Source organism: Pholcus phalangioides, unplaced genomic scaffold, assembly GCF_987345545.1.
Source record: "Pholcus phalangioides strain wild (caught in Gottingen) unplaced genomic scaffold, Ppha-v1.0 ptg000019l_1, whole genome shotgun sequence".
NCBI lineage: Eukaryota > Metazoa > Arthropoda > Arachnida > Araneae > Pholcidae > Pholcus > Pholcus phalangioides.
In genome coordinates this window covers 1,945,928-2,018,016 of record NW_028301612.1, presented here as the reverse complement: position 1 = coordinate 2,018,016, position 72,089 = coordinate 1,945,928, and the positions used below count along the sequence as shown (strand labels likewise).

The window sequence follows — 72,089 nt, the reverse complement described above, 5'->3', positions numbered from 1 at the left end:
AAAATGATTAAGCCTATAATGCTGGGAACCATGCAAAGACAAGTCTCATACAGACACAACAGTCCACAACTGTAAAAGAGCAAGCGGGTCTATTGCTCCGAGGGCCCGACCAGCGTGGTTCCGGATAATAATAATAATAAAAATCACGAGAATATGGCATGTTTCCTGGGCATTCGTTTCGGCCAGCCAATTTCTGAAGTTCGCTGAGATTCACCTGCCGCGAATTATAGTGTTATGCATCTCTGTGCCCAAGAACACGATGCGGTCACCGCATAACACGCGATAAGCAACCTCATAAATAGAAATGGTCATCTTATATCATTTACGCTGCTACGCGCTCTATAGAACTCTCATTACATATTTTATTTAGAAAAAAGAACCAAAGTATGGAAGAATCTGCAAAATGATTCGGGGCAATGTCCTGGTCGTTCCGATGAATTAACCGCAACTGTAACGCCTTTAAAACTGTCACTCATTTCTCTCTCTCTGAAGACCATAAATGTGCTCAACGATTCGAATATCACAGCTACAAATATATCCGTGCTAAATTCCGTATTCTCTGCAACATAGCATGCTTATTTATGTACACCGACCTGCCCATCTTTTGTGTGCGATGGGGTTCCATTGTCTATCCTTAGTCCATTTTCGGTTCACGAGAATTATGTATTTAGATCAAAAGGTATTGGACCGATATAATGTTCTGCTGTGCGTATATCTCAACCAAGACTCTTTGCAGGAAAGTTATGCAAAATATTTGGCTAGCAATTCGATGTAGTGCTTTGTGAGCCAGGAATGAATATCCATTCCAGATGACGGTTTGATCGTGACCTGTTCAATTAGTTATGTGATTCTCCAATACCCTTTTTGGCTTTTACTCTCGAGTGTATAAGTGCCGATATTGATTAGCTGAAAGTCGCCAAAAAACGAAACCTTCGAATTTCGTACGTATAATTTTTTTTTAAAAATCAGCTTGAAAAAGAAGCGATGCTCTTATACAATATTTATCCCCGAAAAAAAAAGACCCTGTGCAGTTAAACTCGTTAACACCGTGTCACCTGAAACCTATTTCCAGCAGTAAAACTTGCAATTGAAAAAGTGTCGATGAGTGCAGAATCCCAAAATCTCTCGGTGGTTATACAGATCTATAAGCATGAGCTTATATCGCAAAAGTGACAGAGCCTGGGCGTGCTCGGTCTATACTAATACTAATACAGATCTATAATGGATCGTAGATTTTTTGGATTCGAGGGAAAGTAGAACAACAATCCTTTTTAGTTTAAAGGGAAATGATTTGTTCTCCAGAACACTAAATACCCGATGACTTATCGCTTAGCCATAGCGGTCGATAAATACAGTAAAACCTCGATAAGTCGTCACCTCATATTATCGAAAAATTATGACGGCTTAAGCGGAGTGACGACTTATGCGAAATGCCATCAGTTTCAATGTGAACTATTGTGAAAATCGTATAAATTTAAAGTAATATAACATTTATTAAAACATGCATTAAAACTAAATATTAATAAAATTTATAGATTGCAAAAGAAAAAACTGAAATTTTTACCTTTTTAGGGCTCTTATTGCTTAAATTATTGCATTAAAATATACTGGAACACTTTGATTTATACTAGTAATTTTTAATTTAGACTAATCAGAGCAACTGTTATAAAATAGTTAGCTTTTATTCACAACAGAACTATTGCACATTAATTTTACATATACGGGGTGATTATAAAAAAACTATCCCGACATATGGGGCCCTAACTATCATACCATTCACAGAAACTGAATAAAATTTTGGCATAAGGTATTTTGATATATGCACTCAAGAATGATATGGAAAACAACAGTATCACTCTAACAGTTACGGTTACAGTGAGAAAATTTCGAAAATATCAAATGGCAACACCAAGTTTTTTGTATTGGAATGTGATCTCCATTGTGAAAAACCCTAAATAGCGTTGGAATGGCACCTGTAGCACGAAAATACTCGGAGCTAGGCAAGGAAAAAGGACTTTGCCGTGCACCAGAGCATTAATGTTCGTTTCATTCGTCACACCGTCGTTTCTTCGGCTGAGATCCCAGCCTGATTAGTCCTCCACAAGGTCATGTGGAAAATTTGTGAAACACAATAAAATGCTTTATTTTATGCTGCTTCTTTGTCCTTATTGGTTGTCCTCACTTTTAGCCTATCTACCGCCGGTGATTTTCATGCTACAGTTGCCGTTCGAACGCTATTTAGGGTTTTTCGCAATGGAGATCACATTTCAATATAAAAAACTTGGTGTTGCCATTTGATATTTTCGAAATTTTCTCACTGTAACCGTAACTGTTAGAGTGACACTGTTGTTTTCCATATCATTCTTGAGCGCATACATCAAAATACCTTATGCCAAAATTTCATTCAGTTTCTGTGAATGGTATGATAGTTAGGGGCCCATATGTCGGGATAGTTTTTTTATGATCACCCTGTACATGAAATGTAATTCCAGTGTTTTAATTCTTTATCCGTAGTTCATGAAACAACTACAAGGAAATCTTGGTAAAATTTATCAAGGTAATCTTTTACATACTAACTGCAAGGTAATCTCGAACACAAGGTCCACTTTGAGGGACTTAAGGGGACGGGCTGGGTAGGGAAAAGCACACATTAGAAGACCTTAACTTTGGAAAAATGTCTTATTTTTCAACAAAGATATTTTGTTTAAATTTGAAGCCCTAAATTAGTGGGACTCTTTCAGAAATCAGGTCTAGCTTGAACAGTCCCTAACGTTTCAAAAACTTTAGTCGGCAAATGAACTTCTCCAGCGTAACTTCCGTTACTTGAACTGTTCCGTTTTGGTACATAAGGCTTTTATGGCGACTTTTAAGCATATGTCAATGCTGTTAACAAGCTATTTTTTTTTTAAAGGAAGCCATAGAAATAATCTGTTCCTCTGTCTAACACTTTTCCATTAGCGACGAGTAAATGAGGATTTAAAAACATCGTTGTCTATGAAAGCTGGACAGGCGTGAAGAAAAACGACGACTGAACAGGAGTGACGACTTGAAGAGGTTTTACTGTATGTTCAATGAGCAATGTAAATCAACTACGCTCGCATAGCCCAAAGTCAGTGGACACTTTGGAATTTTGGATATTATTTTTCAAATTTCTAGAAAATTTTGGGCATGTAAACATAATGCTTGAATTCACACTTCCCAGTGAATGTTTAGGCATGAGTGAATTCAGAATTAAAAAAGAAAAAAAAATGTTTCTGATCAACCCCGTATATCATAAAAAGCTGCAAACGATTTTTGTAACTTCCAGAGAATATTTCACTTGCTTTGTGCAATACTTATCCCACCAAAACATTCCATGTAAAAACTGAAGACGAGTCTAGAGATTCTTTAGCCGTAAAAAGTTGTGATATCTGATGTAAAGCCGTCTAATGCTGTTATTAACTGTGACACTTCGGTTCACAAATCACCTCAAGTCTGTACATCTTTAGTCGAAGAACATTTTGGGACTTGGAAATTACGCAGCACATATTACATCTCAGGCCGGGATTACACTATAAAATTTTGATAAACGATCTTTTATAAAACTGAAAAAATTCAACCAATAAGCGCATCGGTCACATTCCAGAAAATTCAACCGGTGATCTTATTGGTTGAATTTCTCGTGTTTTATCAAAGAGCTTTTACAAAATTTTTATAGTGTAATCCCGGCCTTACTATGTTATGTAAAATTAAGTCAACGCTAAAAGTACAGATATCCTTACACGAACAGTATTTGATGGAATTTGATTAATGGCGTGAATAAAAAACTTAACCACGACAGGCACAAACTCGTGCTGCGTAATTGCCAAGTTCCAAAATGTTCTTCAAATGAAGGTGTACAGGCTTGGGGTGATTTGTGAACCGAAGTGTCACAGTTAATAACAGCATTAGGCTGGTATTACACTATAAAACTTCGATAAAAATTCATTTATAAAACTTGAAAAATGTAACCAATAAACACATCTGTTACATTCGAGCGAACTTAATTGATCCGCCTATTGGTTGCATTTTTCATGTAAGTATAGCGTAATCCCGGCCTTAGACTTGGCTCTCCATCGGATGTCACAACTTTTTACGGCTAAAGAATCTCGAGACTTCAGTTTTTACATGAAATGCTTTTGATGGGATTTCACTTCTTTTTGTAAGTACCGTAAGTCCTTATTTTTGACGTTGCGTACTTTTTAGACACCGTTTTATTTATTTTTCAAATTATATTTGTACATTGTTTCACCATACAATGCAATGAACCTTTCAACTCATGTGCCATAGTACACGAGTTGAAAGGCCTTACTATGGTGAGCGCATTTTAAAGGATATTCGAGTAATTTTTCTGTCCCTACCCTACTTTTAAAAATGTGTTCAGGTTTTTCCAGAGGCGCATTTATGGTTTTGCCGCCTGCGGGCGCTACACGAATTTTGCCGTCCTTCTCCCATTCTACTCTAATTTCCTTGACTACTCTTCCCTCGAATTTACCACCCTGTCCGATAACCCGCTTACGCCCCCCCCACTCCTGCAAGTACAACTGTGTCTCTAAGTCACTCCTTTGGCCATTCACATGCTTTCACACTCTCTAGGTCACTCCTTTGGCCATTCACATGCTTTCACACTCTCTAGGTCACTCTTTTGATCATTTATACATTATATAACGCTGTGAATATTTCACTTCTAAGTGCAATGTTCACTTAGATATTTCAATTCAAAAATCTGAGAAAAGTTGGGGGGAAAGCAACATAAATGGGGGGGGGGGGCATTTCAGTTAGTTCATGTCATTTTTCCACTCCAATCGTTCTCCTATTTTTGAATTCAAATATCTCAGCTAATATTTCACTTAGAAATTTAGAATTTCTTTCTACAAGATTTACTACTAAATCTTGGTTTTTGAGCACATGGTGTCCGTATTTGATATATGCTCTTCTTTTGGGTTGCTGTATTAACATGGCTATAATACCCGGCGCTGCCCGGGTATTATAGTTAGTGTAAAATGTTTTATTTTAGTTCTTGAATGGAAATTAAATGCGGCTTATATGAAGCTGCAGCGTTTCTACAAAACTTTTCTCAGAATTTTTCAGACTTAGCTCAAAACGATAGACGTTAATGCTACGCGACCCGCTTCATATACCATGCGAGATCTCCGGATGCACCTAAGCGTCGAGACGGCTCTGCCCCTTGAGGGAAATGGATATTGAAACAAATCTAATAATTTTTTCCTTACAAAATCAAGATAAATAGTTTTTAATTTAAATTTTAATTATTTTCTTGATTAGTGGTTCCCCACCTTTGGAAGCCCGTGGGCCCGGTTGATTTGTTGTTTGTGAGTAGAAAGCCCGATCATACACACGACTAATGGGAAATAAATTAGGAAAAATGAAACGGTAAATCACTCGTGGCCCGGTTTGACTGATAGTAGGGCCCGGTGGTTGAGAAACACTGTTCCAGATCGGTGGTTCTCAACCTGGGGGCCATATAGCCTTCTTGCGGTCTGGGGGGGGGGCACATGGTGAAAATCAGAAGAAAGAGGAGCCACGACAAAAGGTGAAGGAAGTCAGAGAGAGAGATGTGAAGAAGGTGAAGAAGTAAAGCTTTCAAGCGCGAAACATGGTATAAAAATATTACTACTTTCAGAATCCATCAGAGCCGTCCATAGAACCAGGGCCATCTTAACCCTTGGGATCATGTGGGCATGACCCGGGGATTAATATATATGGTATGAGGCCCCGGATGAGAACTGGTTCTGTGATTTTCAAATGTAAGCTGTTGCTTCCAGCTAAGTATGGGGCCGCAGAACAACGTTTTGCATGGGGGACCCATGATATGGAGACGGCCATAGACAAAACACCTTCAAAAAGGGAGATCACTGAATTATAGTCCAGGGTAGGCGCGGACCCAAGTTGATGTGTTGGGAGCATCGATTTATTGTGAAGGTTTTTTGGAACGTCCCATATTTTAAGCGCACTTATTTTTACCATCTTGAAAGGGATAATCACACACCTTTTTTGGATCCACGCTTAGCCAGGATTCCGAAGATTGATCTTATTTATAAAATTTTCGTTCATAAATAAATTCAGTTTTGATTAGACTAAATTGGATACGTAGAAAAGATCTCACTCTTGGATGAGGGTGGGGTGGGGGCCTTGGATAGGACATGAGGGGCCCTCGAGAAGAAAATATGGTCCAAAGGGGCCATGAGCTGAATAAAGTTAAGAAACGCTGTTCTAGATCACAGTCACCGATATCGTACGCATATCACACAATTTATTTATGGAATATGCACCACACACATACACGATGATGTTCCAGTACCGAACGGAAAGAGGATGGACCACGAGGACCCAAAGCTGTGTATCCTCTTCGGTGCTTGACGCCACCACTCCCTAAGATGAAGCCCATCGTCCATCTATTTCTGTGCGCTTTTCCCTCAATGATAGCAAAATAATGATAATAGTCGTGGTGCCTAGAGAAAAGTTTAGGACTTTTATCAGTTTCCTGTTGGTTTTGTTATTGAGGAAATATACGTTTCAACGGTCGACGGTTCGTTAGAAGAAGAAGAAGAACAATCCAATCAGACAGAGGGATCACATGAGCCGTAATCTTTCGAGCCACTTCTTCTCGAGCCTGGAACTGATTCGGATGGATATCGACATCACTGCCAGTCCTTCTGCTGAAAAATATTCCCAGAGGAAAACATCAACGCCAGCCGTAACGAGCCTACCATGAAGAGCGTTCTACCAAGTTCACGTGAGTTAAACACTACTTATAAAGTTCAAGATTATTGAGTGTGAGTTGATATGGCATGGTGTATGGTATTTATATATATGTTAAGGTAAATGTGTGATAAATATGGTTATTATACATAATGACTGGTAATTATGCATACTTACCAAGCATTTTGGTAAGTTTGATAAAGTTCCCTAAATTTATTACTTTTACCGGCGATTATGTATAGTACGCAAGCAAGCGTCGTTGGTAAATTTGGTAAATTACCCTAAATTTATCACTTTTCCCGTGATTATGCATAGCACCCAGTAGTATAGAAATGTGTTGGTAAATTCAATAAGTACGAAAAAAAATATCACTCTTACCGGAGATTATGCATAATACCCAAGCGTCGCGTCGTTGGTAAACATGATATAAATCGCACTATATGATATACTTAGATCAGGGGTGATCAACTTCTTTCTGTTCGCGGGCCAACATAATGGTGAGCTATAGCGTCGCGGGCCACACAAAATCACTTCACGGGCCAGCAGTTGGTCACCCCCGCTATAGATGATAATTCATACAAGTATTGTATCATTATACCGGTGAACGATTATAAAATTTGTTATTATTGCATCGGGTCACCTATATTCACATCACACATACTAATTTCGTCTTATTCGAAATTTTTTTCATATTTATCAAATTCACCAATGGGTATTATGCATAATCACAGATAAAGGCGATAAAAATTTCAAGTATTTATAAAATTTATGAATGGCACTTGGTTATTATGCATAATCATCAGCAAAAGTGATATTTTTTCAGTATTTATTAAATTTACCAATGACGCAAATTATTATGCGTAATTTCTGGTGAGAGAGTGATATTTTTTTTAGTATTTATCAAACTTTTAACAACGACGCTTAGGTATTATGCATATTCGCCGCTATGACCGGTGTAGGCCAAATGCGACTCGGTTTGATCTGATGTGGTCCGTGACCTCAAACCTAATTTTGTAAAAATGAACTGAACGGCACATTTACAGATGACTGAAGTGTCCCGCGAGGCAATTTCACATTACTTAAGTGATCAGCGGCACATTTCCAGATCACTCACGGGACTAGCGGCATATTCAGAGATCACTTGAGTGTCCCACGGCATAATTCCAGAGTACTTATATTAAGCGATCAGCGACGCATTTGCGGATTACTTGAGGGACCCTTGGTGCAGTTTCACGTAACTTCGTCCGCGGAATGTTCACAGATCACTTGAGTAACCCGCGAAAAGTTACAGATCACTCAAGCAACAGGCGACACATTTACAGATCAATTCTGTAATTCTGAATTTTCATCAGGTCTGGTTTTTGATTCATCGATTCTGAATCTACATTCATTAGTTCTTACAGACAATTTCTTTCTTTCATTAGGTCCCAATTTTAATTGGTTTTGAAACCATTGCTTTCATATAAATTTAAAATTTTCTTCAGTTCGAAATTTTCATTAATTTTTTTTTGTTAATTCGAATTTAATTATGTCTACATTTTTTTTGTATGGAAATTTTTTAGCCTTCCCGTATATTTTGTTATAATGCATGAATTTTTCGATGTTCCGATTCCCCTTTCCCACAAAATATATAAATTCATGGCTGGGGGCGATATTATTGAGGCAACTCTGGACCCGCTATTGTTTTCGCAAAGAGCCCGGGTAGGGTAAGGGTGGCCCTGCCACAGACCCCTTGTCATCCACAGTGACAGGCTACAAGGTTGGATAATCACTGTATAGTAAAGCATATACAGTACTTGTATGAATAATAATATGATGGCTATGAGTAATACAGATGGCCTCCTTTCTCAGCCCAATGTATCAAGGAAACAAATATTTTTTCTGGATATTATGCTGAGATGAACTCACCTGGAGAGAAAAGTCATCTAGTGTAGATGACGGTCTTCAAAGGTCAAAGGTGTAGATGGTAGCATGCTTGACCGGTTTGCAAGAGGGCTTAGGTTCGAATCCCGGCGGAGACCAGATGACTTTTCTTTATGAGTTTATCTCTTCATAATATCCAGAAAAACAATTATCTTTCCTTGATACATTAGGCTGAGGAAAAAAGTCGTCCATTTCTCTCTACCGTCCTACCTGGGGATATTTGCCAAAGTTAAGAGAGGCTATAAATGCCTCCACACCAGTGGTTCTTAACCTTCGGAAGTCCGCCGCCCGGCTGATTTATTTTTTGTAAGTGGAAAGCCCGGTCATACGCACGAGTAATAGGAAATAAATGGGTAAAAATGAAACGGTTAACCATTCACGGCCCGTTTCGACTGATTTCAGGGGGGGTGGCAACGATTGAGAAAGACATCTCTACACTTCAGCGCCTCACGCCGAAGTGCGTGAAAAAAGAAGGCAGGATCGTGTCTTCAGTGGTGTATATGGTAGCATGCTTACCCTGTTTGCAAGAGGGTCTGGGTTTCTAGTCGTACAGCGAAGACCATATGACTTTTCTTTCCAAGTTCACCTCAACAAATAATATCCAGAAAATAACTATTTCCTTGAATGGTTTAGTCAATTTCCACAATATGTGAGGCACGGGCTGCATCAGATGCCTCCGAGAGGCATATTTGGCCCACGGAGCCATGAGTTGAGCATATATGGTATAGTGGGTCTCACTATAAAAATAATTTTCTTGTTTGATGCCTCAACAAAGTTTTTCCAATATACCTACCGTGATGCAAGTGGTCAGTGTGCGGCCACCCCGTTTTCTCATCGTAATTTTTTGTTTATAAACGGACATTTTTTTCGTTTCCCAGGCCCTTCTTGATATTTCATGATTAGATACTTGTTTTTCCTAAAAGATCAGGAGCCCCTTCCCATCAAGGAGTTAGGAGATGCACAGGGCCATCTCAACGTATGGGTTCATCTGAACACAGCTCAGGGGAACCTATGGTGATGCAATCTGGAGCCATGATTTTCGAAAGTAAGTATACATTTCAATTACTAAGGTTCTTACTCCCGGTGGAAGGGGTAAAATACCATTTTGTTCGGAAGCCCATGATTCTTTGAGGCGCGTGCCCGTAGTAAGACCGTAAATTGTTTGGTCGCAATAACTAGAAGCTACGGCAAAAAGCTTCAGAATTGGATGAAAACGGATCACGACACGATGGGTCGGTTGCTTGCCGATTTTCATCAGGTGACTGACTCGATTCTTCCGAACAAAGCTTCTTTATACGTTTTGTTCGTTTGGCTCGAGTTAGGAGACTGATACTTGCCGCGCAATGGACGCCATGGAATATACTACAGTACTCGAAGAGCTTCAATTAACTGGAAGTGTAAGTTATCCTTATTCAGTTGGAATAAATTTTGCTATAATTTCTAAATTTTTAAACAAATATTTGGGAACTCTGAGCCACGATTTGGAATGCACTTGGTAAGTAACCCATTCATTGTCATTAACTATTTTCGGTACACCAGTGAATGTAGGTTTCTTCTAAATCATGTTGCGTTTTAGAGTAGTGTGTTCTTCAAACGCTGAGGCGCAAAAAAATTTCGCTCGATAAATGTATTTGCTATGTTACGATAAATGCGACAAATAACTGGGTATTGTGCAAATGCACCAATCGTCTTGGCGAGTTTTATGAATTTACCATTTTTACCGGCGAGTATGCATAATACCCAAGCGTCGTTGGTAAATTTGACGAATACTCGAAATTTGTCACCTTCATCTTTGATTAAGGTATCATCTGTGATTATGCATAATCACTCATGTAATTGGTGAATTTCATAAATATAGAAACTAATTTCAAATGAGTATAGTATGTGTGATGAATATAGTCGGACCCCGATAGAATGATAACAAATTTTACTACCGTACCCCAATATAGTGATACAATACATGTATGAGTTATTACGCATGGTATATCACATATGATAACTCGTACACAATCGTACTCGTACGTTGGTGATATCACATATGATATCACCAACGACGCAACACTTGGGTATTATGCATAATGGCCAGTAAAAGTGACTAATTTAGGAAATATGTCAAATTTACCAACGATGCTTGAGGCATGATACATAATCACTGATAAAGACTATAGATTTCAAGTATACATCAAATTTACCAACGACACTTGGTTATTATGCATAATCACAATTAAAAGTGATGTTTTTAGTATTTATCAAATTTATCAATGACGCTTGGGTATTATGCATAATCGCCAGTAAAAGTGATAAATTTAGGAAAATTTATCAAACTTACCAAAATGCTTGGTAAGCATGCATAATAACCACATTTATCACATTTATCCGCGCCATTTTTTTCATGTTTATGTTTTTTTTTTGTTGGTTTGTAAAATATTTTCGCAGGTCCGCGAATTATTTCTCTATTTTTAGCTTGTCCATAAATGTTCTTTTTTTGGGACATTTTTCTGCGGTTCCCAAATTATTTATCCTCTGACTATTTCTTGCTGGTCTGCAAATTATCTCTTCTATTTGTTTTTGCTGGTCCTGGAATTTTTTCTCTTATATCGCGTATATTTTTCGCCAGTCCGTAAACTATTTCTCCTGTTTGTGTTTTTTTAGTCTGCAAATTCTTTCCTGTATTTTTTTTTTTTTTTTTTTTTTGCCTTTACCCATATGTTCTTTTTCTTATTTATTCACTTTTGCCGGTCTGCAAACTGTTTCCCCTATTTCCGCGAAATTGTTAAACTATTTTTACTACTTTACGGCTCACCAACTCCGGTTCTATCGCCATACGGGAATTTCAAACCAGTGGAGTTCAGTGGGAAATGAAGGCACCATATATCGGTGGTCGCCCCAGACTCGGTTTATAGGTTCCGCTTGCTTTCAATGTTCTTCCCCCGGATTCGAACCCGTGGACCTTGACGGTCGAGTGGGGTGGAAGACGAGCATCTTACTCTTGCGCCACTCGGGCACAAACTACTTTCACTGGTCCGCAATTGTGGAAAGGTTGAAGAACATTCTTTTAGAGGGTAATGAAAAAGGTATTAAAAGCATTAATTGAGACAGTGGTTCTTACCAGGTGTGCGACTCTAGGGTGTAGTTAAATTGATTCGATATTAGACGGGGGTGCCATGAGAGGTTTGAATCTCATCCTCAAGGGTGCGACGAACGTAAAAAAGTAAGAAATGTGTGTGTGAGTGGGAAAGAGTATTTTTTTGTGGATCAATGGTGTCCCGATCTTGCTTCTATGAAACGACAGGGTGTCCAAATTGATACGCAGTGTCCAATTTTTGCATATCCTGATAGAGATAATGGAGACGAGCATTTTAATATGCAACACCGGAGGTCTCTGAATATGGCAACATAATCATAATTAGGCTATGACGATATGATACCCCCCCTCTTTTTCAAGTTACATATCAAAATGCTCGTTTCGATTGTCTGTATCGGAATCCGCAGTACTCTGACACATACCCTGTACAATCCGTACATTTCTAGAGGCAGTCGCGAAAGCTCATCTTATGACAAAAATGCGTCTCACCATGAAAAATCTTTCAAATGGTTGGAAAAAAAAAATGGAACCCATGGGTGTTCGATTCTTATGGCACGAAATTAGAGTCTGTCCGGTCACGTGCTACATACATACGACAATGTTATTGTGTCGAATTTATTCGAGTCACCGGAAAATAAAGCTCGGGACAGGAAGAAAGAGTGGGAGGGATCGCGTGATGCGACTCCCATCTTAAATAGCTCCATCGTCACGCGATTTACCTTTTACGCATTCATTTCGACTGCACACCACGAATCCGCGAATGAGGCAGCGAATTAGTATCGCAAAAACTCGGATAAAAGAAAAAAAGCGACATTTTTCAAATATCTCAGAAGAATCAACGACATTTCCAAAACCAGAGGGCTCAAGAATAGCGTCCACGCGGGGACGCCCCGAAAGCCGAAAAGAAAGAGAAACTGCCTTTCTGTAAAAGCCATGGACGGACGGTACAGATTAAAATAAAGCAAGGAAGGATAGAAACCGAAACTATATGGAAAAAAAGAAAAGAGTCCGGCAAAAAGGGGAAATTCAGAAAATACGTTAGGAGGGAAGATGAAGTCAGAAGAGCGGCAGGGATGGAAAAATTCAGAAAAAATCAAGGAGTGGAACAGAAATTGAGAAACGCAAGAAATGGGGGTGGAAATTTAGAGAGGCAAGAATGTAGGGAAGAAATTCGGAGAAACAAGAAATGAAGATGAAATCCAGCGAAAGCAACAAGTGGGACAGAAATTCAGAAAGGCAAGAAATGAGGCAGAAATTCAGGATGAAGAAAAAGGTTGGAAATTCAGGAGTAAAAATTCAAGGGGGGGGGGAAGGGGGTCAAAAGGAATAGAAATTCAGAAAACGGGTAGGGGGAATTCAGGAAAAAGACAGAATTATTCAATCATTACACTTTACTCATAGTTTGAACAATTGATGGCAGATGGCAGTACTATGACAAGCAATACAACGAAACAAATGTCACGTGCACGGCCCCCACAAGGGGTGAGCTGATAAGGCCCCAGCCCTGGGGCCCGGTGTGATTTTAATATTTTTTTTGTTTTTTCACGCTATAAATTCATCATATAGGAGCCCCGTGAAAGTCTGGTCGGGGGGCCTCGTAAAATATCCCAGCCTAGGGCCCTGCTTCAGGATGTGGGGGCCATGGTCACGTGGTTAGGTTCACAATACATAAACGCACATTTTCCAGCATAGTCCTGGTCTTCTTTGACCAGGTTGCTGATATATCTTCATTGAGAGAGAGAGAGAGAGAGAGGCCATGATATGGTTAGGAGGCGGAAAAATGCAGGGGTGAGAAATTCAGAAAAGGACAAAAAACGGATATGAAATTTAGGAAAGACCGTGAGGAAGGCGGAATTTTTTCAGAAAAATGTCAGGAGGTGAGGCAGAAAACAGGGAGAGGAGCAGACATTTTTAAGGAAAAAGCAGAAACTTTTATAAAAGGTAGGATGCTGAAGTTCATTACAGGACGATTGGAATTTAGAAAATGCGTTGGGGGAGGAGCAGAAAAACAAAACAAAGGGCCTGGAAAGTGGGGAGGGGACAGAAATGATAAAATAGGCAAAGGAGGCGGAAGTTCACAGAAATTCACAGGCAAGGAGTAGAACAGAAATTCAGGAAATATGTGGGGGGGGGGGGGGCGGGCAGAAATTCAGAAAAGTGCGATAGGAGCTAAGTTCTGAAAATTAGCAGAAGTGGGTTGGAAAAGCAGGAAACGGGCGGAGAAACAGAAATTCAGAAAGAGGCCAGAAATGGGGCAGAAATTCAGACAGAAACATGGAGGCTGGAATTCAGAAAGTGGGTAGGAGGGAACAAAAATTCAGAAAACGATGGGAAGGGGGGAGGGGGTTAGAGGAAAAGGCAGGGATGAGAAATTCAGAAAGAGGCAAGTAAATGGGCACAGATTCAGAAAAGGACATTGCGGAGCGAAATTCAGCTAATGGATAGGATGGGACAGAAAAACAGGAAATGGGCAGGAAGCAGAAATTCAAAGAGGGGCAAGGAATGGGGCAGAAATCCGGAAACAAGCAGGAAGGGTAGAAACTGAGCAAACGACAATTTATCAGAATGACTCCGACACATGATTGAGCAAATTTCAAAAACACACAGACATGATACGTGACCTACGAGTAAGATCTAAAGACGGAGCAGACTTATTAGGGTTAAAACAAGCGTTCCCGAACTGTGCTCCGCGGCAGCCTTGACGAAAGTTTTTCGAAGAGATTCTTTGTTCAACTGCTCTGGGAGCTGCGGATAGGCGTTGATTAGGGAAAGGGGCACCGCGGATGGAAAAAAGTTTGAGATTTTATAACCTCTTCGAGAACCCCCCATGGACAATCTAATCCAAACCACAAATGCATCTTCATTAGAATTAGAGGATGGGGAGGGGGATGTAGTGGGTGACATTATGACCAGCGCTCCTACGTCGTGAGTTCACATTACGTATTTCTAACGCATAGCGCACGGTCCAATAGAAAATTTGACGCTAAAAAACCTTTTTTTTTCCAAAAAAAAAAATCCAATTTCACGACACATAAGCGAAGCCAAGGGGTCATTCGATCTGGGCGTATAAATAGCGATGCCTTTATAATGCCTATATTATAAAAATAAAAACTACATCGGGGCTCCCACCCATCGCCTGATTTGCTTCGCCAACTGATACGCATTGTACGCGTACCCGCAGTTCTCTTTGATTCTTTTATGTTTCCACGTGGGTCGGCGTGGATCGATCGATAATATGTATAACAAGACTCCGTCTCTCGGCCATTTCTTATTCAGGCCTGCCTCCCTCCTGTGGCAAACGACGGACGACGACGATATCGTGACCAAAGTTATCATGATGGCATATAAGGCTTTACCCCTGCTCGTATATAGGGTGGACTTCCTGCACAAGTGGGCGTCAACACTGATTTCAACATCCGGCTGTCAATCTCTCAGAAGGTCTTTTCTTTTGATATTGTATTAGTAGAAAGATCAGGATAAAAGCTCGGAAAGAGAGATGGAGGCATCTCCGTTTCTTTCCTCCATCCCCAATTCCGTCTTCCACATCTCGCTGATGACTTTGAAACCCACTAAAGAAAAGCCCCCCCCCCCCCCCATTCTTGTCCTGATGGCGATCGATGGCTCAGAGACACACACACACACTTTGGGCTTCTTTTCACTTGATATATCCACCCCCTTGTTATATTCTGCATTTCCGTGAATGAGAAACGCGATAAATAGCAATGAATGGTATATGTGTGTGTGTGCGTGTGTGTGAGAAGTTTGAGACACCAAAAAAGGATCTGTGGGCGATGAATGCTATGGAATTTGACCGAATAATGAATTCCCAGAGGGTGGGAGCTTTCCCGTATAATTTTCCTTTGGTGTGTCCATCAGTTCTCGCGATTGTTATGTGCATTTTTAAACATGGGTGTTGGCGATTTAAAAACCATTATCAATGTCATGGAGTTGAATTAAGAAATGGTTATCGGTGACCCAAAAAATTCCATGGGGAAAAAAACCAAAAGAGAAATTCCGTAGCCTCGTTGATTCCTCAATCATTATATTGCTTAATTAATTAACTTTGAATTTTGTTCATGATGGGGGGGGGGAGAAGATCTAAATAACAACTGAAAGATGAAGTATGGATAAGTCTAATAATGATCACATATTGCATCTGTTCATACTAAAAACGACATTTAACCACGACGAAAGATGCAATGGTTTTTTTAACCGTCATAAAGGATCGTTTTATGCTGCATCTACACACGATAAAACTTTTCATCAACTCACAATGAAAGTTGCATCTATCCCCGCTGAAACGATTCATCTACCCACGATTCCTACAGTGAAACGATTAGATGAAACGTTGCACTTATCGAAGATGACACGTTGCATCTATAAGGGCCGCTGCTATAAACGAAAAGTAAAATTTACTCTGTCTTCCCGGGGCCAGTATCCATTTTGGCACCTCCTCTTAATTTTTAACGGGAAAAGAATAAACTCAGCGCCCTTCTTGGTCCAGTGCCCGGGTCAACAGACTTCCCTCATCCTCCCTTAGTCGTGGTCCTTGTATCTACCAACGTTGCATCTACCGACGAGGAAATAATGCTTTCATCTCAATGATGAACATTGCTTCTATCCCCCCCATCGAAGTATTTAATTTAACCACGATGAAACGTAGGATCCAGTGTTATCCGAAAATATATATTTTTAAGAGTAATTTCATTCGTCGGTTGCATCTATCCGCGATAAAATGTTTCATCTATCCAAGACGTAATATTTCATCTAAACAGGACGGAAAACGTCCCCCCCCCCCCCACTCCTCTGCCCACGATGAGCATTGTGCATTTATTCACCATGAAATGTTTCAACAAAATCTAATACGTTTTTGTTACTGTCATGAAAAAGATGCAGTATTATGTTACATCCACAACAAAATGACGCTTTAGGGACCTATTTATTCTGAAACGTTACATCTAGCCATGATGAAGAATGCTATTTTTTGTAGCATCTTTCCGCGATAAAAGATGCAATATTGCACATTGTCGGAGATTCTGCACTAAAGAGCTGTAGTCCAGAGAAATTAATAACCGACAGCACCTAATCTATGAACCACTCACCAAATCTTATATTGATTCAATCGTTTCCCCTTCTTCAAAGACTGACTGATGGAAGACTTTACGACTGATGGAGAACTCATAATCTCTTGATCCTTAGCTTCTATTTCTTAGGGACTGCCCCGCGTGGGCTTCTGAAGAAAGAAAAAATTCGAAGATGTGTGTTTTTAGAGCAGCGATTTCTCAACCTTTTTTGACGTGGGGCCCTTTCTGGTCCATAAATTTCTATGACGGAGCCCCGTAGGCCTATTTTTTATTTATTCATCAAAAATTTGTTTATATCATTTGAAATATTTATAATTTTTTTTTCCAAAAATTTACTGTTTTAATTTTATTTTTCTCGAGTGGAAATGGAGCCCCTGGGAAGTGCTAGACAGGGAGACCCAAGGGCTCCGTGGAGCACCGGTTGAGAACCGCAGGTTTAGAGAGTGTGTATTTGGAGAGGAGAGAAACAGAAAATTCTGTAGAGGATAACATATCCGCTAGAGAATAACATCCTAGAGGGTAACTATCCACAGATAGGTGTTTAAAAAAATCTTTTACGCTAGGTATGTAATGTTGATTTCTATTATTATTAAATTATCTAGATAAACACACAAACTTAAAACAGTGCCCTTATTGTGTACATAAGAGGTCGTTCAAGTATTACGTCAGCAAAATTTCGTCATCTCTGTCCCCCTTCCCACCTCCTATCACATATTGGTGTGATCAGAGACTGTACACGGGGAGGGGGGACATAGGAGGGCTCCCCCCCCCCCAATGATCAAAAAATCATTTTTTTAAATGCAAAAAATATTTAAAAAAAATCAAAATTGTGAAAGAAAATACCTTTATATGTTATTATAATCAATTTCTGCTAATTCCAATGCTATTCGAAGGCTAAGAACTCAAAATTTCCTTTTAAGAAATTCGTTGTGACCCAACACATCCCCCGGTACAATTCCAGAGTATTTAGGCGGCCCGTGGCACATTTTTCAGATCACACAAGTAGGCCTGTAGCACATTCACAGATCACTTAAGTGACCCACGACACAGTTCCAGGACACTTCAGCGATCCGTGGCACATTTAGAAATCCCTTGAGTGACAGTTGGCCCAGTTTTAGAGCACTTAAGTGACTAAGCGACCCCCAGTGCGGCTCTACATCACTCAAGTTACTCCCGGCACATTCCCAGATTGCTTTAGTGATCCCCGGCATAATTACGGATCACTTGAATGATGCGTGGCACAGTTCGAGAGTACTTAAGCGGCCCAAATACATTTCTAGATCACTTGAAGGATCCACGGAACATTTAAAAGTCAGCAAATTGTAACCCCCCCCCCCCCCATCGATGCTGACGTAATACTTGAATGACCCCATTAAGACCCCATTAATTAATGACCCCACATAACATTAGAATATATCTAGCAATATCAAAATACATACTGAATTCTAGGACTAAAAATGCCTTTTAATTTGGCATTGCTAATTGCATATGATGCTTAAGAAACTCCTATAACTTATTGGTAGCGCAAAAATAAGAATGACCAAGTTTGACTTTGGTATGGCATATTTACTAGCATTTATAATGCAATGTTTTTCCAGTTCAATCTATATTTTAAAAGTGCAAAACAATGTTTTGGGTATCAAGTCCTGCCAGCACTGCATTGATGTAGAATACGCTTTAAAACTCTGGATTTATACAACCCGCGATAAGAAATTTTTAGGTGAGAATAAATGAGTTTAATTAGTGTATTAACAGATGCTGTGTGTGAGAATTTTCGATATGGAATAAAATTTTGGGCAGATAAGAAAATTTTAAATATCAAAATAGATATTCTATTCTCAGTAATTATATATGTAATTCAAAGTAATTATATAATTCAAAATATAAAACACTTTAAAAGCTATATAAAAGTAAGTTTTTTTGTTATTTAACATATTTATCACATTTAAGAAAATCTGTTTGGCAACATTAACAATAAGTTTTTGATTGTTTTAATACTGAGTTAGCTTCTGAGGTCAAAAATACAACCCTGATCTCTTATCACACACATATTTTGAATAAAAAGCTCCATTTCGCTTAGTAAATTGAACTCAGGTAATCAGCAGGTTAGATAAAATGGACTAAAAAATTATAAATTATACTCTTTGTATGATGAAAATTTCAAAATTCTATACATATATATATATATTAATTATTGCCATAAATTAGTGTTTAAAAATATACATTGTAAATGCAAAAAAGGTAAGTTTCTCATCATGTTATATACCTATTGTGTTCAAAACATTATTCGAAAGCATTCATTTTTTTTCAGGTTTTTGACGGTTTTCTACTATTACCAGTTTTTGACGATTGTCATGTCAAAAACTGGTTTCTGACGTCAAAACCCAAACCCTGTTTATAACCTTTTGAATCATGGATTGACTTCCTTAAGTACTTTTTCTCATACAATACAGTGATACTTCGGCTAACGAATGTATCGGCTTACGAATATTTTTTCGGGATTTTTTTTGCTCCGGTTAAGGTACGTTTTCATTGATATGGATGCTGCACGCGCTAACATAAAACAGCCGTTTCATGTGCCGAATTTTAGTCTATCATCACGAGAATTGATGTCACTCGATGGCCAAAGCTGGTTGAAAGTAAGAGCTATTAATGCAGCTCTGCTCGAGGCCGCTGTGGTGGTCGAGCGGTCATAGCGACGGACACGCATCACGAGAACCCGGGTTCGAAATTGCGACAGTGGTGGTCGGCTGAAGTTGGTTTTCTGTGAGTTCCCAATTTCGAGGTACAAATGTGACCGCCGATCTCCCCTTTAAAAAGTCTCACCGCAGAGAGCAACAGGCCTACAACGGTATACTATTAAATCATTACACTTCACGTATAGTTAGAAAAATAGATGGCACCACTACAAATAACAAATTATTACACAGAAACAAATTCACGGAAGGTTCACTACACGCACACATTCCAACATGTACCAGCTCGTTAGAGGTTCCGCAGAGGAATATAAACAAGTTGCTTGTCTGTTTTAGTAGCTTTGCTCGAGCCCAATTAACTCATGTCCACCTCGGAATATTTTTCCAGGTTTTACTTCCTCTTCTCTTCTGAAAGTTTTTGAACCATTTCATATAAAACGAAAGATTCGGGTAATAAAGAAAATTCACCAAGCACCAATTCGAGCCATATCGCTATACTGCAATTTATTGCCGTTAATGAGTTGGGTTGAATATGAAGGCGCCATCATATCGGTGATCGTCTCAAGCTGGTTAGAAAAATATCTCTCTTGTGATCTATATTTTTCCTCCCGTTCGAACCTGGTGGCAACCCTCATGAGATAGACGAACATATTACCTCCACGCCACTTGGGCACTGATACTACAATTATGCATATCGCTATACTTTTTTTTTACCTTTAAACCGTACACCACCCAGGCTCTGTCGACATTCGTCAATTTCAGCCATTGTCCCAGTTAAGGGGCTGGGTGGTGTCGGGGAGTATCGCTATACTGCAATTTATTGCCGTAAGCGAGTTGGTTTGGGTATGAAGGCGCCATCTATCGGTGGTCACCTCAAGCTCATTAGGGAAATATCCTGTGGTCTATATTCTTCCACCGGTCCGAACCTGGGACCTGAAAGCAACCTTCCCGGAGGTAGACGAACATATTACCGTCACGCCACTTGGGTGCTGATAGAAAAATGCATTGGAACAAATTTGAAAAATAAAATGTATTGAAAAAAAGTTAAATGCATTAAAAAAAGTTAAATGCATTAAAAAAAGTTTTCAGAGCATGCGGTCTTCCAGTGCAAGGTATTTTCAGTTCTATGCTAAGACTGTTGTGTTCAGTTTGATGTTCAGTCTGGGAACTTGTCTTGTATATCCGCATGTATCAGACACAGAAATGAGCTTACCGAATCACAAATGAATGGGGTCACCATGGACCCCCCTCCCACAAGGGCGGAGCTAACTGTGACCGAGACAATTCATATCATTTTTTTATTTTTCCCACACTGTAAATTCAATATAGGGGACACCTGCAAACTCGACTGGGTTGTGTCAACACCAAATTTAGTCCACTAAAGCACACAACTATTGGTTGTGTACATAGTAAAATAAGATCTTCATCGAGTATCTCATCTTCCTATAAATTCTCATTTGTCCAATTTTGAAGCTGTTCATTTTAACCTTCGGTCAGATTTTATACATTTTTTTTAAAAATGCTCCTTGGTGTTAAAAAAACAAACGAACTTATCTTTAAATTTTAAGCAATAAATTTTAAGCTACTACTAAACCAAACATGTACCTCGTCCATATTCCTCTGCGGAACTTCTAACGAATTGGTACATGCCGGGATATGCGTGTCCGTGTTGTGAACCTAACGTGAAGCTTATTTCAGTGTAATAATGTTTATTTATGTGCTTCATTTTAAATAAAACATTTTTTCATTGACGAGCGGCTTAGGTTTTCTGAACATTGTTCAGCGGTGGTCAAAAAATCGAATAGAATGCTTGGTCTCATTTTCAAAAAAGTCTCTTCGCGTTCCCCTAAAGTCATTCCTCCGCTTTTTGGAGGCTTAGTTCGTCCTGGACTGGAGTATGCTGTAAGGTTTTGGAGACCATACCTACAGAGGGACGTAGACTTGGTTGAAGGGGTGCAGAGAAGAGCTACGCGTGTCCTTATTGGCACACGGGGCTTGAGTTATGAAGAGAGACTTCATTTTTTGAATATGTTTACATTGGATGAACGCAAATGTCGAGGAGATATGATCGAAGTGTTCAAAATTTTCAATGGGATGGATAGGATGAACCATGAACTTTTAGTACACCGCCAGTCGACTGCTTTTACAAGGGGACACCAGTATCGATTGGTGAGGGACAATGCAAGGTTATGGTGTCGCAGGGCATTTTTCTCTAATAGGGCTGTTAATAAATGGAATAGCTTACCCCCGGACGTAGTAAATTGTAACACAATTGACACGTTTAAAAAGAAATACGATAAACATGTTGGGGTAAATCGAGAAGCTCTATCCATACTTAGAATAAGACAACCATAAGTATTCTTTATGGGCATTGTATGATATTTTATCTTGTGTATATATTGTTTACAATTTGTGTTAATTGCATTTTTAATTGGGTTGCTGTATTTTTGAAACATATGACAACCATATTTTTATGGGCATCTTTTTATCAGCCACCTCGTTGGGCATTTTGCCTGTTGTGGCGTTGTATTTGTAATGCTTGTATAGTGATGCCATCTGCCATGTATGTTTCGGACTATGAGTGAAGTGTAATGTTTGAAGATTTTATCATTGTAGGCCTGTTGTTCTCTGTGGCGATAGTTTTTAATGGGGGAGATCGGATTGCATTCACATCTCGAACTTGGGAAGCAATTTCTGCTGCGAATTAAACGATTTTTCGGTAGAAAATTATGGGAAATCGCGTTTTAGTTAATGAATGTGATTCTGGAGCGAATTATCTTTGTTAACTATGATATCACTGTACTTGAATCATTTGATAGTTTTTTATGGCACTAAGTAAAGGAAAAATTCAAATTTATGAGGATTTAATTACAAAAAAATTGAAGTTAAAATTCGAACTTTCTACCTTTGGAAGTTCTTCAAAGGCAGAAAAGTGGAATTTCATTCTTCTATTTTGTAATGTCGCGTTACATCTATCCACGTGGAAAGATGCAGTGCAATGTGTTGACCATGACGCTGAGTAATGGAAGGAATACCTGCTGATGGGAATCTCTAAGAATCGTGCAGCGTTATCCAAGGAAAATAATGCACCATACATAATGTCAGCTGAAAATTTTATTCATAAAAAGATATTTTCTAAGCATAAAACTATACCAAAAATTCACATCACAAAATTAAGATGAAGCAACGAAATATGTCTAATTTAATGAATTGGCGATGAATTCTCAGAGTCCGCATTTGTGGCAAGCGCACGCTTCCGGTTCCTTGAGGTGGATGACCATGGTCCCCTGCTGGCCGAATATTCTCTTGCCGTCCTGCGTGTAGCAATCCGTCAGCAAAATCTCGCGTTGCCTCATCCAGGTCTCCCGGCAGCAATGGCAATCCTGGAAGGACAGAATCCAGTTAATGATGGGAATTTTTGATGCAGTTGGTTGTTGTGAATTTATTTTCAAGTCCATTTTTATAGTTAGTTTCCTCTTGGTTTATTACAGTGAAACTCGGCTATAGTGACATCGAAGATTTCTCGGAATTATGTCGTTACACATACTTAGCATGCAAGTGTTTATCCGGGGGGGGGGGGGAACGATATCCTCTCCCAAGAGCCGAATAATGTGTGGAAAATTTGTGTCCGACACATCGTCCTAGATACCTGTCTGCCTCCTACTTTTCCCCAGCTGAAGATGTCTGCCTCGGCTTTATTCGCAGCTGAAGATGCCTGATTGCCTCAGCTTCATTTGCAGCTGAAGATGCCTGATTGCCTCAGCTTCATTTGCAGCTGAAGATGGCCTCGGCTTCATTCGCAACTGTAGATGCCTCTCTCAACTTCATTCGCAACTGTAGATGCCTCTCTCAACTTCATTCGCAGCTGAAGATGTCTGATCCTACTTCATTCGCAGCTGAAGATGTCTGACCCTACTTCATTCGCAGCTGAAGATGCTTGCCTCTGTCCAGTCGCGGATTCAGGGAAGGAAAGCTATCGCCCATCTCAAGAGTAGGATCATTAGTAGAATAATATGGAGAAAATTTATGTTCCAATAAATACGGGATGATCCAACGGATCTACTTAATAAATCGTCTGTCCCAACATATCGCCCTGGATCCGCTCCTCATGGAGTTATTTCATAATGATTGGGCAGGTGACCATATTTGATCGAGAAAGATACCGGAAATTGGGATCATAAATATGGGACATCACCAGATTCTATGCAGAAATTGCCAAATATTTCTAATGAGCGGCGAGAAATGCGGTGCTACAGCAAGTCTGCGGCGATTCAAAATGTATCTCACATATAAAACTTTAACGCGACAGCATTTGAAATGAATATTTAAGGGAAAAAGTGAAGAAATTTAGAATTACGGAAAAATACGGGAATGTCCCGCATATACCGGTGATGCCTATGAGCAATTCAAAGCGTCACAAATCAAAAAATTTTTTTTTTCAACGTTATGTATTAATTGGGAAACGCCATGAAGAAACCTCAACAAGACAAAAAGCAGGGCCGCCTTAAGAGCATCATGGAGCACCGGGGGTGAAGTGATTTTCCTGAGTCCCCCCCCCCCCCCTATTTGGCTAGAAATGCCTGCCTACCCATAAATTTGTGTGCTCGGAATTTTTAATCATATCTAATTATCATTAGCATCACTGTGTATTCCCAGTTCCCCCAGGATATGGCTTCCCCACATGTTGGACAGGGCCTACTGGCTGGGATGTTTGATGAGCCCCCCCCCCCCCACAAGGGGAAGTCTGACAGGGCTCCAGCCCTGGGGCCCGGGACGATTCTCATCATTTTTTTGTTTTTCACGCCATAAATTCACTATAAAGGGGCCCGTGAAAGTCTGGTCTGGGGGCCGGCCAAAGGTCTCATCCTAGGAGCCCCGCATCAGGATGTGGGGGGGGGGGGGCATGCCATCAAGTCTCCCCTCCCCCGTGTGAATCTATTGGCGTATTTATAGTATTGTTATGCAAAGTGTAAAAGTAAGGAAGAAATCTAGATGGCAGCACCATATCGAAGGAAGTTGATAGTTATATTAAAAATATATAGATGGCAGCATGGCAGAAAGTTTTGGTTTCGATATTTATTTGATCTTACAAGAACTGCGTATATATAGATGGCAGCACTAATACGAATCATTGTACTGTGCGCATGTATTTTCATCAATATTTTAGAATTAAATAAGAGAAAATAATTTCATTATTCTCTTGGAATGAATAATAATTTCAGCATTTGGGGAAACAATTATTAGAGACGGAAGTAAAAATTCATATTCAATTAAAAAATAATTTCAAAATTAATGAAAATTGATATTTAATAAGAAAATATTTTCAAATGCAATTTTTCACTGAACGAAAGGGGGGGGGTACGATTGCCCGGTCACACCCCTCTGCATCCACAGTATGACTAGTTAGCCAAGGGCCGCCCCCCCCCCCTCGAGGGTGGGACTGATAGGGCCCAAGATGATTGTTAATTTTTTTTGTTTTTTTTTCTACACTATAAATTCACTAAACGTTGAATGCCCTTGAAATATCTGGCCCGGGCTCAAGCAACCTAGGCTACGGGGCTCCTGCTGCAGGATGTGGGAGGCATAATGTTAGCGCTCGGGCTTTACGTAAATTTCTATTAGCCCGCAATGTCTCAAAACCCCTTTTGTAATGGATGTTTTTATTTTTCCTTGCAATTTGTCCCTCTCCTCTAATATGTAAAATGAAATGAGGGTCCATAACCAGAAGCGGGCCCTTATGCCAGGATCCGCGGCCTCTTTTTGGGCCAGGATATTTCAAAACCAACCCACAGTCATGCCCCCCCCCCCTCTAGTATCCTGTTGCAGGATTGCTGTAGTGGGATCTTTGACTGGCCCCCAAAAAAAGACTTTTCACTGGCCTCTCAATAGTGAATTCATAGATTGGAAAAAAAAAAGGTAAAAATTGTTCCGGCTCCCTCTCTGGAGCCCCGGCAACCCATCCCTGGGAGAGAGCCCCCCTCATAATAAACCTGCTTAAATTTAATTTTTTTTAGTTTTTTATACCTCCAGTGTCAAAAAATAAGGTTGATCTAGGGCTGGAGTCTTTCCATGCAGCTTTTTTTTAGTCCGGGGCGTGCTTTCGCTCCTGGGCGAGGTAGACTGAGCTCCAGCCTAGAGCCCCCCCCCCTAGACTGATCTTACAATTTTTTTTCCTCACCATGTAAATAAACAATGTTGGTCTAGAGCAGAGGTCTTCAACCTTTCTCTAGTCGCGAGCACTGCCTGTACCATTATCAAAAGGAAGAGCCCCTTCTTACGACATGTTTGACATACGAGATCAGGATGATTTCAATCCTTGTGCAATTTGTACAAGGTGTATAATTGGAACTTTGATGGAGTGCTCGTGAGCACGAAATCGAGCACTCTGGGTGCTTTAGGGAGCACCGTGGTGCTCGAGAGCGACGTATTGAAGATGCCTGGTTTAGAGGCGCACTAAGTATCCTAGCCTAGGGGGGCTCGGTTGGATGTTATAGGAAATGGGGAGCATGATCTGGGGTTCCCACGGAGATAGTGGCGTCTCATCAAATGGGGCAACAGGGCACGCGGATCGAACGGTGCAAGTCAAAATGGGGACGGGGGCGCTCTCAAATTACTGATCGGCTCAAGGGGGTTCCAGAAATGGATCGAATTCCTGAAATATGTGCGCAACGGGAATCCAGGACGATGTGCAAAGAAGAATGGATTGTGCAAGTTAGATGAATCGTCCCGTATTTTACGTGACAGATACATTTGCTTATATTATTCGGCTCTTAAGAGAGGCGATCGTTCCTATATAATACATCTCACGTCCTCCCTCTGTCTACCTTTTAAATCCGGGCCTGAGCGAAGACAGACATCTTCAGCAGCGAATGGAGTGGAGGCATTCTTTAGTTCAGCTGCTAATGAAGCCGAGATAGACATCTTCAGTTGCGAATAAAGCCGAGGCAGACATCTTCAGCTGGGACTGAAGCGGAGACAAATACCTTCAGCTTTGAATAAAGAAGACGCAGATATCTTCAACCAGCGGCATCGAAGCCGGGAGTACTGTGGGTGCCCGAGCACCCACGGTAATTTATGGCATCGGTCCAAGCACCCTACAATTAAGCAATAAAAATTTCCCTTATAAAACTAAATACGAGCATCCACAGGTTCGAAACACTTCCGACGCTTCTGTCTTCAACTGCGAATGGAGCGGAGGCAGGCGGATCCAGAGCGATGTGTCGGAGAAGCGACTTATTGTGCAGATGCATTAGAATTAGATCATCCCTTATCTTACGAAACAGATAGATTTCTCCCATATTATCCGGCTCCTGGGAGGGACGATCACCCCCCCCCCCCTCCCGTGTCCGATCTTGGTGTGCAATGGCTGAAATTAGCAATTCGATTGAAATCACCAATAGGAAAACTGACCTTGAGGAATCCAGTCGGAGTAACGACGCTGGGTTGGACTTGAGAGTTGCAGGTTCCCTCGCATTTCGTGACTCCTATGGTGCCCTCGCACGACCTGACAACGTTGCCGAGCTCGTCGTACTCTTCTTTGGTGACTTGTATGGTAGACGGAAGTGTCTCGCAACTATCGCGAAGGGATGCCACCACAGCCGCAGTTTGAGCTACTTCGGTTGGCTTCGATTCTCTGGCATCCCGGCAGTTCACGGGTTGGATCGCCACGAGTAAGGCTACAAATGGCAGTGCGTTGCAAGTGAAGCCAATTCCCGATTGTAAAGTCATCTATTGAGTAAAAGAGAGAGAAAATTTAGACCATATCAAATAAGCTCCTATGAATTACATGAAATTACAGAAAAGCCTCTCTTTTGCGGACACCAGTGGGACAAAAAAAATTCGTCTGTAAAAGAGGGGTGGTTGCCGTAAATCACGGGTTTGAAATGAGTTATTATTATACAAGGGGAAATTATTATTTGGCCTTCTGAGAGGGGTGACTACATCTGAGGAGAGTGTCCGTAAGACACTCCCCTCAGAGTAGAGGGGAGTGGGGGGAGAGAGAGACTATATATATATTAAGAGGGGTTTACTGTATATCTCTCGCTTTTGAGTTAACCCCCGGGTCTCACTGTCACCCGGGGTAGCAATCATTTTGGCAAGCCCTCTCCCTTTGATTTCAAACGAACACCGTATCAATTCGGTGTGAGGGGCAGTAGACAAGGGATATGTAACGAGGGCCGTCTCAAGAGGCGCCGCTGGAGTCGGTACCAGCTGACGTCATTCCCCCTGCAGTACCAAAAAGCTTCCTAGATACTACTAGTCTATCTAGGAGGCGGTACCGAATTATATTTGTTGTATTATAACCGCTGATATAACCGAGTTGTATTATATTTGTGTATGAATATACAGTAGAACAACTCTTTTGCGGACAGCGACGGGACAAAAAAAATTCGTCTGTAAAAGAGGAGTGACCATTAAGCAAGGGTTTGAAATGGGTAAATTATTTTGGCCATAAAAGAGGGGTGATAGTATCTGAGGGGTTTCCGTTAAGAGGGTTTTTACTGTATATCGTCAATGGGCTCCCTCCCAAGCATCCAAAAATAGGAGTCCCCCCTGAAATCCTTGTACAACCTGATTATTTGCGCATATGCCTTACCTCGCACATGGTTTTTAAAATTGTATCTGAATGTACATGACTCTGGGTCATCTAGGTACCCTAAAATAGGGTTCCGAACTCATTGCGTAATCTGATTCTCTTCGTTGTATATCTGACCTCGCTTGACATGTTTTTTGTAATTGTTTATGAATGCACATACATGAATAGGGGTCCTTTAGATCCCAAGATAGGGACCCCCATCATTATTGTTTTTTTTATTCATTTTTGTTTTCTTCAACACTTCCCGGTTGTTGAATGAGCTTATATCGCGTAAGCGACAGAGCCTGTTCGTGCTCGGCCCGTTCCGTCTTGTTCTGCCGAACTGAGTGCGCCCGCTCTGTTACCTTGTTGATGACGGTAGTGTTACGATATAAAAGTGAAGCCTTTATAATGGCTGGTTATGCCGAAAGCATGAAGAGTATTGTGGTTCTCCCTTTGGCAACATGTTAAGTGGAATGTCTCCCGTAAATAAAGTGTGATGATGAAGGACGTGCGTTTCTTTGCGTGATTAGTGTATTTCATTTAACCGATGTATCCAGTCCACCCACCCCGTTGTTTCGCAACACGTTATCAGCACGAAGGCTCCTGGATAGACGTTTCATCGGTAAGGGGGAAGCAGATAAGTTAAATCTAATTTCACAAAGGATCGAAGAAAATTCTACACGCGCGGAACTAACCCTAATAAAGATGGAGGAATTGAAGATTCCAAAGCTTAATAGGGACAATTACAACGCGTGGAGTATACGGACGCACGCCGCACTGGTGCAGAAAGACTGCTGGGATGCCATAGAACTCGGATACGGACCAGAACTGAGGGAGGACGAGAGGAAAACCAATGAAAGGGCCCTCACGTTTCTGTTTTTAGTGGTCGAAGATGACTTTTTAGACGATATCGCGGACTGTGCGAGAGCGAGGGACGCTTGGGCATCCTTGAGGGACATTCACACGAAGTTCGGATTATTACACACACTGCAGCTTCTTAGAGAGTTTTTTAATGTGTCGATGAAGGTTGACGAATGCGTAAGTGCATACTTGGGAAGATTGATGGACTTGCATCGAAAGGTAGCGTCCTGTGGATATGGTTTCACCGACAGGGAAGTCGATCTTTTGTTGTTAATGGGCCTACCCAAAGAGTACGAAGGTCTGATACTGAACTTAGAGCGTGATGAGAACGAACTGTCCACAAAAATGGTAAAATCGCGTCTGATTGTGGAAGAGAAGAAGTTACTGCGTGACTATACGCAAACGAATCGCGCAGCTGTGGGCGATAGAGCTCTTAAAACTGATGATATAGGAAAAAGTCGCGTACAATCAGGGAGATACTCCAGAAATAATGAGAGAAGAATTCGGTGTTTTTCCTGTGGTGTTTGGGGACACATAGCCAGAAACTGCCCGTCGAAGAACACGTCCCATCGGGCCGAGATAGTTTCGCAGAACGCGAATCGAACACTGACTGCCAACGCTGGTAACAAGAAGCCTAGCTGCGATTGGTATCTAGACAGTGGTGCAACGGAGCACATGTGCTCACAAAAATATAAGTTTCTCAACTTGACAACTATGAAGTCCGAAGTAGAAATAGCTAATTGCGAGAAAATGGAAGTGGTTAGAAAAGGTGACGTTGTTTTGAAGCCTGTTAAATCCTGTGGTAAAGAAACATTCTATCTAGCCGACGTTCTGTACGTACCAGAGCTCGACGGTAACCTCCTTTCAGTGGGAAGAATCGAGGAGATGGGAATGACTGTTTCATTTCAAGGAGGCAAGGCCATCGTTAAAGACCCTAATGAAAGAAATAGAGTAATCTTTACTGCATATAGAAGTGGGAGACTTTATAAGGTTGAAGAAGCGAGGACTTATAAAGCGCATATCTCAAGGCATGAGGATCTTATCCACCGACGCTTAGGACATTTTCATTTGAATGCAGTGAAGAAGCTTATGAAGCAGGATGACACTGGCAATAGTTGTGCAGAAGCAATGGAAGATGGAAATATTTGCTCTACTTGTGTCCTTGGAAAGATGAGAAAAATTCCTTTCCCTAAAGGAGAGACCTAACGTGCATCGAGGCCACTTCAGCTCATTCATAGTGATGTCACAGGACCTATCATGCCTACATCTAAAGAAGGGTCAAGGTATATTGTCACTTTTGTTGACGACTACTCAAGGTATGCTGTAGTGAAGCCTATGAAATCCAAATGTCAAGTCCTCGAGAAATTTATTGCGTTCAAAAGCATTATTGAAAATTTCCATGGAGTTAAAATCGCTACTCTACGAAGCGACAATGGAGGGGAATATATCGGTCGTGAATTTGATGATTTTTTGAACAAGAATGGAATATCGAGGCAGCTCACGGTCCCTAGAACTCCAGAGGAAAATGGGGTAGCTGAGAGGATGAATCACACCCTGTTCGACATGACCAGATGCCTTCTTCTAGACTCGAAGGTCCCAGACAACTTGTGGGCAGATGCCGTCGTTACCGCCTGTTATTTGCGAAATAAATGTCCATCTGAAGCTGTCCAGGGAGGTATACTCGAAGAACTATGGACCAAAAGGCCTGTCAAAACTAGTCATCTTAAAATTTTTGGTTGTAAAGCGTATGCGCACATCGATAAAACGCAAGTAAAGGGAAAGTTAGGAAAGCGCTCACAAGAATGTGTTTTCATTGGATACCCTAAAGGGGTCAAGGGATACAAGTTGTTGAACGTAGACGAGGACATATTTTTCCCCAGGAGGAATGTGAGGTTTGATGAGACTGTTTTTCCATTCAGGAGGAGTCAAACAGATTGACAGTTGAAAGGAAGTGAATTAACAGTCAATCTAAATGACCAAGAAGTACAAGTGACACCTCCTGGAGCCCCTCTAAGGAATGCATTGCCCGACTTGAAGCATGCAGAGCAAATGGTTGGAAAGTCGAAACAGCCTACAACCAATGCGGATTAACCTCCAGATGTTAGAAGAAGCGAGAGACAAAGAAGAGCTACAAGTTTTTATGGGAATCCAGTGTCATACAAAGCTGTCAATGAAGCGCAGTTTAATGCTGATATTCGGATCGAGGATCCCGCCACCGTCGAAGAATCGATGAAATCATCTGATGCAGAAATGTGGAAAGCAGCTATGAAGGAAGAAGTAGAACAAGTGGCTGTTGACGAAGCTAGCAAGGTGAGTGACGCTGTCGTTGAAGAGAAACCGGCAACCAGGAAACATGGTCGGGCAGCTAGATCGGCTAAGAAGACGACTGATAAGGACGATAACTCTAGTCGGAAAAGGCGCGAGAGACCCGCTAAAGCAGCTGCCAAGGAGAGCGACCAAGACGACGACTCCGACAAGGATGGTACCGCCGACGTGAAAGACAGTCCGAAAAATCGCGAGCGCAACGCGACGATGACAAAAGCTAAAGATGACGAGCGAGAAGGTTCCGAACACGAGGAGGAGGACAGTGATGACGACACCGGCTCGGATTCAGATTACGAATCAAAGTTACCGAAGCGAAAGGCCGTAGCCGGCAGACAAAAAGGAACGAAGAAATGGTATTGGACAGAAAGAAGAGGATGAAGTTTTGCCGTCCAAGAAACACGGTGATGGTCACCAAGGTAAGAAATCGAGGAACTATGAGTCCGACGTCGATAACGGTGCCGAAGAAGACGAGAAGGAAGAGAACGAGCCAAAGACTCGCAAGTCCAGCAGCAGCAAACCAGCTGCAGGCAAGGAGGATGAAGCGCATCAACGTTATTTTTCCTTTCGTCATGCTTTGGCAAGGAGGAGTGTTACGATATAAAAGTGAAGCCTTTATAATGGCTGGTTATGACAAAAGCATGAAGAGTATTGCGGTTCTCCCTTTGGCAACATGTTAAGTGGAATGTCTCCCGTAAATAAAGTGTGATGATGAAGGACGTGCGTTTCCTTGTGTGATTAGTGTATTTCATTTAACCGATGTATCCAGTCCACCCACCCCGTTGTTTCGCAACAGGTAGTTTGCACAATCACTGAACTAACCGTTTTTTCCGAATTCTTTCTATAATTATTTTTTCGATTATTTTCCTTAGTATGTGTTTATTTACTGGCTTGATTCGTTCAGCCATTTAAACACTTAAAATAAGAAATTTTTGTATTTGCTTGATGAGGCAACTCTTCCACCAAGAATACTTTCCTCATTTTCATTTCAGGTGAATCCTCAACTTTCATTGTGTCGATTGAAAGCCAACCCGGACCACCAAAAGCGCAATAAATTTAAAACCCGTGTATAAGCCGCCGACCCCCAAAAAATCCGTGCACATTACAGAGAAAAAAATTCTTATATTTTCATGCAAAATGAATAGCTTGCGGAAATTTACAATAGAAAATGATTCAAACTTTTTAATCCGTTTCTTCTGAGTCTCCAAGCTCATCTTAATCAGATCATCATAGGGGTGCGGCATTTTCGTTTTTATCCTCACCTGACCTGTCATCACCATTGTCACTTTCAGAGGATATCATCTTCAGTTCCGTCCATCGCATTGCTGATGCAACACTTTTTGAAGGATCGGATGATAATTTCGGCGGAAACTAGCACACTACACTAGGCCAATGTCAGGTTTGTTCAAGGCACCACTTTTTGTAGTTTCTTTTATCATCGGAACTCATCCATTCGATCCACAAATTCCTCAAATAGTCTTTGAGAGTTATGTTGATACTCACATCTAAAGGCTGTACAATCGACGTTTTCCCACCTGGTATCAAAGTCAATGATGCCTTCGATTTCTTTGCCTCGGCTTTGATATTATCGGTTCTGTACGGTTTGAACATATCTCATACCAATGATGCCGGTTTTTCGAACACTGCTACAAAAATGACTACTGATTGCGGGTGTCGATATTTTCTCATCAAAAACTGACCCGAGTATAAGCCGACCCTCTCACTTGAGGAATGAATTTTTCTACAAAAAAACTCGGCTTATACACGAGTATATACGGTAAATACAGTGTGGTTGTTCTCTTTAGTGCAACATCCTATGTTTTTTTAAACTTTCAAAATGATTTTTCCTTGTCACGAAATAACATCCAGGGTAACGCATTTGCTCAATAAAACTTTCCTCTATTCAATGCCTGCCAATTAAAAGGTCAAATTTTCTCTTAACAGCCCCACAGTAGAATGTGCCAAAATCTGCGACGTACGTCGTAGAACAATTAACGCTACTGCAGAACAATTTGGAAGAATTTTAAGAAAAAGTGCAAAAAAAAAACACTGTTACATGCATGGGGGATTTTTACCGCAAAACATCTCCAGTCAGCTGAGGGCTCGTCGCAGAACAGTGCTAAACATTCTGCTTTGGGGCTTAACACTAAGAAAAGTCTCATTGTTGATTCTTGTTACGTTTCCGAAATGAAAAAAAGTCATAACTAAACTTCAATGCAGTTCGATTACATAATATATAAAGAGGTGATTTGCCAGCGTTGATATTGCCAGGAGTCAGCAGTTGCAGCCCTTACAGGTTGCTTCAAAGTTGTCTTCTGCGCCCTTGGGTGAATTCGCTTTGAATGTCGATCTCGTGGTTGTGGAAGACTTGCGCAAGCACATGCTCTTAGGTCTACATGAATGTGTTGTACCCGCTTTTTATTGCGACGAGTGATGAACTGATGTTGAGTGCCAAGCTTTTGAACGGGACACGCGTGAGGTGCGTCATCTTTTTCTTAACGGTGATATACGAGAGGGATTAAGGAAGGTTGACAATTGAGACACTCTTCCAATATGGCTCGAAGAGGTCAGTCAATATTCTAGGATAGTGGACGCTCTTTGGTTAGCTATGTGTATATTTTGGAGTACGAGGTTGGCCGCGAGGCCGCACGGATGTTTCTGTGACGGAGTTGCTCTTTGTTGTACTTTGAGTCCATTCTGCAAATCATTGAATCAACCGCTGTTGAAACGATAGGCCCTCAAGGATGGTCTTGACTTTTTTATTTCACTGGGAAATAATAATATGGAGAAAATTTGAAATTTATTTACACACATCTTTTTTGAAAACTAATACAGCGAAAAAAGAAACATAATGAATACAGCTTCCAATGACTGAAAAACCATGGTCATATTTCGCAACACCAAAGGTCTATTTCATGTATGCCAAACCCATGGCCCTAGGAGTCATCCGATGAGTGCTCGTGATCCGAACCACTCAAGTGGTTCACGAAAGATTGTTTAATCATTCAACAGGCCCGCGTCACATTTCCATTTAAGTTGCCGATGCACATATCCAGATCACATCGAAGACAAGTAGATTTCCTAATCACTTGAGCTACCCGCGGCACAAGTTCACTTAGGTGGCACGTGATGTTTGCAAATCACTTGAGTGATCAAGGGGGCATTTTTATAAATCTCTCAAGTGGCTTTTGACACATTTCCAAATCACTCAAGAAGCTTTTGGAACAATTGCAGATACCTGAATGACTCGCGGCACATTTCCAGACAGCTCAAGTAGTCCGTGTTACATTTACAGATCACCCGAGTGGCCAGCGACAAGTTTCCAAACCATTAAAGTGTCTCACACTCTCCAGAAGGTTGAGCACCTTCCGTTTATTTGATAGGGACTTACAGTGTGGAGTCGTTTCGGAAAGGCTGGATAAATCCAGGGTTGCCTTAATCAGATATGGGGCCGATGCGAAAATAATTTCGGGGCTCTTCAGCCCCAATTTTGTGTATCTGGGGAAGAAGAAGAATTGGGGGCATTCTCAAAGATTTTTGCATTTTCATAGAATATACAGGACTGTGTATGTGTGTGTGTGTGATTAAAGGGAAAAAAATTCCATAATTCATGAAAATTTAGAATTAATGAGAAAATAAAAATCAGAATTTATAGAAATGTGGGAATTTTTGGGGAATTGATGAGAGGAAAAAAATCCCAAAATTGATAAAAATTCAGAATTATTCAGAAAAATAATCCCAGAATTGATTAAAATTCCTAATTGATAGGAGTGATAACTCTCTCTCTCTCTCTAAAATTGATGAATTCTCCAGAATCAAATCAGTTGAAGCTCAGACACCTCTTGTTTAGTACGAAAAAAATGTGTTTCTGATATACAGTAAAACCTCTCTACAACGATATCTTTTTCAAGTCTTATTTGGGAATGGTTTATACTCTAATGTTAAATTGCTGCCTCTCGATGTAACGATAATCCTTCCATAACGATATTTTTTCCTTGGTCGGCTGAGTATCGTAAAACTGAGCGGTCTGTACACAAGGGTGTGTATGTCAAGGGTTCTCAACCTCTAAGAGACTGCGGGCCACTTCATTGGTTTGAAAACGAGTTTGGCCGTTTGAGCGATCTGGAACTGTATCGCGATTTACTCGAGTGATCTGTAAATATGTCCCGAATCACCAAAATGTGTCGAGTGATCCCTCTCTTTAAAAATGTCCCGCTTACCATTCAAGTAACTGCAGCGCAGGCTACTTAAATGATCTGGAACTATGCCGCAGGTCACTTAAGCGATCTGTAAATGTGCCGCGGGGACTTGAATTCTCTGGAACTGGGTCGCAGGTTACCCAAGTGATGTGCAACTGTACGGCACAGGTTACTTGAGTGATGTGGAACTGTGTGTGGCGGGTTCCTTAAGTGATCTGGGAATGTGATCCTTTTCTCTGAAAAGTCATTTGAAAAACAGTTCGTATTTGTAAATGAAATATTTATCGATATATCAAATGAAATTGGCAAATTTCCCTCTCGGATTGCAATTCGGTTAGTTTTTTTAATGGTGATATATCGGGGGGATTAGGGCAGTTGGGACACTCTTCAATACGGCTCAAGATCGCAGTCAATGTAATAAGATGGTGGACACTTTTTTTTTGATTAGGTATGTGTATTGATGCATGATGCATTTCGTCAGGCTGCGAATCTGAGTCAGTCATTTGTTGTACCTCGAGTCCATTCTGCAAATCACAGGATCAACCACTGTTGATATGATTAGTTCGCGGGGAATGGTGTAATTGCTTATTTTTTATTTGTTACAGATCAATCTGTATTTCTCGCGCATATGCCTGTACTTTTTTTTTAATGGATATAAGCCTGTTTTTGTAATATTTTATTTTGGTATACTCACCTAATCGTATGCATTGAGGTCTCAATAATTGAAAGTAAATAGAACGAAAATACTGTAGAAATAAATGGTCTTCCTAATATTCTTTCCATGGTAAAAATTATCGTAATTTTTGGCCGATGAAGTGAAAAAAAATCTACTGGAGTTATTGTTTCTGTGGTATTTGGTCTTCGAAATGATTTGAATTTGTTTAAATGACACTTTTACATTAAAATTCAAAATCTTGCCGCGGAACCCCAAAAAAAGTTCGGACGAAATCTATACATTAGACCTAAAAATTTCCAAAAAAGATTTTTGTTATAAAAATTCGTATGAAAATTACTTGAAAAGTGTTTTTAAACAAAGCGTTAGTCTTAATTGCAACGTCAGTCAAAAATGGATTAAACTATCAAATGCTGTTTTTATATCTATAAATATAGCAATCCTACTTTCATTTAATAGCGCACGGTATTGTACAATCAAAATCACAGTAAAGAGTGTTTCGATAACTAGTTGAAAAATGGCGGGTTCTTTTATGAAGAAGTCTGAAATCTCAATTTTGAATTGAGCAGAAAATTGAAGATTCTGGTCTTCAGAAACCTTAGCAATAGTCAGCAAGACTGCCATAGGCCTATAGTTAGAACCATTCCAATATCCTCACTTAAAACTTTAGCCTGATTTTAAAGACTCGGTAAAAAACACCAATACAGTGAAACCTGTCTAAGACGGACAATGTATGAGACGGAAACCTGTCTTGAACGGAATCAAAATATAGTCTGTTCAATGATCAGTGCTTTGATTTGCACCTCTATAAAACGAAAATCTGTCTAAAACGGAGTATTATTTCAGTCTATTGACGCTCCGTTTGATACAGGTTCCACTGTACCAATGTTATCATCCATTAAATTGAACATTAAACATCCATAAGAACGATTTCCTGAATGTATCAAAAAATCCTTATGTTGATATTTTGCACAGATAATGAATGTGCTAAGATTTGTCGTACATGATAAATTACATGCACATGCACACGGAAGAAATAATGAATAGAGAATCATGATTCAATTTTCAACACAGATATAATTTAAAAAATATCTCACCTCTTGATTGATTTAAAGTCGATGGAAGAAACTTCAAATTTCTCCGGGATTTTTTTTACGGCTGCACCGGCCAATGGTTCGCTCTTCTCCAAAGGCAGCTTATCAAGTGATCAATGTTCAATACTGTTATTTTGTCCCCTTTAGATAAGTGAAAAAAAGGAGGATAAATTACATATGCTTTATGCATACAGAAGCATAGAGAAGTTTATTCAGCCTGCGAATACGCCCTCTGTGTGTGTGTACGTGCTTTACCGAAAAAAAAACTCCCACAGAGTGGTCCACTGCCCCGACTGCGGGGTCTAACAGCGATCGCCACTCACTTGTTAAATTGCTTCTACGGTGTGGCAACCCGCCGATTTTTTCCATCAATTTCTTTGAGCCCCAGATATAGACATCTTTTTCTTATTGTTTTCCATACACACTCCATGTATTTCTATTCTTTATTCTAAGAGGATCAATGACCGCAATAGCCTTCCTTATGATGAACGGATTCCATATACCTCAAACGGCGTTGAAGTTTCATGAGCTTGTTACTCGTGTCGTAAAATTAACTTCGCTCTTACACTTTCTGATAAATTATAATTGGGACGCGGAGCACTTTGCTGAATTTAACCAATTCGTGGTTGTAATATTTGCAGTAGCTGGTTATAGTAGACGGGTAAGTTTGTTATCAGACGTACGTCAGAAGTGAAATCCCTTAGGCTTTCAAGGTGAACTATAAATTTTTCCATTTTTTTCTGCCTGCTACTTTTGCGGTCTAGTTGATTCAGGCATTTTTCGGATCTCGTTGTTCCATGTTGTTTAGGCGAATATATGACTTGTACATTTGAAATTACTGGGGGGTTATTTGTCTCGGAGCATTTGTGGTTCAGTAGTTGCCTGTCTTCTTGCTTCCCATTTATCCATATCCAGCGCATTTCCATTTCAAACGTTTAATTTCTTCCATGACATCATCTACCATTGTGTGTGTTTTGCTTTTTATTCAAGTGATTCGTTTTCTATCTCTCCCTGTAATGAGCAGCCATTGAAATTCAACCAATTTGCCATTCAACTCGTAAGTGAAACGTGGGTTATTCGAAACAAAATGAGAGGCTCTGCACTTTTCAACGATAAGGGCCGTACTCCATTCATTTGCCCATGTTTCGATCATATTCAACATCATCTGGAGCCTCTTCCTATGGCTTGGATTCCCGACTACTCCCCTTATTAGCTTCATGTCATCTGCGAATTCACTAACAATCCCACTGATACCCTGTTCGTGTTGATAGATAAAAATTGAAAAGAGAATGTGACCAAGAACACTTCCTTGAGGGACTACACTTGTGACAACTGTCTGATCAAAAATATTTCCACCACTATTCCGTTTCATCATAACCCGATGTGATCTATCACACAACCACGATTATATCCAATTCAAATAAGTTGCCCCCAATACTAATCTCATATAAACGCTTCTAGACTTTATCACGTTGAACCCGATCAAATGCCTTTTGGACATCAAGATAGGCTTTGGGCAAGGAGAAAACGTCGACGTTGTGCTCTAGTCATATGATCATAAAAGGAAAGAAGATTGATTACACACGACTTTCCCCTTCCTGAACTTATGCTGATTTTCCGCCAATACATGATCCGTCTACTTCACCAGTTGCCTTCTGGTGGGAATTTCTAAACTCTTCGAGAGAAAGTTCGTCAAAACTCACTTGGATGATAATTGGACCCGGTTTCTTTACTACCCTTTTCGAATGTCGGAAACACATTAATAAGCTTTCAATCCCCTGGGACGATACCCTCAGCTACACTATTCCTGTAAACCTATGCAATTGGCCCCCACAGTTCATTAGCACATTCCCCAAGGCACCCTACGATAGATATCATCTGGTCCTAGTGCTTTGTGAGAACATTTTTTACCCTTTAAGCAGGGCCGCCTTAAAGAGCTTCATGGGTCCCCGGGCTAAGCGGTCCAAATGGCCCTACCTTGTAAATTCAAGAAAATTTCAGCCAGATCTCCTTTTTGTGAGGCTCCTCTCTTCCTGAGGCCCCCGAGCCGTGCCCGAGTGGGCCCATGCGTTAAGACGGCACTGCCTTTAAACGTCAATTAGAAATCACTAACCCCCCCACCCTTCAACACGCTAATTTTTTCTTACAATGAATAGGCTTTTTCCTGATTTTTAGCTGGCGTAAACTAAGGAATGTAGGGAAAGGTTTCCCGTTGAGAAATAACTTAAAAAAAATATTTGAGTTTGTCAATGCTAAAATAAGGGGATTTTATGGAGGTGAGATATCTCGCTATAGCCGCTTAGTGTGTTAAGAAGTTTTAGGGGACGTCCACATCTTCCACTAAAACACCGTTAAGGACTTTACCACCCCATGATACACCCGTGCTTTGGATATCGCCCTCTTTATCAAACACTGGCTTCATTTTTATGGACATATTTTTTCAGTCACTTGGTTGGGCATTTGTCTGCTGTGGCCTTTGTGTTTATATTTATTAAAAGCGGAAAGCTCAATGAATACCCTACATATTCTTTTATAACTCTCTACATTAGACCTTGCAATGGAGGAGACGTCAATTGCACCCCACACACACACATTCATCCATTATTGAAGTTCGTAAAAAATGATTATAGCTGTGTCAATGTTTTTTACGCAAACGTGGAATTAATTTCCTTTTTTTACTATCCTTATTACTTTTTTTAACGTCCTTTTTTTCATTAAAGGTTGACAGGTAACCTCTTCCACTTTTGAAGGTCCTGTTCTTATCAAGTTAATGGATCCTCATGTTGTCTGGGAATTAGAGTAACATCAGTTCATAAATTTTCAGTTAGCATAAGCAGAAGACCATGTTTCTAAAAAACGGGCAACATAAAATATTATGTATACTACCGTAATTTGAGCTATAACCAATTTTATGTAAAATCCCGAGTGCCGAGTGGCGTGGTGGTGAGATGCTCGTCTACCACCGTGAAGATTGCTGTCACGGACCCAGGTTCAAACCCGAGGGAGGATGTAGACGAGATATTTTCTTTAACGACTTGAGGCGACCATCAATAGACAGCACCTTCATTTCCAACCCATCTCATTAATGACAGTAAATTTCAATATGGCCCGGTTTGGTGAAGCAGTTTTATGTGTATAAAAAATCAAATTAATTTGCAAACGTTTAATGGAAAATTTTATTGATCGAATCAGCTCGAGAATATTTTTTTAATTTCTATTAACAACTGACCGAGACCAGCCTTAAATACTGCATACATGCATTTTGGGAATTTATATCTGACATGAACGTCGCTCTCCACTTGTTAATACAAGATATATGGAAGACTGGATGTTGTGAAGATATTTATTATTTGAGATGTTAATTTTTTTAAGGAAGGAAAAACTCATCTCTGCCTCTATCTTGAATTTATATCTGTCATCGATATAGAGCAGTGGTTCTCGAAGTGGGCGTCGCGGCTGTTTAGGGCGTCTGTCAGTAGCGTCGTTGTAAGCTGGTGATATTAATGTGTACCTTTTTTGTGCTTCAAGGTAGTTCTTTGTTAGACTATTCTGGGGAGCTGTGGATACACGTTAAGTGGGGCAAGAGAGGCGTGGATGGCAAAAGATTAAGAATCACTAATATGAAGGAAAGGCAGTGATTTACATACGGAACGTTCAAATGATTGCTGACAGCGCAAGTGCTGAAAGTTCTACCGCGATAGGATATCAAGATAACTTTCTTCAAGAGTCCCCTGTTCAGTATTATATAATGTAGACCGTATAACAATTCCTAACATTAAAATAAATATCCACCCCCGACACCTCTACGTCAGAGACCACTATTACAGCGCCTGTTACAACCACCGTTTCTAATCAATTCTTTTTTTGCAGCGGAGAAACACAGAAAACCAATAGCACCCTGCTGAGCAATGATGGATAGAAAAAAAATCTTACATGTGCAATACCAAGACTGAATGTGTAACACGGCGTTCTCAGCTCCACCTAGTGGGTGGTTCATCATGTAAACGTTAGAGCGATAGCCGACTCTAAACATGGGCGTTGAATATTTCCTATTGGGCATTTCCTGATGGAATGAAACAATAAAGAAGTAAAGAGAGAAAAAACAATATTCCGAGATTGTTTTTTGGTTTTTGTTTGTTTTCCCGGAGTAAGTCCAGGATCGTCAGTCGATTTGTTGATTAGCCTCGGTCCGGGCTACCGTTAGGCAGAGCTTTCCTGTACGTCACATCCGTACGGACAAACGAACTTTCACTTTAGGGTAAGTTATGCATTCGTATGGTCAAACTAACAGTAAAAATCTAAATAATATGTTCCTATTGTTATTCGTATTCTGCATCGGGAATGTAAGGGAAAGTGGGAGCAAATGAGAAAATTTCAGTTTGATTTTTGTCAAAGTGAAATAAGAAAATTTGATTTTTTTTTCATAAACATACACTAGTGATGATGAATTTTAAATATCACCTCTTTTGTCCCATCAGATCCAAGCGGTCTAGTAGGAAAAGCAAAATAAACCCATAAAATACTGGATACGCACTATGATATATTATTGTCTTTGGTCACACAAGCACATATTGGAACATAATGAATGTAACTTTTCCAACTGGTTTACAATTAATGCTTATTTGGGCGGTATTTCAAATTTTGATTTTCTTTTAGTTTGATATTACACTGGCAAAACTATTTTGTGCTTCATCTGCATTATTTTCTATGTAACCGTTATTTCAGTACAGCATACAATTAAACATATCCATTAATTGATGATTAAACGCATCAATTCAATAAGTATACAATTAACAATATCCGAGTTGTGGGGGCAGGCATATCACACATCCATTATAAAAACTTTTTGGAAAGCTAAAAATTTTGAAACACCTTCGCAAAATTACTACTACATCATCGGACCGCACTTTGCTTGTCCCATTGATCCCCACAGGATGAAAGTTTATACAGTATTTTTGAAAACCTTAACATCACATATTTGTCGCAAGAAAATATAACTAGCAATTATGAAAAGTTTAAAGTACACGGGGGTGATTCCGTAATTGCTCTTGCCGCATTTTACAGGTGAACCATTGATACTAGAGGCATATTTCCAATTAGAAAAATTATCTAAATAACGTGTAAAACTCAGATACGTCATTTATGTTGTAAGGGGTTGTGTAGTTGTTAAAATATAAAAATAAACTTGTTATTCCGTCTCCGTGTGCTCAAAAACCCAATTAGAAAATTGCTGCTCTGTCCTCCCGTGACAAGAAAAAAGAAGAGAAAAATATCCCGTTTTTAAATGCTGAGATATTTTAATTATATAACGAGATAGTAATATTATATTATTAATAATCGCTGAGATATTTAAATTCCAAAAGCGGAGAAAAATTGGGAAAAACGGGGGAAGAAGCATTGTACGTTAGTTTATGAAAGTGGTTATGGAACTTTTTTCCCCCCCGCGGCTCCCCAAAATAGTTTAGTAGATATATTTTCTACGATGTTAGATATATAGATATTTTTTTCTTTAAAAGAACTACTTCGAAGCAACAACAGGCACACAAATCAGTAGCTCCAGCTCGCAGCGACGCCACCAACAAAGTTTGGCGATGGCTCTAGGAGACACGACGCACACTTTGAGAAACACTGGTCTATGCTGTTCTTTCCTAAATTTTCTTCGATTTTTTTAAAAATTCAAATATCTCGGCGAATATTGCACTTGGAAATGTGGAATTTTCTTTGTTGGCCTCAGGCGAGACAGGGCAACATCTTTCTAACTGGTTTTTTGGGCACATGGTATCCGTATATGAAAATTTTTTTTATTATAATTAATTTTAATTAATTAATTTTATTTTTTTATTTTAATAACTACACAAACCCTTACAACATAAATAACGTATCTCCGCTCTACACGCAATTCGAATACTTTTTCTAATTGGAAATATGCCTCTAGAAACGACGGTCCGTCAGTAAAATGTAGTAAATTATGGCAGGGAAATTTTCTAAAATAACCCTGTGTAAATCAGCAATATCTTCACTAATGCAGAGAAATTTAATAACTGAAAATTATTCAAACAAAAATAACAAAAAACTTACTTTTTGGGAAGGAAAACTTATTTTAGTCTTTATTTTTCTCTAATATATCAGGGATTTTTCCCCTTCTTGTGGTTAATGACAGCAGCTGGATTGTTGCCATTCAGTTGTGAAAGAAATATTTAAATAAAAAAAAGCAACAACCACACACACACTGGACTCCTCCCATTATCCCTACATTATTAAACTTTTACTCCCAATGTAGTCCTCCCAAAGCACGTTGCATCCTTTTCGTTTTAAATAACTCTTTGCACCATTATTAACCCCTAAAGCTGCGGGAATAGACGGAGAAAAGATGCTCTCAACACCGGCGGCGCAAATTTTTTTCCCCTTTCTTTCAGTTCTCTTTTGTGAAAGATAGATGACACTCACACGTTGGAAATGCAGTGAGACTTCGGTTAAAGATAATTCGTTCTTGAATCACGTTCGTTATTCGAGGTGTTCGTTAGCCGAAGTACCATATTCAAGACCGACACTGTCTCCGACGGAATAAAAAAAATAGTCCCTTCATTGTGATTAATGCTTTTATGTATGCGTGCAGTTTTATAAAATGGAAACTTGTCTAAATTGGAATATTATCTCTTGAGAGACGTTCCGTTTCGCACAGGTTTCATTATATAATACTATCAAAAAAGAGATACAAACAGAGTACCTGGGTCGAACCTACAATCACCAACAAAACAATGATTGGGGGCAGGCACACATTCCGGCATGTTAGAGCAGATTCGTTAGAAATTCCACAGGGAGGGGGGGGGGTTTGTCCACGGGGTGCATGTACTGTTGAGTAAGTAGTAGTTGTATTAGTCGTGGAATTGAGTAAGTAAGTAAGTATATTTGTCACGGGCCACATCAGATGACGCCGAGGGTCACATTTGGCTCACGGGCCATGGGTTGAGCGTGAACGTAACAAGGGTTCCCCCTTCTCCAAGTCACGCCAATGTTTTAAGATGATTCTATCGCCGGACGGATGTTATTTGCACACAGATTTGCCGTTCACTTTATAACGTACGCTGAAGCTGTTGGATATACCCTTAAAGCACAATTTAACTTCTCTTTTAAAAATTCATAAAAATCAATTTTAATCCGTATTTTCAATAGAAGAATATTGACCACGTGATGTGGACAAATACCAATTTACAAAACACCGACATGTTTCGGTGCTCTCGGGTACTGTTATCAAGGTGGAAAAACAAATAGCGTTCTGTGTAAAACGTGGTTAGAATGAGAGAGCGTTTGTGGTGGGTCAGAGTTGTTTCCTTCACTTCAGTAGTTTTCACGTCATAGTTGTTGCTCTAGCTTGGCCCCTTCGAGTATTATTCAAATGTCCTCTCCCCTTGTTAATACAAGATTCATCGAAAGACTGGTTATTTACTGATGATTACAAGGAAGAGAATTCATCTGGAACCCCGGTTTCTCGTTTGCCGGACGAAGATAGAATATTTAACCTTGGAGCGTATATCATTTGATCATTTTTGTCGCACCATGGTCATTTTCTGGTCACGAGGGCTAATTTGATCGGGACCTACAATTTATTGCCGATTCCGAACGGCAGGCTTGTTTTTTATACTCGTCGAGAGGTTGGTGCGCTAACCCCTCGATGGGGGACTCCCTGCGGTAGCAATTTTTTCTGCGGTCACGTCGCCGTTTCTGTTGTACCCCTGTGTCAGGAAAGTTTTCTGACAAGGACGAACCGGGTATCGAACTCGCGACATCTCTAAACATCCTTTGGTACTTTAGGCGAGTTTCCTATCGACCTGGGCTACCGCGCCCCTTGGAGCGTATATATAAGTTGAAAGGTAACATATTGTTGATAGGTACTTCCTTGTGATCATCATCTCCACAAATAACCAGTCTTTCGATGAATCTTGTATTATTCAAATGCTTTGAAATAATAAAAAATTTGAATAATATTCGAATTTACTATTGTAATTGACAGTCAAAAATGCACATATGCATTTGCATATAATACGAGCTCCAGTCGTAAGGAACCACTGGAGATTTTTGACTGTCAATTTCAATAGTTAATTCAAATATTTTTCAATTTTTTTATTACTTTAAAACATTTGAATAATATTCAAAGTGGGGCCAAGCTGGACATATGACGTCACTAACAACAGAGGGCAACAACCATGATGTCAAAACTGAATAAAAATACTGAAGTCAAAGAAACAATTCTGCCCACCACATACGTTTTCTCTCATTCTGACCACTTTTTTCACAGAACGCTGTTAAATGCACATAAGCAATTGCAATTTTTGTCCTTTTTTTAGCATTAATGCACATAAATGCATAAAATCAAAGAATTTTCAGAATAAGTGCATATTTTTTAAGGTTTATTTAAGCTCAATTACCTTTTTTTACATATATATTTATATACTTTACCAAATGAATATTGCTCATAATATTTGCATAACATCGGTTTTTTTCCCCCGCAGGTGGGATTTAGCGAATTAATAGAGATGTTTGTAATACTATATTTTCCAAATATCGACCATTTTATTGTAAGGCTATTTCTAGAGATATGTCGAAAGGGTTCATTTTTATTTTTTAGAAACGGTATCGAAAGTTTTTCGTTATTGGTGTTTCGTTGCTAATCAGCTACAACAAAGTAGAAATTAAAAATACCTAAATAAAAAATACTGGGAAATTATTTGCATATGCAATTTGTTCATAGGTAGGGATATTTTTTTGTAAATCAATATGCACTAAGAAATATAAAATGTGCATTTTACAAACATATTCTACTTCTTTTTATTGCGATGGTGATTTTTTGAATCATATTTTCACATATTTTCACGTATTGCGGAATTTTTATAAAACATAATGCGAAAACCTTGTTATAGAGAAGCGGTTCTCAACCTTTTTTGGCTCGCGAAGCCCTATCTAGTACATAATGTCTATGGTGGAGCCATATTTTTTATTTCTCCATCAAAGTTACTAATTTACTTTTATTATTCAAAAACATTTATAATTTTTTTTTTCAAATTTAGTTTTCTAATATTTTCCTCGAGCGGCAGCGGAGCACCGGTTGGGAACCGCTGTTATAGAGCTTCGGAATTTTTCAGTGACAGGGAGCGGTGGCAAAACCAAGTGTACCCCTACTGACGAAAAGCCCCGTGTTTAGGCGTAATAAAAATGCATAAAAACGTGAAGTTTAAAGTGTTCGAATGAATAACATCTTTCGCAAGTGTTTGGCATGCCATCCATTGAAACATAGCAAAATGATCCTCCAAGAACAAAAAAGTGACCACTGGCACGTAAACGTTCTTTTCCGAAAAAAAAAGACAAGAATTTATTGCAAGTGCATAACTACATGTTTGAAGAAAATGCCTACCGATTGAAATTTTCGGTGAAAAATGGCCACAATGTGATTTCATAAGTATGACGTCATAAAAATTGAAAGCCCTAAGCATTATGTACCGACTTTTTTTAAGGTACGGAACACTGATGCATTTATTTATTTAGCCTTGTCTTTCTATCAGAGTTTCCATCGGGGAAAAGACAGAGAACAAAGAACAGAGGAACCATGGGATCTAGATGTTATTTCAGTGACGTAAAGACCGTTCCATTATACGTTAGTGCCTTCGTCCTGATCATATCGTTAGCGCAAGCTGTTGCCCGAGTCGAAGAGTGTCACTTGCGACCCGTCATACACGTGCTACAACAACCTGGTTGCATACCGAAACCCATACCGTCATTCGCTTGTCAAGGAAGCTGCTCGTCGTACGTTCAGGTGAGGTGTTTATTATTATTTCACAGAGATGTATGTTAAAGTAATTAGAATATGACGTTACAGTCAGAGAGAGAGAGAGAGATTATCTTCCCCTCCCCCCACATTATATATTATAATGCTTGTCTCGGTGATTCGGAATCCGTAGAAATCTGACGCTGCCTATCCATCGAAAACTGATATACGTAATATACATGGTAGACGAGAAGTTCTGGACGCATTTTCAAAATTAATAACAAATCAACAAATCTACGTATAATATCGTCAGAGAGAGAGAGAGCGCGCGCGCGAGAGAGAGAGAGAGAGAGAGAGAGAGAAAGGGACGATATATGTTTCTTTTTTTCGTAATTGGAAGGGAGTTTGTAATGTTTTAAATATTTCTGAAACCCCTTATTTTGACGGGCAATGCATGTATTCAAGAGCGGGGGATCCCCGATCCCAAGAGCCAAATAACTGGTGGTAAATTTGTTTTGTCTCGTAAAATATAGGATGATCTAATGCTCCTGCACAATAGGTTGCTTCTCTGACACATCGCTCTGGATCCGCCTGCCTCGTCTTCTTCCGCAGCTGAAGATACATGCCTTGGCTTCATTTGCAGCTGAAGATAGCTGCTTTGGCTTTATTTGCAGCTTAAAATGCCTGCCTCCGCTCCGTTCACAGATGAAGATATTTATCACGGCTTCGTTCACAGCTGAAGATGCCTGCCTTCGTTTAGGCACAGATCCAGGGAGCGGCGATGGGGACGATCGACCCACCCAAGAACCGAATAATATGGGACAGCTTATCTGTCCCTCAAAATACGGGATGATTGAACGAACGTACACGATTCGCCCCTCCCGACACATCACCCTGGATCCACACCTGCATGTATTTCCGAAATTATTCGGTTGTGACCCCGGGCTCCATTGGGAAAATTGTTTGCCTTGGCGTGCACTATCATTTTGGCGGTAGAGTTTTGGGACACAACATTTATTCCAAAACGCATGGTACCCTCCTCCTCATTTCTGTAGGAGACACTAGACAGCGCTTTAAAAAAATTCCACCTTTCTGAATGAAATGCTCATAGAGACCTCATTATATTAGTTCTAGATGTTGGTAGTAACTTAGTCATACTACTTTCTCAGCAGAAACAGTTTTAGGCACAGTTTCACAGTTGAAAATAAAGGTAAAAACATAAAAATCAGAGAGACCCTGAGTACTGAGGTGGTACAAGCTTCTATACCAAGGGGTTTCAAATTGTTTCTATTTCACTTTAGCGGCTTCTCTAAGCTTCCCGAACACGTGCTCTTCATACCCTTCATTTCTATCCAGGGTAATGCATATTTAATAGAAGGCTCATCCCTGGGTAGCTCTAAGAATTTAGACATTCTCGAGCCTCCCTTCAAGAAACTTTGGTGATTCTCCAGAGAGGCTCGTATCACAGATTGAAAGCCCCCTGCTATAGACAATATAGTAGTTATCGTGAGATATATCTTGCCATATGTTTCCCAACAGAAAATTTTCCATCCAATTATTAGTTTAACCGGTATTATATAAAGATGTCTATTTTTTCATCATTTTTGACAGGTTTCGGGTTCGAAGTTTTGGCAAGTGGAGAGGTCCTGCATGTGCTGCCAAGAAATGGGTGAACGCGAGGCAAGTATCGGAATATTCTGCCCAAAAGCGACACCTAGATTCCGCAAAATAGTGACGAGGGCCCCGGTCGAATGCATGTGCAGACCTTGTACAGCAGTGGACGAATCCGCCATCAAGCCGCAAGAGATCGCTCTCATCCTTCAAGCAGCAAACGGACAACAACAGCAGCAACAACAACAGCAGCAACAACAACAACAGTCACTGGTGGTCCACGACTTCGAGAAAATGCCCCAACATCTCGAAGATTATCACATGTTCAAGGAGCTACCAGTCGGAAAAGAAATACCTATAGTGTAGTAAACAGATTGCTATTTGCTTTCTATTTTTTTTTCTGATATACGTATAGCCTAGTAAAGAGTAATGTTTGCTATTAAATTTTGCATTCAGTGGCATTTATTTCCTCACCCCCCCCCGAATTGTTGAATATTAGTGTGTGCAACTACAGAAGTCTCGATAATTCAAGGAGAACGGGACCGAGATCACCTCAGATTACTGAAACTAAGATTTTGCCTCTCTCTCCGATTAATTCCGGCCCTGGGTAGCCTTGCGATCATAGAATGCACACAGCTTGCATACAGTTTTGTAAGTCTTGCATTTTTATCATTCGGAAATTCAACCCTTACACTGATGTCTTCCGTGGAAAAGTCTGCTTTTCCAAAAACATTTTGTCACATTTTCAGAAAGCAACTGCTTTACAGAGCTAAACTTAACTTGTGGCGGAGTTCCAGGTTACTAGAGACTTGCGATACAGTTGCACATCACTTAAGTGGTCCGCCACACAGTCCCAGATCCAAACCCCCTTCCCCACTAGTCCTGCACATTGGAGAGTGTGCGGCTTGCAAGAAAATTCCTGCCCTTAATGGAAGCTGGTTGAAGAGTAACTCTTTTTAACCAGCTTTGCCCTTAATTCGGAATTGTTTTGACAAAAAAAGGTTAAGATTCGGGGGGGGGGGGCACTTTATAGGAATAATTGTAAGTTGAGTTTTTGCTTGATTGGATATCATTGAATAGATTCTTCTCAAATGCTTCAGCCTTACCGCAGTCTCGCATGGAGATAGAGATGAAAACGACATTGGAATAAAATAAGATGTAAGAAAAACCATAAGACACCTATCGGTGAAATTTCGAACGCCGAACTGTTTTAGCAAATGAAATCCAAGCTTATAATATGAATTTTTGTACCAAACCGCATGCTAAATGACAATTTGTTTCATTTTTAATGAATTTTTTAAAGTCCAGTCCTTTTGATTTCAGATTCATTAAATTTGTTTACCATGTATCTCAGACACCTCAGCGGCTATTTTCTGTACCACCTTCATCAAATTTAAAATCAAATCAAATTTATTCATTTCATTTCAAATCAAATTTATTCATTTCCAACATATAGAGATTTAGATTAGTTTAAAAAAAAAACATATTTATCATCCAGAGGCTGTGATGCCTGTACGGATGATTGAAAATTTACATGATAATTAATGAATAAAATATATAAAACATACGACATGAACAGAAACATTAAAAATAAAAAAATAGACAGATATACATCATAAAAGAGACAAAATTATCACTGTCAAATAAAAAAAAATACGTAAAGATAAAAAAAAAAATCAAAAACGAAAAAAACATACAGAACACAAAAAAAAGACAAAGTTCTTAATGCATGGCGAGAAATGTAAAATAAAACAAAACATTAGATGAAAAATATATGAAAAAAATTAAACTTGCACATACATAGACAAATAACACAGACAAGAACAATTTTTTTTAATTGAATTAATATACATAATTAAAGTGGCAATGCTAAAGTGAATAAATTTTATTGCTCCTCCTAAAGGTCAAAATAAGAGTCTACATCGTCTATTGAAATTAATAATTTGAATAATGATTTTTTAAATGCCGCATGTGTGGGTATATTTCGTATTTCTAATGGTAGTGAATTATATAATTTCGGAGCTAAATAATAAAAATGTTTACGAAAAATGTCTTTCCTAAACGTAGGAATACGGTAAATCACACGAGGCCTTCGCTCGGAAAAATTATCTTTTAAACTGCATAAGCCTTTATTACGGTTTAAGAAAAGAATAATACAAAAAAGAGCATTATGGCGTAAAGGAAGTAGATTAAGATTTCTAAAAATTGTAAAAGAATGAGGCTGACCCCGATTCAAAATTTTGAAAACTCTTTTTTTGTACTGAAAATAAGGGCAATAAATTAGTTTTATAATCACCACCCCATATAATTGTGCCATAATTTACTTATAAGTGAATAAAACCAAGCATAGTAAAGGTCTTTTAAGAAATTAGCGGAAACTTTCTTACTTATATAATAAAAATTATATAAAACAAAACGAAGTTTTTTACGTAGAACATGAGATTTCCATTTTATATTGCTGTCTTCATTTAAACACAAGTATTTAATACTATTTATTTCTTGAATTGCATCGCAATGACAATGACGTTGAAAATCACAAGCGAGGGTGTGAAATTTAAAATTAAGATGTAAATCAGATTGCATAAGATTGAAATTAACGTATTTTGTCTTCTGTAAATTTAATTTTAAATCATTAGCATGGAACCATTTTTGAATTAATATTAGATCGTGGTTAATATGATTCTTAAGGTTGTCAAGATCATCACATGAATACATTAAAACAGAATCATCGGCATAAGTGATCATGGAACCATCAAATTCTAAATTACAAAGATCATTAATGAAAATCAGAAAAAGCAAAGGACCCAATATAGATCCTTGTGGGACTCCTCTATTTATATGGACATAATTACTCAAATTATCCTGTATTTTGACTCTTTGTTCTCAGTTATATAAATATGAAGTGAACCAATTTAAAATAAGCCCCCGAATACCAGCTAAATTGAGTTTTTGAATGAGAATATAATGGTTCACATTGTCAAAAGCCTTTTAAATATCTAAAAATATTGAAACAGTAAATTTGTTCTTGTCAATGCCATTACAAATAAATTTCGAAAAGGCCAAAAGGGCATTTTCAGCACCTCGTCCTTTTATAAAACCAAATTGGTTTTTAGCAAAAAAATTCACAGAATACATAAAATTATGTATTCTAATTGAAAGAATTTTTTCAATAAGTTTAGAAAAAACCGGTACAATTGAGATAGGCCTATAATTCAGCAGAGAATTTTTATCGCCAGCTTTAAAAACAGGAGTAATAAGTCAGTCAAGATTCACATGTTGCGATCATCAGAACCGCACATGCATAACCAAACAAAAAATTTATTTTCTGTCAAAAAAAAACCAAAAAAACACGACTCGAAGATTCTAGAAGTTCAACCGCATATAAATTTGGAACTCTCTTGAGAGGCAAAAAAGAGACCTACCTCATCAGACATAAGATAACAACAACAGGAATGTCTCTCACGTATATTTTTATACTTACGTGTGCGTGGCTATTTTTTTTTATACACGGGGGGATTGCCACCATGAAGGCCACTGAACTTATCTCCTTGAGAGAGAAGATCATTGCCAATGTCCGAGAGAAACTAGTTTCTTTACCCTTCGTTGTACAATGAAAAACGAACGAAACCCCTTTTCTTACCCTCTTTCTAAGGAATACTGCTAATATTTTTTGGCTTATAGGCATGTGTTACAAGGGGTAAAAACCCAGTAATAACGACAAACCTGTGATGGGGCCCGTGTTTCCCCCCCCCCTTAAAAAACAAACCACCCCGGTTAACGTTGTTTACTTTCTCGGTATACGAGTATCCTTGTCTCCTGTTTGACGTCTATCGATGCAATTATTTCATGATATACGGCTTTGGTTTGGATGTTAGATTAGTATTTTCGTTTTTATTATGTATGGATATAATTTGTGTTGTTGCGACCACGTTTTTCCATCGAAAATTATGCTTCCTCGTGCCAAGTTCAAAATTACAATAATTCTGATTTAAATGAGTGTTTTTTGGGGAATTTCATGCATTGATAGAAAAATGTTTTTGTCTTTTTATCAAGGTATTTAACCCCCCCCCCCACACACACACACAATATATAGGGTATTCTTTTATTTGTTTTAAATCAAGGGTGATCAACCTTTAGGAGAGTGCGGGCCACTTCAGTGAGATGAAAAATCGGCGTGGGTCACATAAGAAGTGATACAGAAATGTGCTGCGGTCCGCTTAAGCAGGGTCGTCTCAAAGAATCATGGGCCACCAGGCGAAGTGATTTTTCTGAACCTCTCCCTACCTGGCTGGAAACGCCTGCCTACCAATTAGCATGTTAAATCTCGGAATTTTTAATCAGATCTCATTTTCGTGAGACCTCCTTTGCGTTTCAGACCACCTTGCAGTGCCTGGGTGGGCCCGTGCCTTCAGACGGCAGTGCTGTGGAATTGCGTTATGCGTCACTTGAGTGATCTGCGAATGTGCTGTGGGTAACTCACATGGTCCGGGAAAAATTTTCACGGGCCACTTAAACAAAGGGCCGTTCAAGAATTACGTCAGAAGATTGAAGTCATTTCCCCCCCCCCCCCCGTCAGTAAAATTTCGTCAGCTCTGTCCCCTACCGCCTAACGCATACTGACGGGATCAGAGAGACGTACGCGTGGGGGGGGGGGGGCACGAACCCCCTACAACGATCAAAAGTTTTTTTGATGCAAAATATATTTGTAAAAAAATTAAATTTTTGGAAGAAAATACTTTATCTTATTACAATCAATTTGTGTTAATTTCAATGCTGTTTGAAGGCTAAGAACTCAAAATATCTGAGATATTCATTGCAACTTACCCTCAAAGCCAACTCTTCAACCTTTTTCTAGTCGCGAGCACTTCCTGTACCCACCATGGAAAGAAGAGCACCCTTACGGCATAGTTGGCATACAAATGCATGAAATCAGGATGATTTTAATCTTTGAATGCAATTTGTGTATAAGATGTTTAATTGGAGTCATGGAGTTAATGTTTAGTTGCTCAAGTGTTCGCGAGCACCAAATCTGACAAGAGCATCGAGCACTCTGAGCACCTCAGGGAGCACCATGGTGCTCGCGAGCAACGGGTCGAAGATGCCCTCTCTAAGCCATATATGCTAAACCCATGGCCCGCGAGCCAAATATGGCCCTCGTGGTAGTCTGATGAGGCTCGCCACCTCAAACCTAATTTTGTGAAAAATGAACTAAGCGGCACATTTACAGATCGCTTAAGTAACTAATGGTACATTCACAGATCACTTGATTGACCCGCAGCACAGTTCCAGAACATTTAAGTGGTCTGTGGCACCCTTATGTGACATGTGACACAGTTTTAGAACACTTAGGCGGCCCGCATTGAAGTTCTACATCACTCTAATTACCCGCGGCACATTCCCAGATTACTTAAGTGATTCGCGGCATAATTAGGGATTACCTTAGTGAAGTGCGGTACAGTTCTTGAGCACTTAAGAAGCCTGGATCCTTCAAGTCGTCTGAAATTTTCAGACGACTTGAAGGATCCGCAGAACATTTAGGGATTACTAAAATGGCTCTATACAGGTTTATCTTCCCACAAACTAGGGAAAGGTTCTTCTCGTTTTGTGGCAGACTCAGTTAAAGTGCCATTAAGAATGTTTTATACTAGCTATAATACCCGGCGTTGCCCGGGTTTTCTTTGATGAGGCTTTTTGGATCACGTGATATCTCCCTCTCTTTTTCTTGAGGGACATACAAACCATGTTCAAGTTGAACCAATATGGCGACTCACTGCGCGACTCATGAAACAAACAAATCTAGATTTAAAGGAACGTAGAAATGAATATATATTTTTTTCCTTTTCAAGGGGTGCCAAGTATTTCGATCCCCCCCCCCCCTGAAGTTCTAATTATTCATCTGCCTGTTTCTGTTTCAAAAAATATTTGCGCATTGCTAGGGAACCATGGTAACCAAAGTAAACGTTCGGAAAGTGATTGTTGAGGCCCAGAAACCATTGTTGCCCGACAGTTTTTTGCCCATTTGGGGCATTTGCCCTGCTCTGACGAAATTTTAAAGTAGCCTATCGTTCAAGTCGGGTCCCATTTGGTATATATGCAAAATTTGGCGACGATCGATCTAAAATTGTAGATTTGTATAGAGAACATACACACACACAGACACACAGACAGAAAATCAATTTTATATATATATATATAGATAGAAGATAGATAGATAGATTTTTATAAAGGGTGGTTGATGACGTAAGCATCATTTAAACCTCCCCTTCACACTCGTCATCAAAAAAGTCAGCAAATCCGAAACTCCTCCCCATCGATGCTGACGTAAGGGGTGAGAACATAGTGCGTCAGCATTTCCGATTCTGGAAACGCGTCGTCTCCGATTGGTTAAAAACCCGCATTTTAAGCTAAAAAGAGTTGAAATTCGGGGTTTTTTAACCGATCGGAGACGACGCGGGTTTCCAAAATCGGCAATACGGGCGCACTATGTTGACACCCTTATGCTTTAATGACCCCCTAAGTAATCTGGGAATGTGTCGGGGCCCCACGTGAGTGCTCGGAGCTTTGGCGCAGGTCTCTTGAGTGATATGGAACTGCAAACCACGGGTCACTTAGGTGATCTTTAAATGTGCTCCATTTTCCATACGCTTCATAGTAAACTGAAGACCCAAAAAAACTGGTACAGGCATGCGTATGCAAATAAAAAGATATGGAACCAATCAGACAACGGCGCTGCGGTCGGTAACGCCTATATAACACAACAAGTGTCTGGCATAGTTGTTAGATCGGTTACTGCTGCTACAATGGCAGGTTATCGAGATTTAAGTGAGTTTGAACGTGGTGTTATAGTCGGCGCACGAGAGATGGGACATAGCATCTCCGAGGTAGCGATGAAATTTGGATTTTCACGTACGACCATTTCACGAGTGTACCGTGAATATCGGGAATCCGGTAAAAAGTTAAATCTACGACATCGCTGCGGCTGGAAAAAGATCATGCAAGAACGGGACCAACGACGACTGACAAGAATCATTAAACGTGACAGACGTGAAAATAACCCTTCCGCAAATTGCTGCAGATTTCAATGCTGGGCCATCAACAAGTGTCAGCGTGCGAACCATTCAACGAAACATCATCGATATGGGCTTTCGGAGCCGAAGGCCCACTCGTGTACCCTTGATGACTGCACGACACAAAGCTTTACGCCTCGCCTGGGCTCGACACCACCGACATTGGACTGTTGAGGGCTGGAAACACGTTGCCTGGTCTGACGAGTCTCAGTTCCAATTGCTTCGAGCTGATGGACGTGCACGGGTATGGAGACAACCTCATGAATCCATGGACCCTACATGTCAACAGGGGACTGTTCAATCTGGTGGAGGCTCTGTGATGGTATGGGGCGAGTGCAGTTGGCGTGATATGGGACCCCTGATACGTCTAGATACGACTCTGACAGGTGACAGGTACGTAAGCATCCTGTCTGATCACCTGCACCCATTCATGTCCATTGTGCATTCCGACGGACTTGGACAATTTCAGCAGGACAATGCGACACCCCCACACGTCCAGAATTGCTACAAAGTGGCTCCAGGAACACTCTTCTGACTTTAGACACTTCCGCTGGCCACCTAAACCCCCAGACGAACATTATTGAACATATATGGGATGCCTTGCAATGTGCTGATCTCACCCCCTCTTACTCCTACGGATTTATGGACAGTCCTGAAGGATTCATGGTGTCAATTACCTCCAGCACTACTTCAGACATTAGTCGAGTCCGTTGCCACGTCGCGTTGCGGCACTTCTGCGGGCTCGCGGGGGCCCTACACGATATTAGACAGGTTACCAGTTTTTTTGGCTCTTCAGTGTACAATGTGTGAGAAGAAGAAATATACTTTCTTAGGAATACTGTACTGAATTTTTTTTGTCTGTCTATGCGCGAAACCGCGGGTTGACTGTATTGCGTTCCTAATAAGCGGATACGGTCTCCCGAAAGGGGAGAGGATCACCGAAAGTAGGCATAGTTAACGGGGGGGGGCGAGGTGGGAGCGATCGCTCCTATAACCTCCCCCCTCTTTATCCACCTATGGCTTTCCTACCTACCAAGAATGGTTGTGATCATAGTTCTCACATTAGGACGAGAAAGATGGCTGAGCCCGGTATGAACGGTTAAATCCCGTAACTTTTGATAGTGTAATATCAAAAGTTGCGGGATTTGACCGTTCATCCCGGACTCAGCCATCTTTCCCTTTTATTATAGAGTTTATTTTATCGGAGAAACACGTCAAAATCCTGACCTAGTGCCCGCCAGAGATATCAGCGAAGGAGCTCCATAACAGGATCTGATCTGCCAAACTAAAGGCGGAGGGGGGGGGGGGGAGGATGATAGACGAAGCCAAGTGGAACACACTACCAACCCTGTTTATCTTGAACTGTTTTCGAATTATGGTGGATAATCGATTATGGAAAAAAACTGCTTCGAGTCCAAAAAAACTTGTGAGGTGTGAGGTTTCCCCAAGACTTACAAGCAAACTAAGCAAAGAAGAAAGCTAACAAGAAACAGAAAAAATCTTATAAGGTGGTAACCTTATAAGATTAAGTATACTAAATTCACCGAAATATCTGGATTTAATGGCGAGCTATAAGCGCTGAACGAAGTTCAAAGTCGATTCGTCAGCAAAATTTTTAAACAAAATCTATCTCGAACCGTTTTCGAGTTATGATGGAATATGGATTATTGAAGAAAAATGCATCAAGTCTGAAAAAACACGAACTTGTGTAGTTTCTGAAAGATCGATACGCAAAATAAGCACATATTTTTCGAAAGAGCAGAAAAAACCCTATATGGTGTCACAATTTCCATCAGAATATCTGGAGTTAATGGCGAGCTATAAGCGCTGAAAGATTGGCGAAGTTCGAAATCGAATTGTTTCCAAACTTTCCAATTGCCAATTCCGCAAACACCCTTCTAATAAAAAAAAGCTACAATCGGTCAAATTTACCAATAACTTGTCCATCGCACCATCTTTCGAAAATGAGCCTACAATATTGGTGATCTGGTTTAGGGGAAATTTAGTCTTTTGTTTACAGCATGTCATTGAAATCTGTGTTCGTGGAAGAAATTTTAGTAAGTTTTGGCAACAATTCGAATTTTCACTTCAGAAATCTATCAGAGCCTGCAGCTCGCCATTAACCTCCTTCGCTTACAAGCGATGGGGATGCTCTCTATTTGATGAATCGGCGATAAATATGGTAACCTTGTCCCAACCCAACACACGTTTGAAACATAAGGGAAAAAAAGAAGAGAAAAGAAAGAAAAAATAAACAAACAAATGAAAGAGTAAAACAATGTAATAGAGATAAGAATGAAGGTACAAAGTAGATTTCTCTTTTCGCCCTCATCCTACCTGTTCTCTTTCACTCCTATAAGAAACATACATACCTGTGGAGGAAAAAACACGATCAGGGGTATACAAAAACCGAGAAGAAAAAAATTATAGGGTTGCAACAACGTCTTCGCGATGATGAGGAGAGAGAGGAAAGAAAACAGATGACTAGTTTGAATTTATTCCACCGGCGTTTCGACGCAATATTACGTCCTTGATCGTAAAGTGGCTCTAAACACACCTATAGGATTATATATAAGTAGTATTTATAAAAGTAGTGTCACATCTTAAGTTTTTTCTGCAAAATCAAATTGTCACCAAAATCTGTAACCGCCAATTGCGAATTTTCGTCAAATACCTTCTTCGATGAACGCCGATTTCAGTGATGTGCTGCAAACAAGGGGCTGGATTTCTCCTGAACTGGAGCAGCGATTTAGTTTACTGTAGACTCTTCGGAAAGCTGGTGGATGGGCAAGATTTTGATAAATTTTCATGACACTAGCTGGATGGGTGTCTGCGGGATTGGCGATTAAAAATTTTAGCGAAAATCCGATTTTAAACTTCGCCAGTCTTTTAGCACTTGTAGCTCACCATTAAATCCGGATATTTCGGTGAAATTAGTGTCGCCTTACAGGATTTTTTTCCTGCTCTTTTCCCAAATATGAGCTCAGTTTGCGTGTAGGTTTTTCAGAAATTTCTCAAATTTTGGTGTTTTTTTTCAGATTTTTCCATAATCGAGATAGAACATTGTAGGATATTTCAAGTTCCACTTAGGTTCGTCTATCAACCCCTTTCGTTTGGCAGAACAGGTCATGTTCACCCTGTATAATAGTGCAAATGCGCAAAAATAAGCATTTCAAGGGGCGTAGACACACGGCCGGAACTACTGGGGGGGAGGGACTCCCCAACAATACTGGGGGAAAGATGTATACTGGCAACCCACACCCACGTGTGGACCATGAGTTAGTAATACTGGTGTTAGGGGTCTCCCCATATTCATCACCCAGACTGTTTCCTCACGAATACGATCTCATCTAAATAAATCTTATCACTGCAGAGGGACCGATTTAACATTTACCAATACGAAATAACGATTATGCATAATAAATGGCAAATGCGATGAATTTAATAAAATGTATCACGTTAATATTATCGACACTTGGGTATTATGTATAATCACCGACAAAGTGGTGAAGTGCAATTTATTTGATAAGTTTGATAATTCAAGATGAAAAAAGAAAAATTGAGAATTCTTATTTATCATATTTACCGTAACATATATATTGACGTCATTGTGACCCCCCCCCCCCAAGCATAAGCGGATACACATACTTCTCGAACGGGGGCGAGGGCGCGGTTGTCCACCTCCGTTCTCTCTCCTATGCCAATAATACATACAACTTTTTTCATTGAGAGGACAGGAGATGACCACAACCTCCCCCCCCCCTGTTCCACCTACGCCTCCAGACCTTCAAGTCTATCTCCACCTATGTCGTCAAATGATACGGATTCACTAGGATATAGGTTCTCATTCTGATATTGTGTACCACGGTGCCCCTGACAAAGGTGTTTTCGGAGAAATTCTCTGTTACACTGCTTAGGGGAGGGTTTATTAGGGAAAGGGGCAAGGTTTCCATGGGTGAAAAGTTTGAAAACCCTGCACTAGAACAATGAAACTAGACTGAAAATAAATGTGCATACAGGCTGGTCTTCACTATAATTGGCCGAATGTAACATACATTCTATGGGTCATTACAAAAATATGAAAAACGATCAGCAAAGAACGTGGAATTTATCTGATAGTTGAACCCACCCAAGAATCATTATTTGGGGGGGAGGATATGAAAATTAAAATTATATATATATATATATATATATATATATATATATATATATGGTTCCACCAACCCCCCCCCCCCGAAAATAAATTAATCGATTAATAAATTTGGCGCCCTTCTCTATGAAACTCAAAGAATTTGAATTATCCCGTAAAATTTGGATCAAAATTCGTCAAGATATTAACAGTCAGAATTTGTGATTTTTGGCACTTTTGTACCCACTTGTTAGGTGCCCACACAGGCCCGTCATTTGGGGGGCCCGTCATTTTCAATAATTAAAACAAAATATTAATTATAATTTGCAATTTTGAATTCTTCAACATAAGAGTCTAGAACATATAAAATATAATTTTATGGTTTATTTATCTAAGTTACTCATTACCTGTGTTCAATTTTCTAAGTGGAATAGAGCTGCTTATTAAAAATATGTATGATAGGGCATCAGGGTTAGGTTTTTGACCCCAGAAACTAACTCGGTATTAAAACTATCAAAATCTTACTGTCAATGATGTCAAATAGTTTTTGTTAACTTGATAGATATGTTAAATAACAAAATACTTACTTTTATTTAGATTAAAGGGTTTTATATTCAGAATTATAATTACTGAGGAAAAATATATATTTTGATATTTTAAATTTTCTGATCTGCCCAAAATTTTATTCCATATAAAATTTCTAACGCAGCATCTGTTAATGCACTAACTGAACTCATTTATTTTCTCCTAAAAATTTCTTAGATCAGGGTGTATAAATTCACACAGCTTTAAAGAGTATTTTCAACCAAAGCAGAGCTGACAAGACTTGATACCCAAAGCATTTGTTTTGCACGTTTGAATACAGCTTCAATTGGAAAACCATCGCATTATAAATACTAGTAAATGTACCATATCATAGTGCAAAAGTAAGAATAAACCAAGTTTGACATACAAGCTAGCATTGCCAAATTAAATGACATTTTAGTCCTACAATTTAGTATTTTGATCGCTAGATATATTTCAATGTTATGTGCAATAAGAGTATTGTTTTAAGTATCAGTGGTTATCTAGATAATTTAATAATAACAGAAATCAACATTACATACATGATGTAATAAACTTTTTTAAACACTTATCTGTTGTAAAAAGAGTACAGCAGATAGTTTATATCAATGCATATATATAAGCAGTGGAAGAAATTTTGGAAGGTCAAGAATCATCTTGAATCAAAGAATGTCAAATCGTTCCACAGTTTTCCATTCAATGTTCATGTTATGCTTTATTCAAATTTTATAAGAAAAAAAAACATATATTGTCCAAAATAATTCTGTCGGGAGTAGAAAATTATTTTAGAATCTTATTAAATATTTATTCTTTGTATAACATAGTCACTTTAAACATTACATGCAATTAACGTGTGCATTTTCATTGGGAATTTTTATATCGAAAAGCAATATTTGAGGTTTTTGACAGTTTTTGACAAAGGTTTTTTACGGAGGGTTTTTGACGTGACAGTTTAAACTGCGGTTTAAACCGTCAAAAACTGCCATGTGTCAAAAACCTGCCAACCCTGATATATATATATATATATATATATACTGTATATATATGCATACCTTGGGTACATGTTCTTTGCTCCCCCTGCCCTCTCTGGAAAAAGTAGAAATGACGGCCCTGTGCCCACGTTCCATATAGATTCCATTACACCAAGGTTGGTCCGCCTTCCGGAGAGTGCAGGGCCACTTCAATGTTTTGAAAACGTACCGCGAGCCGCTCAAGTGATCCGGAACTGCGCCGCGGGTCACTTGGATGATCTTGAATTGTGTCGCAGGTAGCTTGAGTGATATGGAACTGCACCGCGGGCAGCTCAACTACTCTGGAACTGCACCACACGTCACCTTAGGTGATCAGTAGACGCGCCGCGGGCCACTCGAGTAGTCTGTAAAGGAATTCCGCGGGTTGCTTAACTGCTCTGGAACTGTGCCGTGGGTCACTTTAAAGTGATCTGTAACTATGCTTGGGGGTCACTGAAGTTGTGGGAAATGTTCACTTTATGATGTGGGAAATGTAGCACGGGCACTTAACTGATCTGGAACTGCGCCACACGTCACTTAATTGATCAGTAAATGTGCCGCGGATCGCTTGAGTGACGCGCGATTGCGCACGGTCCGCTTAAGTGTTCTGGAGCTGAGTTACTTAATGTGTTGCTGGTCACCCAAGTGATTTGTAAATGCCGCTTAGTTCATTTTTAGAAAATTAGATATAAGGTCACTGGCCACTTCTGATTACTCAGAGGGCCACATTTGGCCCGTGGGCCATAAGTTGAATATATATTCGTTGCAATTTCCCAAACCAACTTCAGAAACCAACAGACGTAGTTGATATGCACCTTTACACAGCACAGCAATCCATGCACAAAAGGTGTCCCCCCCCCCCCCCCCCCAATTCAGCGATGACTTTTATTGTATCTTCTCTAAAGTTTGAAAAAACAACATAGACCGTTGTTCGGCCGAATGCTTCAGTGTTGTTTCTCGAAAATGACATATTTTTTAAAGGATACTCGCGAGGGAGAAAAACAACAAGAATTATGAGGTTTTTTTCTTAGTCTGTTTCCTTTCCTTTGTTATTTTCGCCTGTTTGAATAACCTTCATTAGGAATGTTTACGAGGAGTCAATATCTCTGTCCAAGGACTGTTTCTCTTTCGCTCCTCAATAAGATATGGGAAAAATAATCTTTTAGGGATTTTTGAAATGTGATCTTAAAACAGGTTGAGTTCTTTTCTTTTCTCTCTCTCTCTCTGTCACACAAGACATCGATCAACTTCTATAAATAAAAGCACTTCAAAACAATTAGAAATTTGTGCCGTTGTTTGTGTGTGAGGTCAGTGCGGTGCATAAAAATTACTTTTTATTTTTTGAAAAATCAATTCTTGCTTCAGGCATTTTGGATTGGATGATTTCAACCAATTTCTGGTACATATCTGCTCAGATGCTGCTCTTTGGGACATAATGGAACGTAGCCTAGAAAAGAAGACAACTTCCTTTCCGGGATGAAATGGAAGAAGAAAACATATTTAGGACCTTGCTAGTTAATCAATTTTAAATAACAAATGTTTGGCGTTTTCAAACTTTGGGAGATGAAATTTCAATATTTCTTCTACTTATAACTGCCCGCAAATTTAAATATTTCTACCATTTATGTATTTTTGCGGCCCCACAAACATCAATATTTCTCCTATTTATGTATTATTTGTCGGCCCGAAAATTTCAATATTTCTTCTATTTATGTATTTTTTGTCAATTTCAATAAATAATTTTCATTTATTATTATTATTATTAGACGCAAAACCATAGAAGACAAAAAAGACAATTTACAAACACAAACACTATTTGATCCGAAGGGATGATCCTTCCATGGGTCATAAAGCGCAACTTGAAAGAAAAGTTATTTACTGAATAATTTAGAATTAATTCAATAAATAACTTTGCTAATTTCGATATTTCTCCTATTTTTATGTCCTTCTCTCTCTCTCTCTCTCTGCAAGTCTCCTCAAATCATTTCTTCCATTTCCAGCAATCCGCAGTTTTGAAAAGGGTGGAAAACAAACATTATAAATATCCATGGAGTTCAATGTATTGTTATTTCGTCAGAAATGAATCCATCAAAATAAAAAACAGGTTCATGGTCGTCATATTTACCGAAATCATTTTTCATCGACTCATTTGTTTTGCTTGAATATGGACGGTGACAATACCGAATTTGATATCAAATCCATATCTACTAATTTCGAGTAGTAACAATCATGTTAACATCAAATTACACGTTTAATATACTTAATACATTATACATCTATTCACTGAAATCATGTCAAGGTTCATAAGAGAACAAATATGCGCAGAATCGAATTTGCATATGCCATTTCATACGACCTTACGGTAACATGCGAACTTTAATTATGACAAATTGTGACAGTGAAGATGCCAAAGTGACATTTTTTTAAATTATTTTTTTGTAATTTTGTATTTTATTATTAATGTAAATTAAGTAAGTGTTGATGAATGGTGCCTACGAAACTGCCGAAAATTGTAGAATCCATTTGGGATGTTTTTTTCCTCAATTTAATTAAGCGAAAAACCACCAAACTATTTCATTTGATGGCGGTCAGTCAATCTTTGGCGAATCTTTCTCTACGAGGAAGAGGAAGAGATAATATGAAATATGTCATGGTCACGACACGTTATCAATCACCCCGATCACGTGTCACTTGAAGTATACACAGTAGTCGTACAACTTACGGCAATGAAAAATAATAACAATAATAATAATAACAAACGTATGAGAGAGTTTTTCCTCTACAATGTTTCGGAACTCATTTCGAGAGAATTCGGTTTGCCGTGTAGAGCAATTATTCACGAGTTGACGTGTACAATCATTTTCTGTTACTGATAGATCGGCGATATCGATTTGTGACCTCCAAAATATTTTTCTTTTCCACTGTATCAGCTCAAGATCGTCCGTCTTGACCGTCCTTTACCGAGATATTGTATTACAATCGTTGCTTGTCTACAAAATATGCAGCTTCACCTAATTTGAATACAGTGGTGCATTCGGATAATATTCGACAGTTCTTGAATGATTTAGGAAAGAGTAGTTTGTTGTTTCCCTCGCAAATCGGGGGAGACATATATATATATATTGCTCTACGTCAGTGATTCCCAACGTGGGCGTGAACTCCCCCTGGGGGGCGATGGAATGTTCCGGGGGGGGCGGTAGAAACTACGGGTATGGCATAGGATTCTATGTGTTAGATTGCGTTGGGGGCGCTGGGAGAAAAAAATTTCTGAAGAGGAGGGCGATGTGTGTGTGTGGGACAAAAAAAGGTTGGGAAACTATGCTCTACGTCGACAGAAAGTCCCGTCTCACCGCTGTCTCAATGAAGAAATATAATCAGGTGTGTGATCGAAGAAGACCTAGGGCTAGACTGGAAGCTGTGAGTACATGTGTTGCGAACCTAACGCGGAGTTTGTTTCTATGCAATAAATGCTTGATACAGTGCTGCCATCTGCCATCAATTTTTCTGATTATGAGTAAAGAATAGGAATGTTGTAGGAATGTTGCTCTCTGTGGCGTGTCTTTTTAACGAAGAGATCGGCTCACATTCATGCGTAGAATAATTTTGGTCAACCCGCTTTTCTTTATAAAATGTCCTGTTTTCTTCGTATTTTCAGCGAAGTTTGAATTTTTGTTGTTTATTGATATCAAGGATTGAGATTATTTTCATAACTTTTTATATTATGGTAATTATGACTCATAATTAATGAAAGTCATAAAATGTTCATCTAACGTACTGGTCAAACATATTGTTTTTAGTTAATTTGGTAAATTTTTTAATCTATTGTGACTTGCAGTAAGTAGTTCCTTTCATCTTTTTTTCCGGCCAAATTTCTCGCCATTGGCGATTTTTCAGCAATTTTAGCGATAGTTGGCAACTTACTTTACTTATTTTTGCCATACGTTTGACAAGCTGATGCTTTTCTACCGGAACACTTTTTTTAAGGGCGTTAGCCCCCCCCCCCCCCGTTCCCTGTTTTGAGTCATTGATTCTTCTTATTTTTTGAAAGTGTAATGAAAATGTAATTTGAAGCCCATCGGGGGTGGGGAGTGAAACTCCAAATTGAAGTTCAATGGGGTGGGTTACCTAGCAAAGAGATTAAGAACCAGTACGATAGATGAAGGGTATTCGCGTTAATCGCACTAAGCAAAAGTTAGTCATGTCGACAGGGCCGTCTCAAGAGCATCGTGGGCCCCGCGTCAACTTATTTTCCTTATTTCCCTAGCCTAGCAAATGCTCAGAATATCAACCATTTGGAATTTTTTGAGAGCCTTTCCCCACCCCCCTCTTGAGGCCACCCGGCCAGCGTTAAGACGGCACTGCATATCGATCTCGCTGGAGAAAAGTGGCATTCATAATAATGATGATATGAGGCAAAAGCCGCATTCCAGTCGATCGCGCCAGGCAAGAGTCTCACCAACACCCCATTTTAAACGAAATTTAATTTAATGTGGTATTACTTCGGGATAAAAGACTTGTTATTTTCGGTGTGACCTCTCGCTTCACCATTTGGGGATTTTTTTGAAATAAAAACAGATTCCTCTCCCGCATCAACCATGCTTATATAGGGCAGGGGTTTCCAATGCAGAATTTCTCGTGGAACCATTGATGATAATGAGGCTGTTATACGCGGAACTCAAATACAGATATTTATATTAATATTTAATATTTATTATTATTATTAATATTAATCATTAATATTTATCCAAAAAAAAGTTCATCCCTAATGCCTTCTCAACAGCATCATAGTCCCAGGTCAAAATGAAAAGGGCTTAGTCACCACCTACCTCTTAATCAGGGGCGTACACAGGATCGACCTTTGGAGGAGGCACAAAAGATTTGGGAGTACGAAAATTGCTTTCCCGATAAATTCAACACCCTTGAAAAAAAGTATTAAAATTAACAGAAATTGGTTGAAATAGCATGTAAAAGGTATTTTCTTTCGATACATTTAGAATAATTTAGATTTTTTGTTGGCTTAAAATTTTATCGGCCAAAATATGCCTTTTGGAAAATAACTATACAGTACAGGATGTATTGTATTATATTGAGAATCGCAATAAAACTGGAACCTCTTCGGCCACATATCAAATAAAAAACACAACCAACAACATTATTATGATTCTTCGATTGGAATTGGTGACCGGTTTTTGATTCATATGCCGCATGAAGAAAAACAATATAGAATGATGTTAACAAATATTTTTTAAGCAATAATATAAATTGAATAAGTAGGTTTGATGCAAAACTATTGATTTTTGCGTGTAGTAAATTAACGTTAGTAATACTCGCACAGTTCGGCCGCCTATGGCATCCTATGATTGTAATATGCCCAAGTATCAACTGTTGGAGTTTAGCAGCAAACTTAATTTTTCAATCTATATTATTGCTCAAAAAATATTTGTTAATATCAAACTATATTTCTTTTTTCATGCGGCACGTTAATCAAAAAATTGTCACCAGTTCCAATCAAAGAATTATAACAGTTGTGCTTTTTATTTGATAAGTGGCAGAAGAGGTTCCAGTTTTATTATATAATTCGCAATATAATACTGTATAGTTATTTTCTAAAAGACATGTTGGTAGATAGAATTTTATTTTTACCCGTTTGTTGGTTATAGGCAAACTAAGAAAGACACCATTTTTTCCATGGTGAATGTTTCCAAAATATGGACGTTTAGAGTTTGAGAATGACTAAGAATGAGAATACTTCCACGTACATAGAGTTTTTGCAGCGCAGAAAAAAAATCCCCATATTGTATAAGGTAGTCGGATATTTTTTTTATTCTAACACAGATATCAAAATTGTGTGCGCGGAGAAACAACAGGTCTGTGCGGGTGAAATTAAAGAGAATGTGCGTTATCTAGTGTGAATTATCTTCTTAATGTGAATTATCAAGAAAATAAAAAGGATCCTCGGTACCACCGAAATAAAAGTTTTTATTCAGCTCAGCAGGATATTTTAGCCAGCGGGGGTTCCAATGTGTAGTTGTGTTATTTATTGTTTACATATTCAGTATGAGATATAAAGCGTTCCAGTTGGGTTACCAGAAATTCCGAAACTTGGACCTGAGGACGCATGCTCGCCTCTTTGGCTATGTTCCTTATATATGTTTACAAGAGATGGCGCCACTACACCAACAAGGAACAACAACAATTGTTGTTTTTGAAAATAAAGAATAATAAACAATTATTGTTTTCCAACTGAAACAGAACCGCACCTCCCGTGCTTTTCAATGGAGGGTATTTATTAATTATCAAGCATGGAGTGCCGTTTCACTCATTTCGTTTGTTTCTGAATTGAAGAAGGAAGATATTACTTGGCTCTTCAATCAACTACCCCAGGGCTTTCTTAATGCATGGGCCACCAAGCACGGCCCCGGGGTGCGGTTTTCGTGTGAATAGGGGCACTCCACGATAATGGGATCAGGTGCTATGAAAAATAGAAAAATAGCAGGTGCCACTTTGGCAAATGCATCATTTTTGCAAGTGGAAATTTGAGCAATCGACAAGGACCACATAATTTTAGGGCCCACCAACGATGGCTTTGCCTGGCACACCGTGCAAAGGTGGATTTATCATTTTGTAGCTTGTGGGCTATCCAAATTTGCCAGCATTCAAGTCACTCTTTTGGTCTATTACATCCTTTCACACCCTCTAAGTCGCTGTTTTCGTCCCTCGCTCACCAGGTCATTCTTTTGGTCACTCACATACTCGCACACTTGCTTGGTCACTCACATACTCGCACACTTGCTTGGTCACTCACATGCTTCCACATTCTCCAGGTTAGTCCTCCAAGTGGTCTGGATTTTTTTTTAAACGACACTACCTCGCGTCAAAATGCAAAACAAAGAACAGCTCTACGAGTATCAGTAACAAGAAAGTTTCTTCTTTGGAAAGCTCTCCGAAATCAGGGATTTTTAAGTTGCGTTTGATCATGTGGAACCCCAAAGAATTTGTCACGGAACTCCAGGGTTCCGCTTAACACCAGTTGGAAACCAGTGATATAGGGAAATGAGCTAGAATGCACTTTTGTTTCAAAACATTAGAACGTCCCAGAAACTCGCGATAGAAGTTCAGAAATTGGAGGACTTGTATGAAGAAAGCAATTTTATTTGCCTTCAAGACTCAAGGAATGTAATTGTCCAGTAAGCTGTATCGATGCCACTGCTATTCGCATAGGAAAAATCTTGATGACAATCGAAATTGACATTCCCATCCGTTTCCAACTTATGGAATTCAATGGTAGAGAGCACCATAAAAACATTTTCTTCTTTTAATGGCCAAAACCAATTTTTTTTTTCTTCCCAATGTGGCCTAAAACGGGTTTCCTTCCTTGAATGCAGCCTAAAACGGTTTCAACTGGCCAAAACTGTGTTTTTTTTCTTCTTTACAATGTTTCCCAAAAATGGTTTTCTTCTTCTAATGCAGCCCAAATTTCTCCATTCAATGAGCCTAAAGAGGGTTTCCTGTACCCAATGCAACCAAAACGGTTTCTCCTCATCTTGTCAAATGTGGCCCAAAATGATATTTCTTCCAATGGGGCTCCCAAACAATCTCTTCTGCTCCCAAACAATCTCTTTAATGAGTCTAAAACAATCTTTCTTCTTCCAATGCAGCCCAACGCGGTGTTTTTTCTTTTCTTTGCAATCGTGTTACAAAACTGTTTTTCTCCTCCCAATGCGGCTCAGAAAACCCAAAATGATAGACACTCCTCATTTAATCAAATCTGGAGAATTTTCAAGACCAACATTTAATCTACTTGCGACTGTGCTTGATTCTATTTAACAATTTGATTATTTAATTGTTTCAGTTTATAAACTTTCAAGAGTACATTCCAGTAATGCAATGACAACTCACCAATACTACAATTTATTGAGATCAAGGATCGAAACGACATAAAAAAATTGGTACAGCTTTTTAAGATCATGTACATGAGATGATCCATTAATGGATATACCTACATGTCCTTTTACATCTATTTCCGGGTGAATGGATATGATAGCATTTGAAGGGAATTAGGTCAACACGACCCTTAAATGACCATTCATACAGAGACGGTGATTTTTCTTGTTCTAAAAATACATTTACATATCAACAACCATTATCCTTCCTCATTAACAGTCTGCAAGGTTTCTTAAGAACGGATATGATCCGTTTAAGAGCCACAGTTATATACATTTTTTTTTCCTTTTCACAGTCGAATAACCATTCGATAATGAACTATATTTCGTTATTTTAGGAAATTACGCATTCACCGAATAAATTTATATGTAACAAGATATTTTTTAAAAATAAATCCATGCATAATTGATGACTTTTGAATAATCAGCTGGAATCTTACAGGATGTGTGAATTTTTCATGCAAAGGAATGGCAATATATACAGTGAAACTTGTCTAATTTGGAGAACGTATTAATAACCAAATGTCGACAGGTTCAAAAACTGCGTCCACAATACACGCTAAAATGTTAGTGGTCGTAGAAGAGACAAAATTAAACTGAAAACGTTCTGACATTATTAATAAAAATAAAATAAATGAAATGTAAAATGAAATGAGATAAAATAGGTTAATTAAATCGCATAAAATTGCACCGTCACCATCGTGCAAACTCATAGACTTAAGATATAAATAGACCGCGCACGCTATTCATAAAACTTGTCGAACGTGAAGAAAAGATGAGCAGTATTGTCGGGGAAAGAACAGGTTCTGCGCTATTACATTTGGCGCGTTTTCGCAGAAGCTAGGATGTTGCTGTAACGAAATTTGACTCAATTCGATCAAGTTGATCAAAACTTTCCTTCATTTTTTCAATGAATTTCACTCATTTTTATGTGAAATATTTAGGGAGTATCAGATTTGAAAAAATAAATTCTATAAAATAAACAAACATTGGAAAACGGAACAACGTATATGTTGTAAAGCCTAATTCATTTATATTTTTAAATATTCTCTTCATTCACTTTGTCGCTTTTAATTTCGAAAATTTATTTATACTAGGGGTTATTAAAACAAAAATATATCTTTCCAGAACATTACAATTACTCTATATACTCATAATTAATGTATAATTAATTATAATGCATCATATTATGTTATGTAATGTAACACATTCACACTCATACCATATTCAGTCATGAAATAATATTCAAACAATAAGAAAAAGTTTCATTTCTAACATTCCTGAAAAACCTTTTATAACCTCAGCACACAAAACTGTAAACACTTACATAATATTTCAGGATTAAAATAGATTTTACTCAAGAAAATTACAGAATCTCATCATCAATTTCTCTAAATTATAAGAATTAAAATTCCATGTAGAGTATATATGTAATAATTTAAAGTGTGTGTATATATATATATATATATATATAATATTTTAGGATATAATATTTCATATATATAATATAATATTTACACATGTCACATATATATATATATATATATATATATGACATATGTAATCTCTTCGCTCCAGAAGTATGCATATGTTAATCTTAATTTAAGGTATTAAATCGTTTTTAGAATGATTCTTTTTCAAGATAACATCTGAGGTACACAATATATGACTTCAGGTCTTAGTACAGATATTGACTCAAAAAATCAATTGAATAATTAATTTTCTTGTTTGAAGCGGCAATTTCACATACAACAAACATAAATTAATGAATAAAAAAATTTCTTTTCTGTAATAATTTTATCTCAGGTGTGAAGAGGGGTCAAAATACTATTATTTTTAGAGGTTGTTATGCACTTTTATGCAAAACTGCAATTGTCTAGAGTGGGGGGGGGGGAGTTTTCCTCACATTCTATTTAAATAGAATATTTTTCATAAATTTCTCCTCCTGAAAAGCATATTTTCTTCCAAGTTGAGCAAAAGTCGAATGAACTCACTAGCTCGCCGAATCTCGCCAAATCTTGCGGAGACGTATATTTCAGTTAAAACTTCATAAAACTCACAATTTCAATCATTTATTGCCAAAAATTCTATTAAAACATTTAATAATGATTCATGACATTTGAATTTTACCAAAACTTGGAACTTTAATTGAATTAAATCCAAAATGGAGTCGTTAAAAACTGAGATTACGTCAGAAATCCATTGCATCGTCTATTTAATATTCCAATTTTTAATTTATAAGAAGGGGAATAAGCAAAAAAGTATTCCCTTGTGAAAGGATACTGGTCCCCCTTTCCTAAACCGCTCAGAACATCCGAAAGCTGCGCAAGTGTTGGCCATTCTAATCAAAAATAAGACAGCGCGTGTAGATCGTCATACGAGTAGCCATTGCATACGAGGAAAGCATTGCCAGCGAGATTCCCTGACCAGCCTTTCGACTGGAGTCACGTGACTCCGGATCTTTGCTTCACATTTTAACCCCTCGCGCGCACTGTACAGTATTATTACTCTGTGTGCAAACTCCAGGAAGGAAGCAAGCTCTGGGCAGGTTGTTGTTGAACTGGACTAAGCAATACTGTGTAGTATCGATTTGAAGTTAGCTCAGACAGTTTTTGTCCACACATAACACATGAACATTTTCTTCTCTGAAGGCGTTGGCATATCCAGAGATGATAACGCTAAAGTATCCTGTAGATCGAAACATTGAAAATTCGTTGGAAGAATATGGGGCATGGTTCGGGCACAAAAA

At 39.2% G+C, this 72,089-nt stretch overlaps 2 protein-coding genes across 2 annotated transcripts; one reads left to right on the top strand and one right to left on the bottom strand.

The window, feature by feature from the left end:
* Positions 1 to 22,625: 22,625 nt before the first annotated feature.
* Pburs (bursicon subunit partner of burs) lies at positions 22,626 to 37,417 on the bottom strand. Its single transcript, XM_089248180.1, has 3 exons — positions 37,260 to 37,417; positions 26,940 to 27,257; positions 22,626 to 22,912 (listed from the first exon to the last, which is right to left on the bottom strand). The coding sequence occupies exons 2-3, from the start codon at positions 27,255 to 27,257 to the stop codon at positions 22,754 to 22,756; spliced, it is 477 nt and encodes a 158-aa protein (XP_089104306.1). The 5' UTR covers positions 37,260 to 37,417; the 3' UTR covers positions 22,626 to 22,753.
* A 3,904-nt stretch (positions 37,418 to 41,321) lies between these two features.
* Positions 41,322 to 49,071, top strand: LOC149071108 (bursicon-like). The gene is made up of 3 exons (XM_089248183.1): positions 41,322 to 41,514; positions 46,814 to 47,064; positions 48,628 to 49,071. Exons 2-3 carry the CDS (start codon positions 46,858 to 46,860, stop codon positions 48,991 to 48,993), a joined length of 573 nt encoding a protein of 190 aa, XP_089104309.1. The 5' UTR covers positions 41,322 to 41,514; positions 46,814 to 46,857; the 3' UTR covers positions 48,994 to 49,071.
* The last annotated feature ends 23,018 nt before the right edge of the window (positions 49,072 to 72,089 follow it).

Bases quoted from the DNA above. Each gene is read 5' to 3' on its own strand.
- LOC149071108 (XM_089248183.1), top strand. From the start codon at position 46,858: ATGGGATCTAGATGTTATTTCAGTGACGTAAAGACCGTTCCATTATAC. The intron at 47,065-48,627 runs GTGAGGTGTTTA...CATTTTTGACAG, and splicing joins GCTGCTCGTCGTACGTTCAG to GTTTCGGGTTCGAAGTTTTG.
- Pburs (XM_089248180.1), bottom strand. From the start codon at position 27,257: ATGACTTTACAATCGGGAATTGGCTTCACTTGCAACGCACTGCCATTT. The intron at 22,913-26,939 runs GTCAGTTTTCCT...CTGTCCTTCCAG, and splicing joins CTCCGACTGGATTCCTCAAG to GATTGCCATTGCTGCCGGGA.